The sequence below is a fragment of the Hibiscus syriacus genome, unplaced genomic scaffold (genome assembly GCF_006381635.1).
Source record: "Hibiscus syriacus cultivar Baekdansim isolate YM2019G1 unplaced genomic scaffold, ASM638163v2 tig00111671_pilon, whole genome shotgun sequence".
Taxonomy (NCBI): Eukaryota; Viridiplantae; Streptophyta; class Magnoliopsida; order Malvales; family Malvaceae; genus Hibiscus; species Hibiscus syriacus.
Window position 1 is genome coordinate 1,400,965 of NW_024063152.1, and position 72,089 is coordinate 1,473,053.

The 72,089-nt window shown below is 35.3% G+C and overlaps 2 long non-coding RNA genes and 2 pseudogenes across 2 annotated transcripts; 3 read left to right on the forward strand and 1 right to left on the reverse strand.

Moving 5' to 3' along the window:
- The first annotated feature begins 642 nt into the window (after positions 1 to 642).
- LOC120167237 lies at positions 643 to 18,954 on the forward strand. The gene is made up of 3 exons (XR_005520026.1): positions 643 to 653; positions 14,430 to 14,432; positions 18,796 to 18,954. It is a non-coding gene; the product is annotated as an uncharacterized LOC120167237 (long non-coding RNA).
- A 90-nt stretch (positions 18,955 to 19,044) lies between these two features.
- Positions 19,045 to 19,416, forward strand: LOC120167236. The gene is made up of 2 exons (XR_005520025.1): positions 19,045 to 19,206; positions 19,329 to 19,416. It is a non-coding gene; the product is annotated as an uncharacterized LOC120167236 (long non-coding RNA).
- A 177-nt stretch (positions 19,417 to 19,593) lies between these two features.
- On the forward strand, positions 19,594 to 20,552 carry LOC120167196 (annotated as a pseudogene).
- A 967-nt stretch (positions 20,553 to 21,519) lies between these two features.
- Positions 21,520 to 24,688, reverse strand: LOC120167335 (annotated as a pseudogene).
- Between the last annotated feature and the right edge of the window lie 47,401 nt (positions 24,689 to 72,089).

The following is a 72,089-nucleotide window of genomic DNA, read 5'->3' on the forward strand; positions in this document are numbered from 1 at the left end:
GAAGAAATGTTTAATCTGGGGTTTATTGTTGGAGGAAGATTATTTGCAGACTCCTCGGCTTTGTGCTCATGGTCTAAATGGCATGTGTGGTTGGGTGTATGATTCTGAGGAACCTGCACATTTATGATGTGAACGGATAGGGGTATATATATATATATGTTTTAAAAGATCTGTATCTTTTTACTAGTTTTACGGGAACACATTAGAAAACCTATTCTGATCTCTTGAACCTAAACATCTGAAATATTACCATCTGAAATGATTATTATCTGTTACTACCTGCGATATCAATGGACCTCAACTTAGCCTAAAAATCTGTAGATATCTGAACCAATAAGGAAATGTATGTTTATCTGTATCTGTAAGTTCTTCAGCATCATCTGATAGTTCTGTATTACTGAGCTTTCCGAAGCTCACTCTATTACTCAGCATTGCAGGTTAAAAGAATTGTACCAGTGCAGCTATCGACATCAGTAAGGGAGTTTTTTCGGCGTTGTTGTAGAGTATGGTACATGTGATTAGGGGGCATGTAATTGTATTTTGTTTTATATACGAGTCTTAAAATCTGTTTAATTTTTAAATAGTGACAAATGATTTTATAAGTTTACATGTTCTGAAAAAAAGTTTTAAATTTTCTGTTATTTTTACAGTGGGTCACTCCGGTGACCCTAATGTGACAACCCAGACCGAATCGGGTTACCCGCATCGGTTTGAGGGGGTTACACTTAGACCTTCAAAGGAACCAAAGCCCGCGCCTAACCACCATATATTGGAGGCCACTCTCCCTCGGTTATCGTACGTAGAGATGCTGAAAACTCCAACCAGCAGAACCCCTCGGTATACCAATCCCTCCCTTTCCTCTTCTAGGCCGATAATGCCATATCTCTATCCTCACGCCGCCGTGACCGACCCCTAGAGCCGACCAACATCTACGATGGCCAAAAACCCAAACTCCAGCCAAAAGAATCTCTCCGAGAGCCCCTCTATCTCCGACGAAACACAACAGTCAAGATAAGTTCTTCCTCCATCTTTCCTTTTTATTAGCATTACATTCGAATGACAAAACACATCATGCACATCCAGAATGAAAAATAGAATGGCGATGGCTAAATACCTTTGAGTTTGGAATTGTTTGGTTCCTTTTTTATTCCAGAAGATTTGTCATTTTACATTGATTTTTGTTTGGGTTTTATACCCGTTTTACTATAGATATTAGAATGCAAGGAAAGAACTAGGTTAAGATAAATTAAAAATTTAGCAGTAAAATCAAAACAAAATAATACACTAGTGACCAAAATTTAAAACACGTTGAAACTATAGGGATTAAATAACATACATCCATTTTCAAGTCTAAATTAAATAAAAATGCAAAAAATATCAACCCAATAAAATTAAAATAAAACAAAATAACCAATGCAGGTGACCATAATGCAAAAAATATTAAACTTAGGGGAACCTATATGTGATCTTTCCTTAAAAAGATGGATTAAACGAATAACAAGCTCAAAAGGAGGACTAAAAACCTAATTAGACCCTACTTTAGTGACCAGACATAAAAAGCCTAAAATACAGGGACTTGTGATTGATTAACCGATGACCTAATGACCAAAATGTAAAATCACTCTAAAGGTATAGGGACCTTATCATGATTAGCCCAAAAATTCACAAAAGCTTAATATCCCCCTCCCAGGTTCGTTTCTGCCCGAGAAAACCAAAACCAAACCTAAATTCTTTCAACTCCTTCCCTCCCTCAAAGCTCACAAAGGCTGACACCTTCAAAGGAGCCAAATCCCGTGCCCAGCCACACTACATTGGAGGCCACTATCCCTCGGTTATCGCATGTTGAGGCGCTGAAAACCCCAACCAGTACAACCCCTCGGTATACCAAGTCCCCCTTTCCTCTTCTAGGCCGAGAGGGTCATATCTCTATCCTCACGCCTCTGTGACCGACCCTAGAGCCGACTAACATCCACGATGGCCAAAAATCCTAAACTGAACCCAAAACCAGCCAAAAGAATCTCCCTGACAACCCCTCTACCTCCGACGAAACACGACAGTCAAGATAAGTTCTTCCTCCATCTTTCATTTTTATTAGCATTACATTCGAATGACAAAACACAACATGTACACCCAGAATGAAAAATAGAATGGCGATGGCTAAACACCTTTGAGTTTGGAATTTTTTGGTTCCTATTTTTTATTCGAGAAGAATTGTCGTTTTACATTGTTTTTTGTTTGGGTTTTATACCCATTTTAATGTAGAAATTTTAGCATGCAAGGAAGTGACTAGGTTAAGATAAATTAAAAATTAAGCAGTAAAATCAAAACAAAATAAATACACTAGTGACCAAAATTTAAAACACATTGAAACTACAGGGATTAAATAACAATCATCCATTTTCAAGTCTAAATTAAATAAAAATGCAAAAAAATATCAACCCAATAAAAGTAAAATAAAACAACATAACCACTACAGGTGACCATAATGCAAAAAATATTAAACTTAGGGGAACCTATATGTGATTTTTCCTTAAACAGATGGCTTAAATGAATAACATGCTAAAAAGGATGTCTAAAAACCTAATTAGACCCTAGTTTAGTAACCAGATATAAAAAGACTAAAATAAAGGGACCTATGGGTGATTAACCTACGACTTAATGACCAAAATGTAAAATCACTCTAAAGGTATAGGGACCTTATCGTGATTAGCCAAAAAAATCACAAAAGCTTAATATCCCCTTCCCAGCTTTTTTTCTGCCCCAGAAAACCAAAACCAAACCTAAAACTTTTTCAGCTCCTCCCCTCCCTCAAAGCTCACGGCGGCCGACACCTTCAAAGGAGCCAAAGCCCGCGCCTAACCACCCTAGATAGAAGTCACTCTCCCTCGGTTATCACACGTCGAGCTGCTGAAAACCCCAACCAGGGTAACACCTCGCTATACCAAGACCTCCCTTTCCTCTCCTAGGCCGAGAAAGGCATATCTCTATCCTTGCGCCACCGTGACCGACCCCTAGAGCCGAACAACATCCATGATGGCCAAACACCCTAAACCGGACCCAAAACCAGCCAAAAGAATCTCCCCGACAGCCCCTCTACCTCTGACAAAACACAACAGTCAAGATAAGTTCTTCCTCCATCTTTCCTTTTTATTAGCATTACATTAGAATGAAAAAACACAGCATACACACCCAGAATGAAAAATAGAATGACGATGGCTAAATACCTTTAAGTTTGGAATTTTTTGGTTACTATTTTTTTTATTCTAGAAGAATTGTCGTTTTACATTGATTTTGTTTGGGTTTTATACCCATTTTAATGTAGAAATTTTGGCATGCAAGGAAATGACTAGGTTAAGACAAATTAAAAATTAAGCAGTAAAATCAAAACAAAATAAATACATTACTGACATAAATTTAAAACACATTGCACTAAAGGGATTAAATAATAGTCATCCATTTTCAAGTCTAAATTAAATAAAAATGCAAAAAATATCAACCCAATAAAATTAAAATAAAACAAAATAACCACTGCAGGTGACCATAATGCAAAAAATATTAAACTTAGGGGAACCTATATGTGATTTTGCCTTAAACAGATGGCTTAAATGAATAACATATTAAAAAAGAGGACTAAAACCTAATTAGACCCTACTTTAGTGACCAAACATAAAAAGCCTAAAATACAGGGACCTTTGATTGATTAACCTACGACCTAATGACCAAAATGTAAAATCACTCTAAAGGTATAAGGAGCTTATTGTGATTAGCGCAAAAAATCACAAAAGCTTAATATCCCCCATCCCAGCTTCATTTCTGCCCGAGGAAACCAAAACCAAACCTAAATTTTTTTCAGCTCCTCCCATCTCTCAAAGCTCACGGCGCGGACACCTTCAAAGGAGCCAAAGCTCGCACCCAGCCACCCTATATGGGAGGCCACTCTTCCTCGATTATCAGACGTCGAGGTGCTAGAAACCCCAACCAGCGTAACACATCACTATACCAAGACCTCCCTTTCCTCTCCTAGGCCGAGAAAGATATATCTCTCTCCTCTCGTCGCCGTGACCGACCCCTAGAGCCGATCAACATCCACGATGGCCAAACACCCCAAACCAGACCCAAAACCAGCCAAAAGAATCTCCCCGACCCCTCTACCTCTGACGAAACACAACAGTCAAAATAAGTTCTTCCTCCATCTTTCCTTTTTATTAGCATTACTTTCGAATGATAAAACACAGTATGCACACCCAGAATAAAAAATTGAACGGTAGTGGATAAATACCTTTGAGTTTGGAATTTTTCAGTTCCTTTTTTTATTCCAGAAGAATTGTCGTTTTACATTATTTTTTGTTTGGGTTTTATATCCGTTTTATAGTATATATTAGCATGCAAGGAAAGGAATAGGTTAAGATAAATTAAAAAATTAAGCAGTAAAATCAAAACAAAATAAATACACTAGTGACCAAAATTTAAAACACATTGAAACTACAGGGATTAAATAACAGTAATCCATTTTCAAGTCTAAATTAAATAAAAATGCAAAACAAATACCAGCCCAATAAAATTAGAATAAAACAAAATAACCACTACAGGTGACCATAATGCAAAAAATATTAAACTTAGGGGAACCTATATATGATTTTTCCTTAAACATATGGCTTAAATGAGTAACAGGCTAAAAAGGAGGACTAAAAACCTCATTAGACCCTACTTTAGTGACCAGACATAAAAAGCCTAAAATAAAGGGACCTGTGGGTGATTAACCTCCAACCTAATGACCAAAATGTAAAATCACTCTAAAGATATAGGGTCCTTATTGTAATTAGCCCAAAAAATTAAAAAAGCTTAATATCCCCCTCCCATCTTTGTTTCTGTCCGAGAAAACCAAAACCAAACCTAAAACTTTTTCAGCTCCTCCCCTCCTTCAAAGCTCATGGCAGCCGGCACCTTAAAATCCAACAAAGCCCGCACCCAGTCACCCTATATAGAGGCCACTCAACCTCGGTTATCACACATCGAGGTGCTGGAAACCCCAACCAGTGTAACACCTCGCTATACCAAGACCTCCCTTTCCTCTCCAAGGCCAAGAAGGCCATATCTTTATCCTCGCGCCGCTGTGACCGACCCCTAGAGCCGACCAACATCCACGATGGCCAAACACCCCAAACCTAACCCAAGACCATCCAAAAGAATCTCCCCGACAACCCCTCTACCTCTGACGAAACACGACAGTCAAGATAAGTTTTTCCTCCATCTTTCCTTTTTATTAGCATTACATTCGAATAACAAAACACAACATGCACACCCAGAATGAAAAATAGAACGGCGGTGGCTAAATACCTTTGAGTTTGGAATTTTTCGGTTCCTTTTTTATTCCAGAAGAATTGTCGTTTTACTTTGTTTTTTGTTTGGGTTTTTTACCCATTTTATAGTAGATATTAGCATGCAATGAAAGGACTAGGTTAAGATAAATTAAAAATTAAGCAGTAAAATCAAAACAAAATAAATACACTAGTGACCAAAATTTTAAAAACATTGAAACTACTGGGATTAAATAACAGTCATCCATTTTCAAGTCTAAATTAAATAAAAATGCAAAAAAATATCAGCCGAATAAAATTAAAATAAAACAAAATAACCACTACAGGTGACCATAATGCAAAAAATATCAAACTTAGGGGAACCTATATGTGATTTTTCCTTAAACAAATGGGTTAAACGAATAACAGGCTAAAAAGGACTAAAAACCTAATTAGACCCTACTTTAGTGACCAGACATAAAAAGCCTAAAATAAAGGGACATGTGGGTGATTAACCTACGACCTAATAACCAAAATGTAAAATCACTCTAAAGATATAGGGACCTTATTGTAATTAGCCCAAAAAATCACAAAAGCTTAATATCCCCCTCCCAGCTTTGTTTCTGCCCGAGAAAACCGAAACCAAACCTAAATGTTTTCAGCTCCTCCCCTCCCTCAAAACTCACAGCGGCTGACACCTTTAAATGAGCCAAAGCCTGCGCCCAACCACCCTATATGGAAGCCACTCTCCCTCGGTTATCACACGTCGAGGTGATGGAAACCCCAACCAGTGCAACCCCTTGCTATACCAAGAATTGCCTTTCCTCTCCTAGGCTGAGAACGCCATATCTCTCTCCTCACGTCGTCGTGACCAACCCCTAGAGCCGACCAACATCCACGATGGTCAAACACCCCAAAGCGGACCCAAAACCAGCCAAAATATTATCCCCGGCAGCCACTCTACCTTTGACGAAACACAGCAGTCAAGATAAGTTCTTCGTCCATCTTTCCTTTTTATTAGCATTGCATTTGAATATCAAAACACAGAATGCACACCCAAAATGAAAAATAGAACGGCGGTGGCTAAATACCTTTGAGTTTGGAATTTTTCGGTTCTTTTTTTGATTCCAGAAGAATTGTCGTTTTACATTATTTTTTTTGGTTTTATACCCATTTTAATGTAGAAATTTTGGCATGCAAGGAAATGACTAGGATAAGATAAATTAAAAATTAAGCAGTAAAATCAAAACAAAATAAATACACTAGTGACCAAAATTTAAAACACATTGAAACTACAGGGATTAAATAACAGTCATCCATTTTCAAGTCTAAATTAAATAAAAATGCAAAAAATAACAACCCAGTAAAATTAAAATAAAACAAAATAACCACTGCAGATGACCATAATGCAAAAAATATTAAACTTAGGGGAACCTATATGTGATTTTTCCTTAAACAGATGGCTTAAACGAATAACACGCTAAAAAAGAGGACTAAAAACCTAATTAGACCCTACTTTAGTGACCAGACATAAAAAGCCTAAAATAAAGGGACATGTGGGTGATTAACCTACGACCTAATGACCAAAATGTAAAATCACTCTAAAGGTATAAGGACCTTATTGTGATTAGCCAAAAAATACAAAAGCTTAATATCCCCGTCTCAGCTTTGTTTCTGCCCGAGAAAACCAAAACCAAACCTAAATTTTTTTTAACTCCTCCTGTCCCTCAAAGCTCACGGCGGCCGACACCTTCAAAAGAGCCAAAGCCCGCGCCTAACCACCCTATATGGAGGCCACTCTCCCTCGGTTATCACACGTCGAGCTACTGGAAACCCCAACCAGTGCAACCCCTTAATATACCAAGACCTCCCTTTCCTCTCCTAGGCCGAGAAGGCCATATCTCTCTCCTCACACCGTCGTGACCGACCCCTAGAGCCGAACAACATCCATGATGGCCAAACACCCCAAAGCGGACCCAAAACCAGCCAAAAGAATCTCCCCGACAGCCCCTCTACCTCTGACAAAACACAGCAGTCAATATAAGTTCTTCCTTCATATTTCCTTTTTATTAGCATTACATTCGAATGACAAAACACATAATGCACACCCAAAATGAAAAATAGAACGGCGGTGGCTAAATACCTTTGAGTTTGGAATTTTTCGGTTCCTTTTTTGATTCCAGAAGAAATGTCGTTTTACATTGTTTTTTGTTTGGGTTTTATACCCGTTTTACAGTAGATATTAGCATGCAAGGAAATGACTAGGTTAAGATAAATTAAAAATTAAGCAGTAAAATCAAATCAATATAAATACACTAGTGACCAAAATTTAAGACACGTTGAAACTACAGGGATTAAATAACAGTCATCCATTTTCAAGTCTAAATTAAATAAAAATGCAAAAAAATATCAGCCCAATAAAATTAAAATAAAACAAAATAACCACTGCAGGTGACCATAATGCAAAAAATATTAAACTTAGGGGAACCTATATGTGATTTTTCCTTAAACAGATGGCTTAAACGAATAACAGGCTAAAAGGAGGACTAAAAACCTAATTAGATACTACTTTAGTGATCAGACATAAATAGCCTAAAATACAGGGGCCTGTGGGTGATTAACCTACGACCTAATGACCAAAATGTAAAATCACTCTAAAGGTATAGGGACCTTATCGAGATTAGCCCAAAAAATCACAAAAGCTTAACATCCCCTTCCCAGCTTCGTTTCTGAGAAAACCAAAACCAAACCTAAAAGTTTTTCAGCTCCTCCCCTCCCTCAAAGCTCACGACGGCCGACACCTTCAAAGGAGCCACCCTATATGGGAGGCCACTCTCCCTCGGTAATCGCACGTCGAGGCGCTAGAAACCCCAACCAGCGCAACCCCTCGCTATATCAAGCCCTCCCTTTCCTCTCCTAGGCCGAGAAGGCCATATCTCTCTCCTCACGCCGCCGTGATCGACCCCTAGAGCCGACCAACATCCACAATGGCCAAACACCCCAAACCGGACCCAAAACCAGCCAAAGGAATCTCCCCGACAGCAATACAACCAGCACTCGGGTCAAGGAGCCGTCCAGATTGATCTTCACCACACCGAGAACCGGAGGACACCAATGGAAAGAGTAAGCAGCAAACACCAATTCATCTAAACTAGCAACAATACCAGCACCATAACCATGACGATGCGCGCAAGGAGCCTCCAGAAAATCTCAATGGATAACCTGAGAATTAACAAGAAGATTCCAAGCAGATTGTAACCTGTTATCATGAACAAACGAATTACGCCCATTCTACAAGTTCCAAAGAAGTGTAATCAAACTAGCAAATTGTTCAGTTCCCAACACAAGAAAACATTGCTCAAACCACATCAATGGATCATCAATAGTACAAAGAAAGACCCGAACTGGAAAATCAGCAAAACGGATAGCCTCCTGTGAGCTCGGACACAATCATAAGGCATACACCACCATCTCATCAGTCGTGCCACACAAAGGACAGATTCCATCCGACAAATATAGGGGCGTGTTTGAAAAATTACCATATAATTATATTTATATATAATTAAATTGTTGTAACGTGTTTTGGACATTTATTATAATTTTTTAGTCTCGTTAAATTGAATGTAATTAGAACTCCTTAATTACAATCTTCAATTCTTAAGGAAGAGGTGAAAATTAATATAATTATGTGCAACACTTTAATTTTATAACTTATATTATTTAAAATTTAAATTTATACAATTATAATATATAGTATCAAACATGATATAAGTATAAGATGGTAACAAGTCATATCAGGTCGAGTTTTCGATTAACCTGACTTGAGAAGCATACCCCTTTATCTAAACTGAACTTGATATGATCCTAGTTTAGGGATGTCTCATCGGACCCAAAACTCGACTCGAATTTTGAGATATAAATCTACACAAGACATGACCAAACCCGATACAAATATATGTAAAAGAATTTTATTTTTATTGGGTAAAATAGGGGTCTAATTAAAAAAATATAGAGAAATGAGCATTATAGAAAATATACATAAAAATTATATTATTATCCTTGGTCAGGTCAGATCGAAGATTTTTTACCTTAAGCCCAATCTCGACATTATCCGACCTCACTCTTTACTAAATTTAACCCGACTTTAACTCGATATTTTTAAAATGATCATATAAATTCGAATCGAAATTAATAAAATTTAGATCAAATTAATAAGCTTACATAAATTAAGATAGTAATTACATTTTTATACAATTATACATTTAAATTCAAATATACCCTAAAGATATATTATGAATTAAACAAAATAATATAATATAAAAAACACAAACCAAATGACCTCAGTAGTTTGTTGTTATCTTTTGAGGTCTCGAGTTCGAACATAACATCTGCAAGTTATATGAGCGTTCATTATCAGATAGATGAGTGTCTTTCTATCAAATAGATGAGTGTCTTTCGAACAAATATTATCTTATATTCACCTCAAACTAATAAAAGATAATATATTTAATTTTGAATGATAATAATTTCTTTAATATGACGTGAATTGTTATTTTTATAACGTTATAAAAATAATTAATTTAATTAATTAATTCAAATTTAAATACATATTTTAAGGTTAACTATCCAAATAAAACAATTACATTTTTATTATTTTAATATATAAAATAAATTTCGAGGGCATGATGAATTTAATAAAATATAAATTTTTATTAAAACTTGTCATAATGACATGACACGTTCTAATAATTTTTTTTTATAAAATTCATTTATAAAACTCGTTATGCTAATATATTTTATAAAACTCACCAATTCTAAATCACTATAACAAATACCATAAATTTTCTATTAGCCACGTTTCTCTAATTTTTTTGTCTACATAGTTTTTTTTAATTTCCCCCCACTTTTTGTCTTCTAATGCTTTTATCTCAGGCTTAGAATAAATACGTCATATCTGAACTCGAGATAACAGGGTTAAGATGGCCGAGTTGGTCTAAGGCGCCAGTTTTAGGTAATGGTCCGAAAGGGCATGGATTCGAATCCAATTCTTGACAAGTTATTTTAGCTCGACTATTGCCCTATAGGCCCTATAGACACCCGTTTTTGTCCGGGTCAAAAAATATTATTAATTATTATTATTATTATTACTATTATTAACTAATTTACATGTTTTACAGGTCCAAACCCAAAACTTAACAAGCCCCAGAAGCCCAATCACAACAGCTGCCCGATTGAAGCCTAATACCATACTCGGGATTCGAACCGACCCGAACCAGGCCTGGATCCGACCCGACCCAGTCCTGGATCCGACCCAACCCAGTGTAATTAGGGATTTGAAACCCTAAAATAGTCAACCACCACTGCCAACATTTCTTCATCCAGCTGCCACGCGTGTGAGTCACGCTGAACACTGTCGAATCACCACCGAGAAAGTTGAACCGTCGTCGTCATCAAGAGTGGTCAAACAATGCAAAAGAGAAGCAAAATTAAAAAAAAAACCAGCCAAAGTCAAAAGATAAATTAATATACCTAACCCCCGAAAAAATACCAAATGATTTCACCTAAACATGTTATTATCTTACCAAACACAAAGAAATTAATATGCAAGAGGATAAGGGGATTTGGAGGAGAAAAAAAGAAATAAATTGGGGGGTATTCGAACCAAATAAGGGGGAAGAAAAAATCGAGAGGAAAATTATAGGGGTGATCCGGGGGTTTTCTAGAAAAAAGATGATTCGGGGGTTTTCCAGAAAAAAGATATCAGAGAGGAACCGATTCGAAAAGGAAAAATAGAGAACTAAGAGAGAAATGGGGGAAAAGAGAAACTCACCGTGTAGATCATGTCCCTAACAACCTCGCCGGAGTGCAAACAACCCCACCGAAGGTAAAACCTTCACCTTTTTTAGATCTAGGGTTCGAATAGAGGGTTATAGTTTATATTTAGGGTATTAGGAGGTTTGTTTTCGAAAAAATGGGAAGGTTTTCAAGTCGAGGTTGGAGAGAGGAAGCTTTTGGGTTGCTTTATCTTCGGCCACCGTGCTCCGTCATGAGTGCCGCAGCGGGCGTCACCGCCGATGGCAGATTCTCTCCTTTCAGAGGAGAGAGTTGAGAGGATTTTCCTCTTTCTCTCTCTCTACTTTGGATGAAAAAAAAAGGAAATGGGAGATTATCGGTTTGAGGCCTTAATTTTGGCCTTATATTCTAGCATCAAAACGTTGTCATTTCGAAAGGGGAGGGTTCAACGCGTTTTGGGAAAAAGGGCTAATATTAGTTCTAGTCCTTTACCTTTTGCAATCTCAACCTTGTCTTTTGTATTGTTATGGGTTAATTACTATTGAGGTCCCTCATCATTGATAAAAGTTTATTTTAACCATTAATGTAAATTTGTATTATTTTGTTTCGAACCTTTACTTTTCTATCGTTTACATTTAAGTCACTAGTATATTTATATTGCAATGTTTGTTAATTTTTGAATTTGGCCATCATATTAAATGCTTTATTTTAGTCACTGTTTGATATTTTGGTTTAATTATTGTTTAGCCCTTTATCTTTTTGTTTATTTCATTTTAGTCCTTTAAATTATCTATGGGTTATTTTCATTTTTAGTACCCGTTTTATTTAATATTTTCAATCTAGGTTCTGTTTTATTTATAATTACTTAACCATTCAGTTTCTATATTTGCTATTTAGTCCCTTAAATTCCTGTATTTGCTATTTTAGTACATCAATTTTATGTTTTTCTCTATTTTGATCCTTGTAATTTCAAATACTTACTTTTTGCTCATTTTATTTCGGTTTGTAATATTTATTTGTTTTTATTTTAGTCCCTTATGTATGAGTATACATGTATGTGTATTATGTTAATTTTACTTTACATATTTATATATGTATATGTTGTTTATTACGATATGTTGATATATTAATTAAATTTCACTCGATATGCCCTTCGATTATTTTCAAGAACATTTGTCGTAGAATGGGTGTGAAAAGTACCACCTTACAGAGGATGTGTGATTTAATACAACATTCGAACGAAAGGAAAATTTGAAATAAATCAATTTCTATTTTACTAATTAATTTTTTTCTATTATAATTCAAATGATGCAAAGAGTATTGTTGTAAATAGTAATTTATTTTATACAAATTGTCTATATTTAATTTATATTCGATTTGTACTTTTTATTTGAAGAGGGAAGATTCTTTACGGACAATAAATAGTTGAGATAACTTTCTCAACGGAGGATTGCAAATCTCGGAATCTCTTTTCAGGCTAATGAATTTTCTTTAATTTGTAACACCCCAATTTAGGGGCTAAATTTTAGGAATTTTAAAGTGGTGAATTTAATTGGTATTTTTAAAGAAACGGTGGATTAAATTATAAAATTTCAAAGTTGACAGACCATTTTAAGAAGTACATGAAATTCAGTGGCTAAACCCATGATTTAACCATTTTATATGTTGAATTATAAACTCCCCCGTGCGTAGGTTCAGCAGGAAAAAAATTACAGTTTTCCCTCTCAAACAACCCTCCTTTCAACTCGGATCTACTCGTCGTCCGACCTCTGATTGACGAACTGAAACCACCATTGTGTTCATTGTCGAACGAGGAACAAAACCCCTCAAACCTTTCGTCTTGAATCGTCGTCGTTTGTCGTTAATTTCAGTCGAAAGTATCATAGGTAATAACTTGATTTCAGTTGGTTTTTCGTCGATTCACGACGATCCGACGATCTGTTTTCGACACCTCCTGCACCATCGAGTTCCTTGCATCGTTCCGAGTCCACTGGTGTTCTCCGTTTCTCCGTCATCGCCGGCGCGTGCAGGGGTGAGACCGTCAAAGTTTCCGATGTTTCAGAATCGATCTTTCCGCCGTTCAAAATTGTGAACCGAGCTTTGTAAGTGCCTCAAAATCGCTTAAAATAATTTTTAGAATTTTTTTCGGGAATTTTTCGATACTGGGTTACTGTTCACGCATTGCACGCACCACCTCCCTAGAGTGGGCATCGTCTGGGTGTTAATTTTGTAATTAATTTCTGTTTGGTTGCTATTTATGTAAAATTCGGGTGTTAGTTTCGTAAATATTTGCAGAAGGAGACTAATTTTGTAATTAATTTATGTTAGGTGATATTTGTGTAAAATGGTCGACTGTTGACCATTGACTGTTGACCGGCGTTGACCACAGTTGACCAGAACTTTGACCGGCGTTGACCGGGCATTAAACGACCTTTGACTTTGACCGAGTATACCTATCCTGATGTTTTTTGACGTTTCGAATCCGATTCCGTAGTCCGTTTTTCGAAATTCAGACCCGAAGGCCTCCAAATTTCCAGTCAAACACGTTAACTTTGATTTTGACCAAAAATTCAAAATTTTTGAAAAGTCATATTTTATGTTTTCGACGTCCTGAATCCGAAGTCCGTTTTGCCAAAATTGAACCCGATAAGCTGTTTTTCACTGATTTATCATCCGATTCGATCCGTTTTTCAGAATTAAGCTCCGTTTTTTATGTAATTTATGTTGATATGGATCCGAGGAAATATTGTAAGATTTTAAGATCGAGGGCGTTCGAATGGAATTTAATGGTCGATCAGTATTACACGGAAATCGAGGTAATACTTTACTACCTCTTTATACTTTATGGAACATGTGAATATTGGTAAATGAATGAATAAGATAATGTTTGTCTCATTTGTGTAGTTAATGAATTACTACACTCGATCCGAATACATTAGAAATTTGGCAACTAATTATGGTTCAGTTGATTAATATAAGAAATTGATGGATTGTTAGAATTATATTATGAGTTCTGTGATTAGTGATAAAGGAATTATCATGGATTTGTAGCTTATAATATATGTCATTAAAGGTTAAATGTTAAAGGTACTTGGATGAGAAATTATGAGAATACTTCGGTAGGGTAAAATTACGAAAATACCCCTATGTTATAAAAAGAAAAGATTTGAATATGGAAGTTGGATAAGAGGTTTTACAGATATATTGATCTGATAAAAATATTGATGTGCATAAGAAATGTTAGTTTTACTTGGAAATTATGGATAATCGGTTTTTAATCCTATGAGGGTTTGTGAAGGATACTAGAAGTCTGTTAAGGGAATCATTTCAAGATTAGAGAGTGTTCAAGAAAGAAATTAATCATAGGATCTCTAAATTATATTATTTTCGTTAAGAGCTAATAATGAAATTATCTGGTTAAGAAATTACGAAAATGCCCTTGAGAGGTAAAATAGTCCGAGTAGACCCTGAATGAGAAAGTACTTCGAGGATTTGTACTTAACTTGATTAAGTACGAATTTGATTATTAAGATCCTGACTTAGTGCAGAAAAATTCTTGATATTCCGTTGGTAAAAATATGAGAAGGCATTTGACTCAAAAATATCCGAGTTACGAGTAAATACCTGAAGAACAATTTATTGGGTGCTCTTTTATCAGAATTGTTCGAAGGGACTGAAATAGATGATAAATTGGAATTAAATAATAAGACATGATGGAAGGAAGTGATTGAAATACATCGGATATGTAGAATGACCAAAATACCCCTGTAATGGAAATGACCCAAGAATATCACCAAGCTCAGGAATGATTGGATATCCTCGAGCTCTGAAATGAATGGAATGAAACTGAACACCAAAATTACCAAAATAATCTTATGGCCTAAACTAAGTAAATGTCTTGGATTAATTAAGGAATCCAAATAAGCATAGGTATTGTACTACCTTTAAAAGTAATGGAACACAATTTAAGTGAGTAGATCAACCCTAAAGCTATGTCAATACCTGAATGACATAGATATTACTGGAATACATGTTCGTATTCTCAAGTTTGGCTCGATGATAAATTTTGGAAGTATTCAGCTCAGCTCAACTCTAGCTCGCATTCAGTACTAAGAATTGGACGTTTGTTCGACAAATCAACCACAAAGACCAAATTGAATGGAACGGAAGTACAACATGTATCTGAAATTCAGTAACGTTTGAATTACTCTGGAAAATCCCAAAGTAATTGGAATGGACTTGAATATTAAATGAACTAAGTAACCTCAAGTACTGAGGATTAAGTAAGAGATTGGAATAAGCCTGAAAACTCGGATGAACTTACGTGATGTATCATCCCTATGGATTATGAACCATAAATCAAGTACGTCGACATTTCCTGATATAGTTGAAACATGGAAATAAAATAAAGACCATTAGAATATCTGTTAGTCTCCTTAAGATCTGTTGAGTGATGACTTAGAAGGTGATCTATAGATAAGAATATTTGGTATTAAAGAGTAAATACCCTGGAAGGTTAATGAATTTGACAAGTTGACAAGTATTAGTTCTGGGAGCTAGTCATCTGGAGTTGTTCGATAATTTGATCAATCGACATAGATTGTAAAGTTCCTGAATCTTCGTTATTCCTTATCAGCTCAAATCACTCTGGTCATGTATGAAAACATAAGCAACTCATATGTAAAGGATTTTGAATACCCTTCTGATTACGTAGAGCTTCCGATAAATGTCCGAATAAGATGATCATGATAAGCATATTATGAATAACTGATGATTTTGTCAGTTAACAAACTCTTCTAATAGTGATTCTAATTTCCGGCATTCTATTGGTAAACTGAAGATTTGTGTTTCTCTGCCCGAGAAGATTATCTTGTATCTCTAAATAATATCTGGAAACTCTAGTGTGTTCCCTACTTATATGAATATTTTATCTGATTTTTGATTTGAATTCTGTTTTGACATCTGATCTGAAATCTGTTCTGATTCCTAACCTGGATTCTGTTATGATATCTGATCTGAATTATGTTTTGATTTTTGATATCTCTGTTTATCGACGGAGAAATGTTTTATCCGAGGGTTTATTGTTGGATGAAGATTATTTGTAGACTCCTCGGCTTTGTGCTCAGGGTCTAAATGGCATGTGTGGTTGGGTGTATGGTTCTGGGAAACCTACATATTTATGATGTGAACGGATGGGGGTATATATATATATATATATTTTAAAAGATCTGTATCTTTTTTTCTGGTTTTACGGGAACACACTAGCAAACCTATTCTGATCTCCTGAACCTAGACATCCGAAATATTTCCATCTGAAATGAGTACTATCTGTTACTACTTGCGATATCAATGGACCTCAACTCAGCCTAAAATTCTGTAGATATCTGAACCAATAAGGAAATGTATGTTTGTCTGTATCTGCAAGTTCTTCACCATCATCTGGTAGTTCTGTATTACTGAGCTTTTCGAAGCTCACTCTATTACTCAACATTGAAGGTTAAAAGAATTGTACCAGTGCAACTATCAACATCAGTAAGGGAGTTCTTCCGGCGTTGTTGCAGAGTATGGTGCATGTGATTAGGGGGCATGTAATTGTATTTTGTTTTATATACAAGTCTGAAAATCTGTTTTATCTCTGCATACTGATAAATCATTTATAAGTTACATGTTTTAATAAAATTTTTAAATTGTCCGCTATTTTTATAATGGGTCACTCCGGTGGCCCTGATGTGACACTCCAGATCGGATCGGGTTACCCGCATCGGTCTGAGGGTGTTACATAATTAATTCAAGGCAATTTAATTAAATCTCAATAAATGGATCATCATTCAATTTTATATTCGATTTATCATTTCTACCATTTACGACAACGTGTAAGCGACACAGTACCGATTTTGAGCGTTGTGGGGGTGCTTATCCTTCTCCACGCGTAACCGACTCCCGAACCCGTTTTAATATGATTTTTGGTAAACACATACTATTTTTGTCTTAAAAATTATTTTTCTTAAAATTCTTTTTTAAAAGACGTTTTTAGGTATTCGACCTACCTAACCCAAAGGTCGATGGCGACTCTTTTCAATTTAATTCAAATTAATCCAAAATCACTCAATTTTCCAAAATTAAAGTCGTAACTGTTTTTTAAAACAATAAATAATTGTTCCACCTACAAAAATGGTTATGACAGGCCCAAACATCATTGTTTGTTTTCTATATGTTGAAAAATAATAACTAGGTTTGGTGTTTAATTTATTATTATTGATGTTGTTTTAATAATTATAAATAAATTCCTAATTGGGTCAACTTAGGAAATTAGGTCACCTATCATTGCTTGGAATAAGTAGGTAACGATTGGAACTTAAGCCTAAAAACCCCTTATTCTTCAAGTTTGATTTTATATTAATGAAAGATACATGAAAATGTTTGAAGTATGTTTAAACGATTATCATAATTCATAGATTTTATTAAACTAGATGCAACTAAAGACCTCTAATTACAATATTGTAATTATCAAAGAAAAGGTGATAAAAATATTATTACGTATAATACTTTAATTTTATGCTTAATATTATTTAAAATTTAAAATTATATAACCGTGTAAGTATAATATATACTATCAAATATGACATAAGTACATAGATGACAATGAGTTGATTTAGGTTTTTGGTTAATCTAACCAGGTTCGAGAAGCATACTCTCTTCGCCTGACTTGATCATGTTTAGGGAGGTCTCACTCGATCTGAAACTCGGCCTAAATTTTAGAATAGAAAATATATCTGGCCTGACTCAATTCAACACAAATATATATAAATAATCTTATTTTTTATTCGACAAAATAGAAACTTAATTGGAAAAAAATATAGAGACAATGACATTATAGCAATTATCCCTATATATACATATGAAAATTATAATATTGTCTTGAGTAAGTTCAAATCGAAGATTTTTTCACCCTAAATTCAATCTCGACCCGATTCGATCTTTCCCTTTACTAAACTCGACCCAACACAAACCCTTTTTTTAATAACCCTATAACATTAGATTAGAACATGTAAGACTTGGGTCAATTTTTCAATCATACATAAATAATTACAACATAATCATTAAGGTAGTACTTACACTTTCATACAATTGTACATTAGAATTCAAATATGCCCTAAAAATTTATAATGAATTAAACAAAACAAAACAATATAAAATACTCAGCATATTACATATTATATATTAAAGTAATTCAAATTAATATATTAAATTGACCAAGTTAATTATGAATTTTAATAATCGATAATTAATTTAATCACAAAAAAATAAATTACTCAAAATTGAATTTACCAAATCAGTTTATTTAGATTTGAATAAAGAGAGCTACAAAACTTAGAAATGCTAGGCCGCCCAATTCCTTTAGCCATTTCTTTCCGACTTGAAAAGTTGTCAAAGGCAGTCAAACAAAACCATGTCAATTGACCAAAAATAATCAACATAAGGGTAAATTACCTTCTGGTCATCCAACCATTAGGGTGCTTCTATTTTGTCACCAAACTAATTTTTTTCAATTGAGGCATAAAGTTAAGAAAATTGATCAATCAATTCACCAGTCCTAATTCGACATAATTCAATTAATTTAACAATCTATATTTAAGATTTCTATCAATCTAGTCCACAATACACCATCATCAACACTAATCATCTGTCAACATCATTCTGTTAGTTGAGAATGTGACTTGCCGTTCGTTGTTCTTTTGTTTTTGTTTCGATTTCGTTCCTATTAGCACGTTTTCGGTATGAATTTTGAGGTTTGATTTGATTTGCAATGTTGTATTTTGTTAGATCTGATTGTTTACACGGTTAAATTTAAGAAGAACAGCAGGGAATTTAAGTTAGTTTACTTAATCTCATTCTAGTCTTAATTAATGCTTACTCACCATTTTAGCTTTGGTTACGGTTTTGACTGAAGTTTTTCATTTCTTTTTGTTGTGTTTGTTGTCAAATACTTTGTAAATGTCAAGAATTTCCATGTCGCCAGATCAAGACTGACTTGGCTGATTCTTTTCGGCCAAGTTTTGATTTCGTACTTTGAATTGTCAAATTCAAATGCTTCTAGTTGAAAATTTGTATTCTGGTGTGGGTTTTGTAGCGATTTTCTGTTTTCTATGGCTCCATTTAAATAAGTGTTTTTTAATAAAGAAATCCATTTCTTTTCCCTTGGAAAGGATTAAAAAGAAAGATAAAGAAAATATAAAGTAGCTTAAACCACTTGTCATTGCTTGAAGCAGGGGTTACTCAATGGCTGGATTTCGTTCTAGATTCATGCCCATCAATGTGTTTAGTAAGAAGGAAAGAAAGAAAGTATTTGCTTCCTTTTTCTTCTGTTTCCTTCATAAGAAACAACAGAGTGTCAGAGAATTGCTTTTAGCTTTGAAAATTATATTTTGGCTTATAGCGTGTGTTTTAGTGTTTGGTTCTTTCCCCTTTCTTGTCATGTATAAGCAGAAGAGTTTTTGGTATTAAGCATTTCTCAAGTTGCTTTGCTAATTGGATCTGAACTGGACTGCTGCTTAAGATACTGACATGTATTATCAACAGGTAAAAACTGAAGGTATATCACAATGAAGGTACTTATTCTTGTTGGAGGGTTCGGAACACGGTTGAGGCCCTTGACTCTTAGTGTTCCTAAGCCGCTTGTTGAATTCTCTAATAAACCCATGATCCTGCATCAGGTATACTTCTGAACTATGATTGTTGTTTTCTCAAGGCAAGTTTGTTCATTTTGTGGAATAATGTTTCGTCTGATGTTTTGCAGATCGAGGCTCTCAAGGCTGTTGGTGTAACTGAAATTGTGTTGGCAATTAACTACCAACCTGAGGTACATTGGGTTTTCATGTGTAAAATTTAATGCAACGGTCTGAAAGTTTAATGGCTTAAGTGTTCATAGGCTGACGAGTGCCACTTTGATTTTGTAGGTTATGTTGAACTTCTTGAAGGAATTTGAAGCTAAACTAGGGATCACTATCACATGCTCTCAAGAGACAGAGCCGCTCGGCACTGCTGGTCCCCTTGCTTTGGCTAGGGACAAGCTCGTTGACGAGTCTGGTGAACTGTTTTTTGTCCTTAACATTGTGGGAAATGTTTTGGTTCACGAGACCGCAAAAATCGGAGAAGGATGTTTGATCGGACCCGATGTGGCGATTGGCCCAGGCTGCGTTTGTTGAGTCCGGAGTCAGACTCTCTCGCTGCACCGTGATGCGTGGAGTCCGCATCAAGAAACACGCTTGCATATCCAGCAGCATAATCGGATGGCACTCCACCGTCGGCCAATGGGCTAGAGTAGAAAACATGACTATTCTCGGGGAAGATGTTCACGTATGTGACGAAATTTACGGCAACAGCGGCGTGGTTTTGCCTCGCAAAGAGATCAAATCCAGCATTCTGAAGCCGGAGATCGTCATGTGATCTTCCAGGTAAAATTAAGTAGTAAAGCATGTTTAATCACATTGCATTTGTTCTTTTTTTATATTATTAAAGTCCTTTTTTTTTTCACTCCAACACAAGTGTGGAATCTCAGTTTTCTGCGAACCTGAGGGTCGTTTTCTGTTTTTCAACCACGTATGATAATCATTGGTGTGAAATGTGTAATATTTTTGTAACTTATCTGCAGTAATTTTTTTATTTGTAATATGATGAATTATCAACTATCTTGTATTTAACAGTTCGATCATTTTCGTGTTTGATCGTTTTTGTTTTTGTTTTCGTGTTTAAAGGAAAATTTGTTTTCCTTCAATAATATGGGTTCGAGTAGTGTAGTCTGCGTGTGTGAGTTTAGATTAAAGTATTTTATAAAAAATGATAAATTATACAATCTTTCATTATCGGACACATATTTGAATCTTTTAAATTCACCATTGATATTCATTCTAAATTGGTCCCTAATTTTTTTGAACATTCTAATTTCATCCTAAACTATACATACATACTAATCATATCCCTTGTTAATAAAATCGTTAAACCAAGTTATATTATTTTATGTTAGAATAAATCAAAATTTAGGTTAAAATATGATTGAAACTAATTACATATTTGTATGAATTTGGGGATGAAATTAGAATAGTCAAGAGTTTAGGGATCAATTTAGAAAGAGGATCATAGTTTAGGTATGAAATTAGAATAGTCAAAAGTTTAGGGATCAATTTAGAAAGAGGAACATAGTTTAGGTATGAAATTAGAATAATCAAAAGTTTAAGAACTAATTTAGAACGAGTCATAGTTTGGGGATGAAATTGAAATATTCAAAAGTTTAAGGACCAATTTAAAATGAAAGTTGTAGTTTGGAGAAATTAACTCTATATATAATTTACTAAAAAAATAAATTATTTTTTAGATTTTCCTTTAACAGTTTTAAGTCGTGGTAAGACAACCCTATTAAAAACTTCATTACTATACATGATTCGGAATAATAAAAATCTCAGCTCCACATCCGTTACCAGTTTTAATCTAACACGAGACAAGCTTCCTCATGAAACAGAAGAGGTATTCACTAACCTGACATGGTAATGCTGTTTAACCAGGCACTTAAAGCAATTGACGCAGCTGCTGATTTTCTTTCCGGAGAGACTTGACCTCTTCCATCAGTTCCGCCTGGTTCTGTCTTATGGAGCTCATCACACGGGACATCTCCGTCTATAGAACGATTTCCACAAAAAATTAGAGCTGAGGAACATAACATGTAAGTGAAAGCAATATCAAAAACAAAAATAGAGGATGATAGGCAAATACCTCCTGCATGTGAAATTGTCGTAATATTTCGATATGTAGGTTCCTCATGTCCCCATGAATGGATTTCTGGAATGAATCGAGGGTTTCTTCGAGAGTACGTTGAAATAGCTGAAGAGTAAAGTTACTTCCTTGTTGGGGGTCTTGTTGAGGAGCTTTGTGGGTTTGTAATGTTCCTCCCTATTATATATATAGTCAGAACCAATGACCGTCATGACAGAAGAAAACTATGAAATCATAGAGATTCTTAAAATTCCTTCATCATGGATGACTTCAGCAATCCAATGCATAAATGAAAGCATAATATTGCAAACGGATATAGAGAAATTAAATGTAGAAAGGAGCAATTATTTAACCAAACCAGGTTGCATACATTCATTGTTGGAAGAACTCCCGAATTCCGCTGCAGTCAACGAATCAGACCTCGATAACAGGCTGATTTACTACTTGTAAATCAAAGCATAAACTGCTGTAGACAATGTAAGGCTTGATGATGTCACAGATGGAAGCGGGTCGGGCATAAGAACTGAATCCTCCATTGCACCTCCCAAAAGAGCAGTCTCAGCAGTGCAAGTACTCTCATTAACAATGGCTGGTTTTGATCTTTGTCAGCATAAACTTGAAAGTTGAAACATCCTGATAGATGCTATAAACAATTAGGATGATTAAAGGACTAAAGCTTACTACATTTCATTTACACAAAACACTTTGAGGTTAGACCACAAACAAGCTAGCAGAGACAGCCCATTATGTCATTAGTTTCATTACAGAACATCATCTTTATACACATACCCTTCAAAATTATATATCAAGTTTAGATTCTTATGGGAAAATTGAAAGCAAGTGCAAACTACAAGAACTTATCATGGCCTGGGTCTCTTTTTAAATTAAAAAGAGATGCATAGAGCAAAAGATAACCAACCTCTGAACTATACTATAAGCACGAAGAACAGTGAAAGGCTGTAGTTTTCCCCGGATATCATAGAATACCACTCTACCATTACCGGTGCCAGCTGCCAGTGTCCAACCATCATCTCTAAATGCCAATGAAGAAAAAGGTGCCTCATATGAAATGAAAGCTGACGGTCTTCTAGACCCTGAATCGTAAGTGTGTAGCTTCTTATCCAACCCAACACTAGCAATTATCTGTCAAAAAGGAAAAAGGGACTTGACATGTGAAAATATTTAACTATTTTTTTTAAAGATGTCTTAACCATAGAAAAGTTCCTTCATCTCAACCTTCTAGAAAAGGTCAGTCTATTCCTTTAACTAATCCAGAAAGAATGAAAAGAAGAAATAAAAAGGAAATAATGAGACCTTATCATTGGAGGGTGAGAAACTAATGCCAGCTGTGGGAGCAGAATGCTGATTCAACCAAGAAACCTGTAACAGCCAGTGGATTACATATATGTTTTAAACATCAAGAATATTAAGGCAGACAGAGAGAAGAGAACCTTAGGGCTGCGACCAGTGGTATCCCATAAATGAACAGATCCATCATCACCTGCAGTCACTAAAATGTGTCGACTAATCCGCGAATAATCAAGCACCTTTAGTTCCTGGTCTTAAAATCCACCAAAGGAAAATTAGCTAGCAAACAAGAATAAGAACTTAACATAAGCACCCAAATGCAACAAACTAAACAACCTGTGCATCAGGATCTTTTAATTCAGCAGCCTTTGCTCCAGAAACAAGGTTGTGAAGTATTAGATCCCCACTAAGGCTGATGGAGGCTAAATGTTCGTCTTTGCAGTTGTACATAACACCAGCTATTGAGCTGGTATGACCCCTTAACCACTTGATACAACTCTTCCGCTGCAAATCCCATATTCTTACAACTTGACCACTTCCCCCTGAACATATGTATCTGGATCCCTTGTTGCTAAAGCTAATAGCTAAAATAGACTCCTGCAAATATAAGGGAAATTATGATTTATAAATTTGACTAGGAAGGCAATGCCTACTATCTTACCTCCCCCTTACCCCATTACATATGGGAACAAGGGACAGCCATTTCAAGTGTCATCAACAAATAATAAATTCCAGGTGTCGAGTCATAAAACCTTGAGGGTTCTAGTTTCACAATTGAGAGCTCATACTTTTTTCTTCTTTTGGCATAAAACATTATAGCAACTAACTTGATGAAATGGACACATTATAGACTATAGAGGAATGCAAAGCACAAAATGTTTGAAACAAGCTTTCCCATCCATGCTACTTAAGCGCATCCTCCTCTCTTGCTACATACAAGCATTGATGCTAGAAACATGTGATTATAGACAGAAAGCACAATTATATTTTGTTCATTATACTCCTAGACTACAAACAACAATACACTGCACGACACGCCCACAATGATAAAGAAGAAACTTCAGAAAGCAAATGAATTTGAAACTACTCTCTTTTGTTCATAAGTAACTCGATGTAAAACATGATTTAATAATCTACAACTAGAGTCATCCAAAGTCAGCTGCCAATCAACATAGCACATCCTATAATTAACTTGTATATCGTCATGTGTGTATATGAAGCTAAAGACCCTACAGCATCGACAACACAGCTAGGGACATAGCACATAACTATTTTGGAATTAGCATGCATGATCTATCTACCTGGAAATGAACAATATATCCCACTCCAAAAAAATTATGTTTCAAACAATCAAACTATAAGTATTTCAACAATATTCAACAGTTTAAATCGTAGAGAAGGATTACCTCAATGATATCTCCACTATCACTCCCATCAACCGGAATTGTCCCAATCCTCTGCCCATTTTTCCGCCACAAGGATATCTTCTTATCCTCTCCAGCACTCGCCACCACTAAATCTGCAATAACATTTGCTCAGCTGGAATCAGTGCAAATAGCTATACACAAGTAAAACCAAAACAGAACAAAACTGAATTTCTCATCATAATTGCTAAATTCAAACGAAAATAGGAAATGGAAATTAATTGGAACCTGGTGGTTAGATAAAAAGGAGTGTAAGTAAACCCTTCGTCAAAGCAAAAGAAAGCGAAAATAGGAAATAGATGATAAGTTTGAATTAAATAATAAGATGGACGGAAGGATAACTACATTTGATTGCACCTAATTATATCCATACAAACAACTCAATCAGTGAATAATCTGAGAGATACGAAAAATCATTTTGAGGACAAAGCGAACACTTTTTTTTAGAGTTCCAACAACTCCGACCACACCTATGTGCTGCCAGACTAGATATATCTATACGTGCACCGCAGATTAACTGCTATAAAGAAAAAGACAAAACATGGAGGTGGAAAATAGCAGCTTATGCTACACGAAAGCAGACTAGTAAACTTTTTTACCCTACAAAATGGTTTCCACAAAGGTGTCACTTACGTCACCTCCAGCAAAAGTTTGGATCCTGCAATCTTCAGTTTCAACCATTTTTGGAGACTGATAAGGATAACTACATTAGAGAAAAAGAGATACGGTAAATAATATAAAGTAGCACTGAAAGTTGTTTTGGCGTTTAACTAGATGAATAACAAAGACTGATATAAAAAAATGAGAAACATAATTAACAATTATAATAAGCATCATATGAATTTAAAGTGAAAAAGATTCAATTTTTCGTGTGCTACATTCTGACAATAACAAAACTACAAAACACATTACCAATCATCAATATTCTCACAACGGACAGAAGAGGAGGATATTGAAGGAGAAGAAAGAAAATCACTTCCGTTCTTCTCCATTAGAAGCCCTTTTTGTCTTTTTCCTACTTTGATGTGATCCAAGGAGAATCATATGGCCTGAATCTTAAGAGAGAGAAAGAGATAGATCAAAGAAGGTATTTTCTTTAGTTTCTAAACTTGGACCATCAAAAAATATTATTAATTATATTATTATTATTATTATATTATTATTATTATTATCTAATTACATATTGTTGCAGGCCCGAAGTTCAAGCCCAATTACAGTCAGTCCAGCAGCTCAATTACAAGCAGACCCGACCCAGACCATGGGACCCAAACCGACCCAGAAACAACTGCAATAACCCACGTGAAGCCAACTACTCCTGTCAGCCCCATGCTTTCACGTGATTATCGGTGCCAAATCTGCTCTCCAGCAGCAAATGAAGAACAACAAAAATGAGAAATGAAAAAGTCATAGAGTGGGATCCTTTTTCATATGTTGTAAAATTAAATATAAACAAGGGGCTATCATTTTCTCGGGGGGAAAAAACAATGTAAGTTGGGGGCTACCATTTTCTCTATGAAAAAAATCAATCATCCACCAAGCTAAAGTAAAAAAAAAATTATACCTAACCCCGAAAATCCAGGATTTTCCTATCAAATCAGATCTACTCAAAGAAGATTCATTCGAGAAAAAAAAGATAAAAAGGGGGAGCTATTTTGTGAAAAAAAGAGAAATAAAAGGGGAAATTCGAATAAAAAAATGTAAAGGGGAGTCTGAGTAAAAAAATGAGACTATCGGTTTTGAGGTTCATTCGAACCAAGCAATGTAAAAAGGGATTTTTCTCCCGAAAATTCTTCCAATGAAAATTGATACATCAACAGATTGTTTTTTTATTTCATTCGTTCCAGCAGTATATTATTATTATTATTTTTCCTTCTTTTATATCCTATATGTTCGAAATAGAAAAAAATACAAGAGAAAAAGGGTTCTTACATTCTTTCGGATTTTCACCGGCGATAGGGCTATCCGATCGACAATCCGAACATTGAAAAATTGAGTAAGGCCAACACGAACAACATACTAAAATATTAGGACGATCGGACGACGGACGACGGTAGATCGAAGAAAAGAAGGCCGAACAGTTTTTGGTCTTTTTAGGACGAACGAAGTCGATTCATGCAAAACCCCTAGATCCATGATGGGGAGGTCAAGACGGACCTCCTGGTGAAATATGATGACCATCAGCCACTGGCAGCATTGGTGGCGCGGCGGTCAGCGATGACGGAGCCGGCGGCCGGCAGAGGTAATCCACCGGAGATTGACCGGTTTTCTAGAGAGAAGGAAGACCCTCTCTCTCTAAAAATAATTTAAAAATAAATGAAATGAAAATTAAAAAAAGATTTTTTATTTATAGAAAACTTTATGGGGAAATTACACTTTAAATCCCCTAAGTTTGGCGTGTTTTAAAATAATTACATGTAGGGACCATTTTTGTAGTTTACCCATTTCTGATGCATATTATATATTTTTGGATTTTTTTCTGTTTAGTCCCTATATTTTTAGGCATGTTTTTCATTCCAGTACCTGAATCTCTGCATTTTTATTTATTTCATTTTTAGCACTTAAGATTAATTATTTTTAATTTAATCACTGATGTCATATCTCTTGTTTTATTTATTTCTGATTTTGACATTTAAGTTTTTGTTATTTTATTTTAGTCACTTAAGTTTCTATTTTTTCTATTTTAATCCTTTAAGTTAATGTTTTCAAGATCTCTTATCGAGTAAAAGGATTTTTTAAATGAGTCATTCGAATCAATTCTTTAAATTTAAATTTAAATTTTCGCAATTAAGACAATCGATAAATTAAAATGGTACCGAAAGGGTAGTTCAAGTGTGTTAATCCTTCATTGACTGTAATCGACTCCCGAATCCGACATATTTTTGGTAAAACGTAGATCAGATAAGATGGTGTCCGATCAACCAAAATATTTTCTTTTAAAATGATCGGTGACGACTCTAACCCATTTATTCAAGTCGAAGCCCAATTCGGGCCCCAATCGAAAAACGGTCTCGGCAGCTTGGCGACTCCACTGGGGACCTCAGGTAAGTGAGTCAGGCCAGAATTAATTTTTGGTTATCTTTTTTTAAGCAAAAATAATAAATTTTAATTTTAATTTATTCATTCGATTCTAATTATTTATCTTTGATTATTTTTTAAATAAATAGTTGTACTTCGTTTTTTCAATGATTTTATATTTTCAAAATTTTCATCTCAGGTTCTATACCCGAGCTCCAAACCCTTTTAAGTGGGGGTGAAAGCGACGCTTTCGTGGGAATTTATTCTCCATATGATCCTAGCAAGTAACCTTTGGGATTCATATACCTTATGTCTTCGTGTGAATTTATTCTTCGTATGAGCATAAGGGAATGTATCATCTCGAGTTTAACTTAGTCCACATAAGCTTGTAATGGGCTTAGGACTAAGGGTCTGGTAAGCCCAAGGGGGCACCGGCAAGGAGAACTAGGGTACCTTTTTTAGAACCTAAACCGGGAGACTACAGGGAATTAGAGCTCACCCTAAAACCTCATTTGAAACCCTAGGCTTCTTTGAGATTATTTCCTGCTTTATTTTTTTGTTCAAAACATGTGAACTAGAAATTCATGCGGTTAGGACTGGTTAAAAATTAACATGTGGGATAGAGATCATGTCCGGGTAGGAATAATAAGCATGTGGGGTAGATATCATGTGAGGTAGGACTTTTTGTTTTCATTATTGTTTTGGTTCTTATTCTTACCTCACTAACTCTTTTCATTTTTATTCTCTTTCATTTTATTTTCATCATTTGCATCATTCAAAAGAGGTGTTGATCCACTAAAACGTGTTCGTTAAACCTAAATAATTTGCATTAATGGAAAAGGGGTTGTAATAAAAGAGGTGAAAACGCAGAGGTCCGTCTATGGTCAGGGAAACAATCTACAAGACAATTCAACCAAGAAGACATGGTACCTGCAATCAAAGAATATGCCACTCTATTGTATTGTGAATAGCTCAGAATGGACCAAGATTTACACCAAGCACATACAAAGTCCACTTTTCGAAAATGGTTTGGCAAAGGTTGCAGGGGCAAGGCGAGAAAAAGGTTGCTGACCTGGAGAGTCCCTTTAAAGACAACAAGAACAAGATGATAAAACGATAGCTGAAATTGTAGGCCATTATTGACGAATTCAAGAAACAAGCGAATGAACTTTAGATAGTCCCTTTGATGGAGGATTCCAATGGTATTCTCGTTGGGAAAACATGCTCAACAAAGGATGAAGGCTAAAGATGCAGTCATTCGAGACTTCGTGAAGCAAGTACAAAAACTAGCTCGTCACTTGCACAGTTTAGCCAGAGAAGCCAAAGTGGTTCGACAGGGTATTCAACCGGTGACAGACGTAGGTAGAAGACTATTCAATCTGTTTCGGGTCTAGAAGACTTAGTCAGAACGTACCTTTAGAATGTTTTTGTCTCTTAAGAAATAACACTTTTGTCCCTATAAAGATTATTTATAATAGCAGACATGTTTTCGGATCAATGCCTTGAACATTTCATCCATTTTTGCATTTTGCATATACATTTCATTTCTAAGCATTTTCATAAACGTGAAATTTCTTCATGGAGGATTCGATGAAGTGGTTTTAACCACATGACACCACATGGAAGCAAGATTTTAACAATTAAAGAAAAAACTGAAATCAGTATAGCGGGAGCCTGATTAGCTGATTGTAGGACTAAGCCTGCCATGATGATCTGAGAAAAGAGTCTCCATATCCTAAGGGCTACGATGTTAAAGCTATGTGCATTTACTACATATGAAGCTCAAAACATTCCTTTGAGAACTGTAAGGAACTAAAGCACAAGATCCAAAACTTGATGGATTCAGGGAAATGGAAAATCGGAGAAGTGGGCATTGCATCTACCATTTGCACTAAGAGCATTGTTTTGTTTGAACACATTTTTTATCTTTCATGTTTGCTTAATCTTTTAAACGACTGAATTTATGCTACCTTCTAAGGTGGAATAATTGAACGAGTTTTAATATTTAGTTCTTCGAATTTTAAATGAATTAAATATTCTTTTAATTTTTAAAGAATTATAGATTTTTGGAATATGACAAGATTAGACCTATCTTATCATGTCTAAAACCCCAAAATAAAGTACCTTGACTCTTTACCCAAAATAACTCATGGTCATTACCAAAAGACCAGATTTTGACATTACAACCCTTTAAAACTTTTGAACATTGTCTTTATCTTTTAGATGCACAAAGAGTCATACCCATACCTTTTTTGAGTCAATAAAGTCACACCATTTTCTTTTTAGACTCAAAATTGACATTTTTATACTATTAAAACCTAAGGCATTGAGTTGTTCATGATCATTCTTCTAAGACACAACTTGGGGCATCTCGCAGGGAGCCTTAACATTGAGACATGTTGGGAGCAAGAAGCAGAAAGAAGAATCCATTCGAAATAATTCTATGATGCATTAATTACACTGTTTTCATGTGAATAAAATTAATCCTGAAAATCTACCCCGTGGGGATACCTCTTCTGCGAGAACTTTTTTGTATGATATGATGAACGACTTTGTTTCATTTATCCATATATATATATATATATATATCCCTTGTTGTCCCCTTTTGAGCCTATAATATTTTTCTTCTGATTCAACCCTAAGCAAGGATCACCCTCCACATTGGGGGCAAGGTGGAAGAAATCTGCTCACATGAGTGAAGACTTCAATCCAAATGAGATACCAAAAGGTGAACCAAATTCCAAGTGCGAAGATCCAATCAGAACAAAAAGAGAAAAGAAGTAAAAAAACAAAGAAAAAAAGCAAAAAGAAAATAAAAAAGAGAAACAAAAACAACGGAAAAAGTGAAGAAAAAAGAATACAAGATGCATATGCAAAGATTCTCTCGATTCAAATGATGCACCGAGATTCAAATTATGGGGTTGATCAAGCACAATTATTCCAGAATCACTTCACTCGAAGATCATGGAGCATCCAGAGAAAATCAAGAGAAACACATACGAGAAGATTCAAATTGAGCAAGAACGGTGGTGGCTAAATACCTTTGAGTTTGGAATTTTTCGGTTCCTTTTTTTATTCCAGAAGTATTGTCGTTTTACATTATTTTTTGTTTGGGTATATATACCCGTTTTACAGTAGATATTAGCATGCAAGGAAAGGACTAGGTTAAGATAAATTAAAAGTTATGTAGTAAAATCAAATCAAAATAAATACACTAGTGATCAAAATTTAAAACACATTAAAACTACTGGATTAAATAACAGTCATCCATTTTCAAGTCTAAATTAAATAAAAATGCAAAAAAAAATATCAGCCCAATAAAATTAAAATAAAACAAAATAACCACTGTAGGTGATCATAATGTAAAACATATTAAACTTAGGGGATCCTATATGTGATTTTTCCTTAAATATATGGCTTAAAATAATAACAGGCTAAAAAAGAGGACTAAAAACATAATTAGACCCTACTTTAGTGACCAGACATAAAAAGCCTAAAAAAAGGGACCTGTGGGTGATTAACCTAGGACCTAATGACCAAAATGTAAAATCACTCTAAAGGTGTAGGGACCTTATTGTGATTAGCCCAAAAAATCACAAATGCTTAATATCCCCTCCCAGCTTTGTTTCTGCCCGAGAAAACCAAAACCAAACCTAAAATTTTTTCAATTCCTCTCCTCCCTCAAACCTCACGGCGGCCGACACCTTCAAAGGAGCCAAAGCCCGCGCCTAACCACCCTATATGGAGGCCACTCTCCCTCGGTTATCACACGTCGAGCTGCTGGAAACCTCAACCAACACAACCCCTTGCTATACCAAGACCTCCCTTTCCTCTCCTAGGCCGAGAAGGCCATATCTCTCTCCTCACGCCGTCGTGACCGACCCCTAGAGCCGACCAACATCCACGATGGCCAAACACCCCAAAACAGACCCAAAACCAGCCAAAAGAATCTCCCCAACAACCCCTTTACCTCTGACGAAACACAACAGTCAAGATAAGTTCTTCCTCAATCTTTCCTTTTTATTAGCATTACATTCGAATGACAAAACACAATATGCACACCCAAAATGAAAAATAGAACGGCGGTGGCTAAATACCTTTGAGTTTGGAATTTTTCGGTTCCTTTTTTTATTCTAGAAGAATTTTCGTTTTACATTGTTTTTGGTTTGGGTTTTTTACCCGTTTTACAGTAGATATTAGCATGCAATGAAAGGACTAGGTTAAGATAAATTAAAATTTAAGCAGTAAAATCAAAACAAAATAAATACACTAGTGACCAAAATTTTAAACACATTAAAACTACTGGGATTAAATAACAGTCATCCATTTTCAAGTCTAAATTAAATAAAAATGCAAAAAAATATCAGCCAAATAAAATTAAAATAAAACAAAATAACCGCTGCAGGTGACAATAATGCAAAAAATATTAAACTTAGGGGAACCTATATGTGATTTTTCCTTAAATAGGTGACTTAAACGAATAATAGGCTAAAAAGGAGGACTAAAAACCTAATTAGACCATACTTTAGTGACCATACATAAAAAACCTAAAATAAAGGGACCTGTGGGTAGAGGTGGGTATATGGGCTAAGGCCCGCGGGCTACCCGTTTAGCCCGCGGCCCGTACGGGTTTTGGGCATCAAAAACTAAAGCTCGTTTAAATTGCGGGCTTTTTAGCCCGGACCTTAAACCCGTGGGTTTAATGGGTATAACTGCGGGTAGCCCGCGAAGCCCGCAATAGCCCGCTTAATTTAAAATTTATAAAATTTTAGAGAAAATAAACTTAAAGAATTTTATAGAAAAAATTTACCTATAAATATGATGTTACTTATATCCATTGTAGTTCTTAAATTTATTAGGGCATTTATCATAATTCTACCGTTGCTTGATATTTTTTTTTCATTTACAATGTATCAAATTATTCTTCATTTTAAAAAATAAAAGTTAAAAGATTTATATAGTATTTTAGTCTTATAAAATTTACATCATTATCACTTTGGTATTTAAAGATTTTTTATTTAATTTTGACCTTTATTTTTTTCGTGAAGTATGTTATCCATTTCGTTCTTTAATTATAAAAAGTCATGTGGTATTTTAATAAAATATCACATGACACGTAATATTTGAATTAAAAATAAGAAAGAAAAGTAAAAGAAAAAATTGATTTTTTTTTCAACTTTTAAAGGCTTTTACAAAAGAAAAATTGTTAGATTTGTATAATGTTTGACTTTGTTGAATTTTTCTGTTTGAATATCTGCTTGTAGACCCTTCTGTGTCTTCATATTATAACCTTGAATAATTGTGTTTTATAAAAGTATAATGTGGTTATTGTTTTATTTGTTTTTCAATTTGGTGATATAAGTGAATATTATTTTTTTAATTTGAGTTTAAGTAATTATATTGTTATATATATATATATATATTAATGATTAAAAAATTAAAAAAATATTATTTTATAATCATTTTTGGCTATTTAAAATAAAATTTAAATATTATTTATTATTTTGATGGTGCTACCTTCCTTTTCAAGTTACTGGATCATTTTTAAAGGTGTAGCAAGTTAGAACATTATTTTTTATAGCATTTAAAGCATTTAAAATTATTTTTAATTAACGGGCCGCGGGTAAGCCCGTTTAACCCGTGGGTTAAACGGACGGGCCGCGGGCCTTAAAATTCAAAACCGTTTATGATTGCGAACTTTTTAAACCGCTCCGTTTAAACCCGCACCGTCAAAACCCGCGAACTAAATGGACGGTAACCCATATACCCACCTCTACATGTGGGCGATTAACCTACGACCTAATAAAGTGACATGTAGTATACTTTATCCCAAAAAGAAACTTCACGTTACTCATCTTCAGCTCATTCTTGCCTTCGTAGATAAATACGTTATAGATACGCTCAAGAAGTTTGGACTGGAAAATGGCAAACCTCATGACACTCCAATGAGCTCTTCAACAAATCTTGACATAGATAAATGAGGTAAATGTGTGGATGTTAAATTATATAGGTCAATGATTGGATCTTTGCTTTATTTAACCACAAGTAGACCTGACATTATGTTTAGTGTTTGCTTATGTGCTAGATTTCAATCATGCCCTAAGGAATCACATTTACTAACTATTAAGAGAATCTTTAGATACCTTAAGGACACTCCTAGTTTAGGACTTTGGTATACTAGAGACTCTAGCTTTAGCTTGCATGCTTTTTATGATGTGGATTATAGAGGATGCAAATTAGATAGAAAAAGCACCTCCGGTACTTGCCAATTCCTTGGAAATATGTTGATTTCTTGGTTTTCAAAGAAACAAAATTGTGTTGCATTATCTACCACTGAAGCGGAATACATTTCAGACGATAGTTGTTGTGCACAAGTTTTATGGATGAAACAACAACTTTTTGATTATGGAATTGAAGTAGGTATTATTCCTATCAAGTGTGAAAATACTAGTGCTATTTGTCTCACTAAAAATCCCATCCAACACTCTAGAACTAAGCATATTGAAATTAGACATCACTTCATTAGAGACCATGTCACTAAGGAATATGTAGTTCTAGAATTTGTTGATACTTTGCATCAATTAGCGGATATCTTTATAAAGCCTTTAGACAAGGAAATATTTTGGACACTTAGGAGAGAATTAGGTTTGACCAACCTATCTTCACTTAGTATTTAAAATAATTTTAGCACTTTTAAGAATAAATGAAAAATGCTTATAATAGTAATTTTTATTGCATTCATTGCTATTAGTTAGGGGGAGTTTATGTTCTTTGGTGAAAAATTAATTTTATGTTCAAATGTAGTTTAAGGATTAATTTGATTGATTGAACATGATTAATTTTCAATATATGAGTTGCCAATACCACTAGAGAAAATGAATTTAGCATTTTGTGTGTTTAAAATAAGATTTTAGCATTTTTGGTGCAGAGGGAATCGATACCCCTTGAAGGGGAACTGAGTCCCCCCTTTAAAGGGGAACCGATTCCCCCTGTAGGGGAATCGATACCCCCTGGAGGTTCTGTTTTTAACACGGACAGAACCCCTATTTTTGCTCAAACCCTCTTTTCTTCTCTCTTAGCCATTTTCCTCTCTACTCTCACCCTATCTCCATACTTCATCAAAACAACGTTTTTAATCAGAATTCTCTTCAAATATCATCTCCTAAACCTGTTGGAATCATCAAAATCGTGCAAACTTCATCTAATCTCACTCAAATCCAAAATTCTTCAAGGTATTTTTCTAAAACTTCTATTTTATCAATTTTTGAACATATAAATAGTTTTAATTAGTTTTAGGTTAAACTTTAGATCGGACATTGATTGTTTAGTGATTAGAAACTAGATTCTACAACTACTTTAATCAAAAACACAAGAATTTTCAAAAATTTTGAAATTTTTCGAAATTAAAAAAATTCAAATTGTTGTGTTTTGATTTAATTAAGTTGTTATTATAAAAACTATATGTATATTGATTCTAAAAACCTTATTTTTCAATAGTTTGTTTTAAACTTTGCCCATTAGGATTGGTATAGAGAACCTTGAAATATTGAGGACTCAATTGAATTTTGGGATTGATTATTTTGCATACATGTGTTTTAAAAAATTGAAGGTTATTCTTTCCATTCCGATTACCTTAAAATCATGTCTCACAAACATTCTAGACCTTCATCTAGTCGTTATATCCAACCTCCAAACTCTCCTCCAAATCCTCCACCTATCCAACAAAATCCTATTCCTAATCCTGATGATCCAAACATGACCATTCGCAATTCTTGCTTTAATGAACCCGATCGTAGACAAAATCTCTACTTTAGGTTTTGTTAATACTTTGAGTCCTACAAAATCAGGGAAGAACGTATCCCATCTCTTCAAGCCATGCTAGACATCAATTTTCGTCATCTTCCTACTCTTCAAGAGTGGAAATTTTGACAAACTCATTGAGCTTGAACCAATTGTCTACCATCAACTTTTTCGTATCTACTACTCTAATGCCGTTTGTATTAAAAACCGAGAGAAAACCTTAACCATAGGGATCCAATCTTATCTTCTAGGACGATTCTTTCATCTTGACTCGGAATACATTGCCAAAGCATTAGGATTAGATAATGAAGGGTTAGATAATGAAAAACTAATAGTAGGATCTCAGTATAAGCGAAGGGATAGTGCGAGCGTTCTAGATCTTCATGACCGTTTTCTTCATCTCATGATCTCTTGGTGATTTCGACCATCCGGAGGTCGTTACTCTACTCTTCGAGCATTAGATCTATTTTGGCTACATTGTGTCCAAAATAATCTTAAAATCAACCTTCCACAGATTATCTTTGTTGAACTTGTCGAAACCGTAAATCTTGTTCCAAATAAGAAACATTTGTTCATCTTTAGTTTACGGTTGTATTCTTAGTAATTTGTTGAAGAAAGCTGGGCTTAGAGTTGGTCTTGATGCTTCTTTTCCCCTTAAAAACCAAATCAACCTATTTTCTTTAACTAAATCGGGATGAAAGATCAATGAAGAAACTGGTCTTTGGGTTCGTACCGGTGAGCAACCGCCTGAAGTTGAAGACTCCGACGATAAACCAGAACAGCATGAGGAACAAGCACGAACAGAGGAACAAGCACAACTAGAGGATCAAATGCCTTCATACTTTCAATCCTTTATGGAGACATTCGATTTCCGATATGCTTCCATGGATTCTCACTTCACTTCCATATAGTCTCATTTATCCACAATGGGAGCTCAACAATTGGAAATTCTCTGGGAGATGCGCACGAACAACGCTTCTATGAATGAATGCATTAATGCACTCTCACATGAGATGGCCACTATGCGAGCTCATTTTCCTCCTTCCGATCCTCCTACGGATGCTTGATTCTGTGTCATGCTTTAGTACTTTGAACTTAAAACTTATTGTTTCAACATTTTGAATGTTTTTTGGATTGTTTTTACTTTGGTTGTTGGATATTTGAACTTATTTGATGGATTATGGATGTTTGAACTTATATTACTATTTATTTGGTTTGGTTAAATTTATTATTGCATCATTTACATCATGTTAGATATATGAACAATTTTGCCATGTCACATTGTTTATGAATATTGATTATGAAGCTAATGGTTAACGTTTCTCTTTTATTTTATAATCAATTGGCTAAATGTTTTTCAAGAACTTGTTTAAAATCTTTTAAAAGTCTTTTTGATTTAACAAAAAGGGGGAGAAGGGTTAAGTGTTTTAAAGGGGATAAGTGTTATAGTAAGGGGGAGTAATTTTTCAAAACGTGTTTTTAATTTCAAAATCTTAAAATTACTAAAATATTTTGTTATATCAAAAAAAGGGAGATTGTTGAAAACATTTTGATATTTCTATATAGCAAATTATGTTAAATGAATTTTAAGATTTTCCAAAATATTTTCTAAGTATATTCGATATAATTTTTCGAATATCAAAATATTACTCCAAATCTTTCAAATGTCATTTTTAATCCTTACTCAAGTGTAAAATTAAGTTTTAATCTTAAAATAATTTCAAAACAATTTTACAAAGTATTTCGAACCATTTCAAAGCCAAAAATTTCAGATTGCTCAGAGGGAACTGATTCCCCCCCAAGGGGGTACCGATTCCCCCTGAATGGTTTGGCTCCGAGAAAAACAGAATGCTCGGAGGGAACCGATTCCCCCCAAGGGGGTACCGATTACCCCCTGTTTAACGATCGAAATATTTGAATTTTACACTTAGGGAACCGATTTCCTATGAGGGGGAACCGATTCCCCCACGCTCCAAGCTATTTTATTAATTGATTTTACACTAAAACGACTACATTGACTCCACTAATCATCCCCAACGTTCAGAATCAATTGAAGGTGTATCTAAACAAGCTTAGAAGCCATTGATCAACAACAAGAAACAACAATCAACAAGAATCAAGAGAGAATCAAAGAGAAAGCATCAAACCTCAAGTTTGAGCATTTTCAAGCCTATTTCATTCACTATTCATTTTTACTTTCAAGAACACTTATTGTGCTCAATTGTATTATTCTTGAGTGTTCTTTCTTTGTTCTAGAATTGTGTAAACATCTTGCCTTGTGAGGATTTTCTTGTAAGTTTGCAAAATTTGTATTGTTCTCTTTGGGAGAGAGTGTTCTCAAGAATTTGGGGTATAATTCTTGAGGGTGTGTAAGGTTACTCTTTGTCCTCAAAAGAAAGAAAAATTAGTGAATTTGTGGAAAATCCTTAGTGTGGATAGCTAAGGTAGTGGACGTAGACTTTGGTTGAGAAAGTCGAACCACTCTAAATCGTTGTGCAATTACTTTCAATTTTCTGCAAAAGCATCCACCAAAATTTTAATTGCCAATTCACCCCCTCTTGGCCGATTCCATTGATCGATTAACTCAATACTCTCTATTTCAACGACTCAATTGACGAATGCTTGGATTCTTGATTCTGGATGTTCTTATCACATCACGCCAAATAGGGAATGGTGTTCGACATACATGTCGATTAATTCTGGTTATGTTTATTTGGGTGATGATCGATGTTGCAATATTGTTGGTATTGGTGATGTTAAAATTAAGATGTATGATGGTTCTGTTCGGACGTTGTGTGGTTTTCGACATATCTCATATTTGAAGAAGAATTTGATTTCTTTGGGCACTTTATACAAGAATGATTTTATCCCTGAGACTGATGAGGATAGGGAAACCATTCGGATTGTTAAAGGAGCTTTGACTGTGATGAAAGGAAAGATGACTGCAGGGAATATTTACAGATTGTTAGGGAGTACCGTTGTAGGTGGAGTTTATTCTGTTGAATCCTGTGATGATACTACCAAACTGTGGCATATGCGTCTTGCTCATCTTATTGAATGTGGTATGGTTGAATTACATAAAAGAAATCTGTTGCATGGTGTTAAAAGTTGTAAGCTCGATTTTTGCAAGTATTGTGTTATTGGTAAACAGACTAAAGTTCGTTTCAAGACTGAGAAGCATACAACTGAAGGGATTCTTGATTATGTGCATTCTGATGTTTGGGGGCCTACCACGACATCGTCTTTGGGTGGATCTAGATATTATGTTACTTTTATTGACAATTTTTCACAGAAAGTTTGGGTGTATTTTTTGAAACAGAAGTATGACGTTTTTGAGAAGTTCAAGCTGTGGAAAGTTGAGGTAGAAAACCAAACAGGACGAAAAATCAAGTGTGTTGAAACATTTTGATATTTCGATATAAAAAATTAAGTTAAATGAATTTTAAGATTTTCCAAATGATTTTCTAAAGTATATTCGATATAACTATTCGAATATCAAAACATTACTCCAAATATTTCAAAAATTAGTTTTAATCCTTACTTAAGTGTAAAATTAAGTTTTAATCATAAAACAATTTCAAAATAATTTTACAAAGTATTTCGAACCATTTCAAAGCCAAAAATTCCAGATTGCTCAGAGGGAACCGATTCCTCCCCCAAGGGGGTACCGATTCCCCCTGAATGGTTTGGCTTCGAGATTTCCAGAATGCTCGGAGGGAACCGATTCCCCCATAGGGGCTACCGATTCCCCCCTGTTCAACGGTCGAAATATTTGAATTTTACACTTAGGAACCGATTCCCTTCAAGGGGGAACCGATTCCCCTCACGCTCCAAGCTGTTTTATTAAATGTTTTCACACTAAAACGGCTATAATATCTTCTCTAATCATCCCCAACGTTCAGAAGTGATTCAAGGTGTATTTAAGCAAGCTTAGAAGCCATTGATCAACAACAAGAAACATCAAGCAACTAGAATCAAGAGAGAATCAAAGAGAAAGCATCAAACCTCAAGTTTGAGCATTTCAAGCCTATTTTCATTCAATATTCATTTTGCTTTCAAGAACACTTATTGTGCTCAATTGTATTTATCTTTGAGTGTTCTTTTCTTTGTTCTAGAATTGTGCAAACATCTTACCTTGTGAGGTTTTCTTGTAAGTTTGCAAATTTGTAATCTTCTCTTTGAGAAAAGAGTGTTCTCAAGAATTGGGGTATATTTTTGTGGGAGTTGTAAGGTTATCTCTTTGGCCTCAAAAGAAAGAACAAATTAGTGAATTTGTTGGAAAATCCTTAGTGTGGATAGCTAAGGTAGTGGACGTAGACTTTTGTTGATAAAGTCGAACCACTCTAAATCGCTGTGTAATTTCTTTCAATTTTCTGCAAAAGCTTCCACCAAATTTTAATTGCCAATTCACCCCCTTTTGGCCGATTCCGTCAATCGATTAACTCAACAATTGGCATCAGAGCTTGACTCATTTGAAGGTTTAACCGCCTCTTGAGTAGATCCGGGAAGAGTTATATCGATAATCAAAGTCATCAATGGCCTCCGCTTCAAACTTCGAATCCGGTCTCGATTCGATGCCCGTCAACAAGCCCCCTTTCTTCAATGGGGCTAATTATGCCTATTGGAAGAATAGAATGATGTACTTCATTCAAGCAAGTGACATGGGAGCATGGAATGTCGTAGTAGAAGGATTCATCAAGCCTCTCACTCATCCAAGATTGTGGAGTGAATGAGAGACAAAAATGTTCCAGCTCAACTCCAAAGTCATCCATATCAATTTTTGTGCTCTTGGACCAGAAGAATATGGAAGAGTTTCTTCTTGTACAACCGCCAAAGAAATATGGGACAAACTTCAAGTCACTCATGAAGGTACCGATGAGGTAAAGAAATCTAAAATTAGTATTCTAACGCATAGCTATGAAAATTTCAGGATGAAACCAAATGAAGATATCAAAGCTATAATGGATAGATTTTCAACGATTGTCAATGGTCTCAAATCATATGGAGAGATCATTTCAAATGAAAAGCTTGTGAGGAAGTTAGTCTACTCCCTCCCAAAATCATGGCAATCAAAGAAGACGGCAATCATCGAGTCTAAGGACCTAACATCCTTAACTCTTGAAGAGCTAATTGGTTCACTCCTCACCCATGAAATGATGCTTAAAGATGAGGTGAACCTTGATAAGATTGAAAAAACACCAAAGGAGAAGGAAAAGGAGAAGAAGAAAAACATTGGAGTTGCTCTCAAATCCATAAAAGATGAGAGTGATTCGGATGAAGATGACGATGACGATGACGAGGAAATGGCATTGTTTGCCAAACGGTTCAGAAAAATGATGAGACCTTATCGAGGAAGAAAATTCAAACGAAATGAAGGCCTCAAAAATGAACCAAAAGAGAAGGACCCAATCATTTGCTATGAATGCAAAAAGCCAGGGCATGTCAAATATGAATGCCCACAATTGAAGAGGAAGGGTCAATCGAAGAATAAGCACAAGGCTCATGTGGCTACATGGAGCGATGAAGAAGGTTCTGATGAAGAGGAACAAGAAGTAGCAAACTTGTGCTTGATGGCATTCGGGGAAGATTCTAAGGTAACTTCTAACTCATCTGATTTTGATGATTTATCTTATGATGAGTTATTAGAGGAATATAATGGGTTGGCTTCGGATTATGAGAAATTATTTTTAAAATATAAAAATGATGTTTCAAAATTGAAAAATGAAAATAAACTCATATCCAAAACCAACAACGATCTTGAAAGTAAAATCAAAGATTTGCAAATCAAACTAGAAGAGTTTGAAAAGAAAATTTTAGATTTGTAAAATTTACTTTCAAAGGTCAATGATGATCATCAAAAGAAAATTGATGATCTTAAAATCTCTTTTGATAAAGTTGGAACAAAACATTTTGAAAAAGGAGAAAATTCAAAATCCAACTTTGTTAGAAAATATTTTAGAAACTACAATCATAGAAATCCTCAACGAACCTTAAATGGTAAAATCTTTAAGAGTATATGGGTTCCTAAAGGACTCATTACTACTAAGGATAAAGATATCCTACACAAATGGATACCTAAGGGGACTAGGATTTTGGAAACTAATGAATATGGACCCAAAAGAATTTGGGTACCAAAAATTAGAAATTAATCTATGTTTGTAGGAAAAGGAGCATTGCTACAAGGCTCGAGAAACAAATTCAAACTCATGGTACCTTGATAGTGGATGCTTAAGACACATGACCGGAGACAAAAGCCGGTTCATTAAGCTTAACGCCAAAAATGGAGGAGAAGTGACTTTTGGTGATGATTCAAAAGGTCACATTGAAGGTATTGGTACTATTGGTAATACCTCTTCCATACAAATTAAAAATGTTTTATATGTGAATGGATTAAAGCATAATCTATTAAGTATTAGTCAATTTTGTGATAAGGGATCCAATGTCATGTTTGATATTAATGGTTGTAAAGTCATTGACATTGCATCTAATCAGATTATGCTTGTTGGTCATAGAATAGGAAACATATACATGGTGCATTTAGATTCTATTGATATGACTAATTTGTGCCTAGTTGCTAAGGATGAACATGATAGTTGGTTATGGCATAGGAGACTAGGACATGCTAGTATGAGTGTTTTGCAAAGGCTAATTCAAGGTGATTTAGTTCGAGGGTTGCCTAAGCTTAAATTTGATAATGATAAAATCTGTGATGCTTGTGCTAAAGGAAAACAAAAGCGCGTTTCTTTTAAATCCATTAATGACGTATCAACTAGTAGAGTATTACAATTGATCCATGTAGATCTTTTTGGGCCAACTAGGACTACTAGCTTGGGTGGAAAACAATATGCATTTGTCTTGGTAGATGACTATTCTAGATATACTTGGGTTCTATTTTTAAGTACTAAAGATGAAGCATTAGAACAGTTCATCACATTTTCAAAAATAATCCAAAATGAAAAAGGTTACTCTATAACTAGTGTTAGGAGTGACCATGGCACTGAATTTGAAAATCTTGGATTTATTGATTTTTGTAATTCTAATGGTATTAGCCACAATTTTTCAGCACCTAGAACCCCTCAACAAAATGGAGTTGTTGAGAGGAAAAATCGAACTTTAGAAGAGATGGCTAGAACCATGCTTTGTGAAAATAATTTACCAAAATATTTTTGGGCGGAAGCCACAAATACCGCTTGTTATGTTATAAATTGAGTAATGATTAGGCCAATTTTAAAGAAAACTCCATATGAAATTCTCAAAAATAAAAAGCCTAACATTAGCTATTTTCATCCTTTTGGATGTAAATGTTTTGTTTTAAACAACGGTAAAGAAAACCTTGGCAAATTTGATGCTAAAAGTGATGAAGGAATTTTTCTGGGTTATTCCTTAAATTCTAAAGCTTATCGAGTATTTAATAAAAGAACTTTAGTTGTAGAAGAGTCTATACATGTTGTTTTCGATGATAATCCCCTTCCGAGGAAGGATTCTTGTGTGAATGATGATGTAGGAGTTATAAATACAAATGGCGTTAGTTATGAAGTTGGGGAACCATCATCAAAGGAAGAAACGAAAAATGAGGAAACTCATGATCCTCTTGAGAATCCAACCATTGAAGAAAGTGAAGTATCTTATCCAAGAGAGTACAACTATGTCAAGGGTGGTGAGATTATAGGTGATCCATCCAAAGGGGTAACAACTCGATCTTCTCTTAGAAATATTTGTAATTATGTTGCATTTATTTCATGCATAGAGCCTAAGAATATTAAAGAAGCATTAAATGATGAACATTGGATTATGGCTATGCAAGAAGAATTAAATCAATTTGAGAGAAGTAAAGTATGGACATTAGTTGAAAGGCCTAGTAATAAATCTACTGTAGGTACTAGATGGGTATTTAGGAATAAGCTTGATGAAAGTGGTAATATAGTGAGAAACAAGGCTAGACTTGTTGCTCAAGGGTATACTCAAGAAGAGGGCATAGACTATGATGAAACATACGCTCCCGTAGCTAGGATGGAAGCAATTAGAATGTTATTAGCATTTGCATGTTTTCATGAATTTAAATTATATCAAATGGATGTTAAAAGTACATTTTTAAATGGTTTTATAAAGGAAGAAGTGTATGTGGAACAACCTCAGGTTTTGAAGATTCAAAATTTCCGGATCATGTTCTTAAATTGACAAAAGCTCTTTATGGTTTAAAACAAGCTCCTAGAGCTTGGTATGAAAGATTGTCAAATTTTTTAATTGAAAAAGGTTTTTCAAAAGGGAAGGTTGACACTACATTGTTTTTAAAGCATAAAGGTAAAGATTTATTAGTAGTTCAAATTTATGTTGATGATATAATATTTGGTTCTACTAATGATATTCTTTGCCAAGAATTTTCTAAGCTAATGCAAAGTGAGTTTGAGATGAGCATGATGGGGGAGCTCTCATTTTTCTTGGGACTCCAAATCAAGCAAAGAAAAGATGGCATCTTCATTAATCAAGCTAAGTACGTCAAAGATATGCTCAAGAAGTTTGGACTGGAAAATGGGAAACCTCATGACACTCCAATGAGCTCTTCAACAAAGCTTGACTTAGATGAAGGAGGTAAATGTGTAGATGTTAAATTATATAGATCAATGATTGGCTCTTTACTTTATCTAACTGCAAGTAGACCGGACATTATGTTTAGTGTTTGCTTATGTGCTAGATTTCAATCATGTCCTAAGGAATCACATTTACTAGCTGTTAAGAGAATCTTTAGATACCTTAAGGACACTCCTAGTTTAGGACTTTGGTATCCTAGAGACTCTAGCTTTAGCTTGCATGCTTTTTCTGATGCTGATTATGGAGGATGCAAATTAGATAGGAAAAGCACCTCCGGTACTTGCCAATTCCTTGGAAATATGCTGATTTCTTGGTTTCCAAAGAAACAAAATTGTGTTGCATTATCTACCACTGAAGCCGAATACATTTCAGCTGGTAGTTGCTGTGCACAAGTTTTATGGATGAAACAACAACTTTTTGATTATGGAATTGAAGTAGGTACCATTTCTATCAAGTGTGACAATACTAGTGCTATTTGTCTCACTAAAATCCCATCCAACACTCTAGAACTAAGCACATTGAAATAAGACATCACTTCATTAGAGACCATGTCACTAAGGAAGATGTAGTTCTAGAATCTGTTGATACTTTGCACCAATTAGCGGATATCTTTACAAAACCCTTAGACAAGGAAAGATTTTGGACACTTAGGAGAGAATTAGGTTTGACCAACCTATCTTCACTTAGTGTTTAAAATTATTTAGCACTTTTAATAAATACTAAAAAATGCTTATTATAATAATTTTTGATTGCATTCTTGCTATTAGTTAGGGGGAGTTTATGATTCTTGATGAAAAATTAATTTTATGTTCAAATATCGATTAAAGACAAATTTAATTGTTTGAACATAATTATTTTTCAATATATGAGTTGCCAATACCACTAGAAAAGATTAATTTAGCATTTTGTGTGCTTAAAAATCGGATTTTAGCATTTTGGTGCAGAGGGAATTGATCCCCCCCCTGAGGGAACTGATTCCCCCTTTGAAGGGGAACCGATTCCCCCCACAGGGGAATCGATACCCCCCACAGGGGAATCGATACCCCCCTGGGGTTCTGTTAAAATCGGACAGAACACCCCAAAACCCCAAAACCCTCCTTTTCTTTTCTCTTCCACCGTTTCCTCTCAACTCTTCTCAAATCTCCATTTTTGCCTCAAATCAACGATATCAATCGAAATTTGCTTCAAATATCATTTTCTAAACCTGTTGAAGTCATAACAATTGTGCAAACCTCAAAGCAACCAACGCTCGTATTAATGAACTCACCCACGAAATGTCTGCTATGCGAGCCCGTTTTCCTCCTACCGATCCGGATGCTTGATTATGTGTTTAGCTTAAAAACTTTGAACAAAATGAATTTTGTTTCAACATTTTGAATTGTTTGATTCTGTGGATTGTTGGATTTTGGATTTATGAATGTTGTGAACTTATATGTTTGGTGTGTTTTATTCGTTATTGCATCATTTACATCATTATTAGCAATATGACCAATTTTGCCATATCACATTGTTTATGAATATTGATTTTGAAACTAATGGCTAACGTTTCTCTTGATTATGATCTTAGCAGCTTATGCATACATATATCTAATCAATTGGCTAAATGTTTTTTCACGTTTATTTGAATCTTTTTGATTTAACAAAAAGGGGGGAGAAAGTGTGTTTTAAGTTTTAAGTGTGTTTTAAAATGGGAGAAGTGTTAAAGTAAGGGGGAGTAATTTCAAAACTTGATTTCAAAAGTCTTAAAATTACTAAAATGTTTTGTTATATCAAAAACGGGGAGATTGTTGAAACATTTTGATATTTCGATATAAAAAATTAAGTTAAACGAATTTTAAGATTTTCCAAATGATTTTCTAAAGTATATTCGATATAACTATTCGAATATCAAAACATTACTCCAAATATTTCAAAAATTAGTTTTAATCCTTACTTAAGTGTAAAATTAAGTTTTAATCATAAAACAATTTCAAAATAATTTTACAAAGTATTTCGAACCATTTCAAAGCCAAAAATTCCAGATTGCTCAGAGGGAACTGATTCCTCCCCCAAGGGGGTACCGATTCCCCCCCTGAATGGTTTGGCTCCAAGATTTCCAGAATGCTCGGAGGGAACCGATTCCCCCATAGGGGGTACCGATTCCCCCCTGTTCAACGGTCGAAATATTTGAATTTTACACTTAGGAACCGATTCCCTTCAAGGGGGAACCGATTCCCCTCACGCTCCAAGCTGTTTTATTAAATGTTTTCACACTAAAATGACTATAATATCTTCTCTAATCATCCCCAACGTTCAGAAGTGATTCAAGGTGTATTTAAGCAAGCTTAGAAGCCATTGATCAACAACAAGAAACATCAAGCAACTAGAATCAAGAGAGAATCAAAGAGAAAGCATCAAACCTCAAGTTTGAGCATTTCAAGCCTATTTTCATTCAATATTCATTTTGCTTTCAAGAACACTTATTGTGCTCAATTGTATTTATCTTTGAGTGTTCTTTTCTTTGTTCTAGAATTGTGCAAACATCTTACCTTGTGAGGTTTTCTTGTAAGTTTGCAAATTTGTAATCTTCTCTTTGAGAAAAGAGTGTTCTCAAGAATTGGGGTATATTCTTGAGGGAGTTGTAAGGTTATCTCTTTAGCCTCAAAAGAAAGAACAAATTAGTGAATTTGTTGGAAAATCCTTAGTGTGGATAGCTAAGGTAGTGGACGTAGACTTTTGTTGATAAAGTCGAACCACTCTAAATCGCTGTGCAATTTCTTTCAATTTTCTGCAAAAGCTTCCACCAAAATTTTAATTGCCAATTCACCCCCCTCTTGGTCGATTCCGTCAATCGATTAACTCAACAAAGTGTTTACGGTCTGACAATGGTATAGAGTACACAGATTCACAGTTTCTAAACTTCTGTAACGAGCATGGGATTAAGAGGCATTTTATAGTGCGCAAGACACCACAACTGAATAGTGTTGCAGAACGGATGAACAAGTTGTTAAATGAAAGAGCCCGATGTTTTCAGATGAATGCGGGGCTTCCCAAACACTTTTGGGCTGAGGCTATTAACATGGCGTGTTATCTTATCAATAGATCACCAAGAGCGTCATTGGCTGGGAAAGCTGCAGAAGAGGTATGGACTTGTCATGATGTTACTTTTGATCACTAACAGATTTATGGTTGTCCTGCTTATGTGCATGTACCTGCTGATGAGAGATCCAAACTTGATGCAAAATTGAATGAGTGCATTTTTCTGGGTTACAAGAAAGGTGTCAAAGGATTCAAGTTCTAGGATCCAGTTACGAAGAAAATTGTGATCAGTAGAGATGTTGTTTTTTATGAACATCCCATGTTGCAGCAGAAGAAAGACACGACAGTGGTGGATTTCGAGCAGTTTCCAGTTGAGAAAACAAAAACTTCTCAATCGACTTCTGGTGGTTCCGCTACGGTTGATTTGCAGGATTATAGTCTCACCAGAGATAGGGTAAGACAGACAAATATAAAGCCTCTGAACAGATGGGGTTTTGAATACTTGGTCTCTTTTGCACTTACCCGTTAGTAGTGATGATCCGGTTACTTTTCATGATGATGTTACTAGTCAGGAAAACGACAAGTGGATGGATACCATGGTTGAGAAGATGGAGTCTTTGAATCACAATCGCACATGGGAGTTAGTTCGTCTTCCTGAGGGTAAGAAGCCTATTAGTTGCAAATGAGTGTATAAGAAGAAACCAGTAGTAATAGAAAAAAGGGGGAGAAGTTTAAGGCTCGTTTGGTAGCAAAGGGTTTTTCACAGCATAAAGGAGTTGATTATGATGAATTTTTTTTCTCCTTTGGTCATGCAACTTCAATCCGAGCAGTACTTGCATTGGTGGCTAGTTGGGATTTACATTTAGAGCAGATGGATGTTAAAATTGCTTTTTTGCATGGTGATTTAGAGGAGAATATCTACATGCAGCAGCCTGAAGGTTTCACTCAACCTGGAAATGAGCATTTAGTTTACAGATTGAAAAAATATTTGTACGGGTTGAAACAGTCTCTGAGACAATGGTACAAACGGTTTGACTCATATACGATCAAGATTGTCTACAAGCGATGTGAGTATGATTGTTGTGTCTATGTTAAGTGCCTTGATGATGGTTCTTTAATTTTTGTTATTGTATGTTGATGATATGTTAATTGCTGTGAAGAACATGGATGATGTTATCGATTTGAAAACTTTATTGAATCAGGAATTTGGTATGAAAGATTTAGGTGATGCAAAGAAAATTCTTGGAATGAAAATTTGCAGGGACAGAGACTCAAGGAAACTGTGGCTATCTCAACGGGGTTATGTTGAGAAAATGCTAGAAATGTTTGCGATGAGCAGCGTAAAACCAGTGAGCACTCTATTGGCGAATCACTTTAAGCTCTCATCAGAGTAGTGCCCTAAGACTGATAATGAAGCTGAATATATGGTAAAGGTTATGTATTCTAATGTTGTTGGCTACTTGATATATGCAATGGTATGTACTCGTCTTGATTTAGCTCATGCTGTTAGTCAAGTTTGTAAGTACATGTCTAAACCTGGTAAGCGACATTGGGAAGTAGTCAAGTGGATCTTTAGGTAATTAAAGGGTATTATGGGACATAGAATTGTTTTTGGTAGTCAGCGGGATAATCCTTTGGTTGTAGGATATGTGGATTCAGACTATCCGGGTGATTTGGATAATAGAAGATCTACGACAGGGTATGTCTTTACTCTTGGTGGAGGGCCTACTTGTTGGAAGTCTAATGTTCAATCTGTTGTGGCATTATCTACAACTGAAGTTGAATACATGGCAACGGCTGAAGCAGTAAAAAAAGCTTTATGGCTTACTGGTTTAGTGAAGGAGTTGGGTGTTCAGCAAGGTGGAGTTCAGTTACTTTGTGACAATCAAAGTACTATTCACTTGGCTAAGAATCGTGTATATCGTGCTAGAACTAAGCATATTGATGTAAGGTTTAACAAGATCAGAGAGTTGGTTGTATCTGGAGAGATTTTGTTTCAGAAGGTACATACTGATGAGAACGTCGTTGATATGTTCACCAAGCCAGTTACGACAGACAAGTTCATGCATTGCTTGGATTTGTTGAATGTATTGGGATTTTCTGAAGCTCGAATCGATAACTGGAACGGTTTGTAAAGAGGGGTCAGAACAGTTTTGTGTTTAGGGAGTCAGGAGATAGAAAGATAGAGATTTGCACGGCGATTTAGAGTGGTTCGACTTTCTCAACCAAAGTCTACATCCACTACCTTAGCTCCTCACCAAGGATTTGCAACAAGTTCACTAATTTGTTCTTTCTTTTGAGGAAAAAGAGATAACCTTACAACTCCCTAGTTTTTCCGGGCTAAACTAAAACCTTTCTCTAGATTTTACACGGGATAAGCTAGAATATTTCCCCTTTACAAAAGGATAAAATAAGTAAACAAGAAAACCTCTCTAAGGTAGGTGTTTACAAGATTGAGCTCACAAGAACAAAATATTTACAAGAGAAAGATGAAATAAGAATGAAAAACTCTTCTCTTGTGTTTGATTGATTGGATAGTTGTTCTCTTACTTCTTCAAGTGTCCTTAGCTTGTATTTATAGCTTGGAATGTGTTTGAAGTCGTATATAGCCATTGGGGATGTTTTGGAGCCGTTTGGGGATGAGAATCAATTAATAAAACAGCTTGGAGTGTGGGGGGAATTGGTACCCCCTCATAGGGAATCGGTACCCCCTCATAGGGAATCGGTTCTTGCAGTATAAAATTCAAATATTTCGACCGTATCAGTACCCTCTAGACATTATGTTTTCTCTCGGAGCCAAAAACCTGGGCGAATCGGTACCCCCTGGGGGGAATCTATTCCCGGGGAATCGGTACCCCCTGGGGGGATATGTTCCCTCTGGCAATCTGGTTTTTCTTGAAGCCCTTTAAAAAGAAAATATTTTTGGCTCGATTAAGGATCGAAATACTTTGTAAAATTTGTTTAAAAAGATATTTTAAGAATAAAACATAATCTTACACTTGAGTAAGGATTGAAGTTGACATTTGAAAAACTTGGAGTAATATTTTGATATTCGAATAATTTAATCGAATATATAATTTAAAATTCAATATAAAATCTTAAAATTCATTAACACTTAATTTGTTATATCGAAACATCAAAATGTTTTCAACAATCTCCCCCTTTTGATATAACAAAACATTTTAGTAATTTTAAAATTTTCTAATTGAAAATCATTTTTGAAATCAAGAGTGAAAAATTACTCCCCTTACTCTAACACTTCTCCCCCTTTTTGTTAAATAAAAAAAATCAATTTTTGAAGTTCAAAATAGCTTTGGAGAGTAAGTAGTAAATTTGACATTTTAAAAATCATTTGAAAAATCAAAGCTCCCCCTCAATAAATGCATTCCAAATAAAATTATGCTTTTAGGATATTGACACTTAAACAAAATTGAATTTTAACAAAGAATAACAAACATATTAGTAGCACATGAAATTCAATGTATCCAAGTCTAAAATACTTTATGCAATACCAATTATTGAATTTAAGATCATATGCATAAAGTTTTCCAAATATATATATATATATATATTATGCATTTGAAAATTTTTGATATCAATTGTTAGAGAAATATCATTTTCATTTAAACCACATGCATAAACATTCAAATTTAGGTCAAAAATTTAAAATTTGTAAAATCAAAGTATTTGAAAAGTTGATATCAAGTGTTAGAGAGATATTATTTGTATTTAAAACCAATTTGACCCAAATTTTATTATGATGAACTAAAAATTCTTAAAAATTAATATATCTTTAAAATGTTCATCATAATCATCATTTCAATATACATGAGATTAAAACAATGATGCATAATCATTTAAAACCAAAACTCATGCATGCTTAAAATCAAATGAGCAACCAAATAACCAAAATTAAAAGTATTAAGCTTAGAGGTTACCCATTCTTTTTTCATGTGTGGCTAGAGCATCTTGAATATCATTATTTTCATCAACATTTCTCCCACACACCTACAAGAGACATTTAAGTAGATTTTGGTATCCAAATTATTTTGGATCCTTGGACGTTAGTTTCAATGCCCCTTGCTCCTTTCGGAACCCATACTTGCCTAATTTTAAAACATTTTCCTTTCTTCAAAGGACAAGTATGTTCCATATGACCATGATAATGGAAATGTGAGCATTTTGCCATATTTAAACATAATAGGTTGTTTTTAGAAATTAATTCTTTTTCTTTTATTAAGCTTTCAAAATTACCTCCTAACTCAAAATTTTCTTTTTCTAAATAATTTATTTTGATTTTTGAAAGCTCTAAATTATCTTTCAAAATTTTATTTTGATTTTCAAAATCAACTTTTGCTTTCAAAATCAAATTATCCTTAATTTTGAGTTTTGAAATTAATTTCGTATATTTGGAATTCATGGTCTTAAATCCCAAATACAGCATATTATAAGCATCTTGTAACTCATCAAAAGTAACAGAATTAAATTCATTTGAGTTAGAAGATACCTTGATTCTTCTTGAGCAGTCATGAGGCATAGGTTGACTACTTCATCTTCATCATTGGAATCATCTTCATCACTCCAAGATGCAACAAATGACTTCTTCCCCTTTTTCTTTAGAAGAGGACATTCATACTTGACATGCCCCTTTCATTGACAATTGAAATATACCGGGGGACTCTTCTTCTTGGTTGATTCATGTTTCACTTCCTTGGAAATCATGAATCTCTTGAGTTCCTTCAAGATCTTGACCATCTCTTCTTCTTGTTCATCATCGTCTTCATCCACCTCATCACTTGAATCTTGATAGCTTTTATTGGTGGATTTGAAGGCAATGCCTACCTCCTCCTCCTCCTTCTTCTTGTTGTTTTTCTTCTCTTCCCTTTCTTCATCTTCTTTCATCATCATCTCATGAGTGAGAAGGGAACCAATTAGCTCATCGAGAGTGAGAGACTTTAGGTTTCTTGCTTTGATAATGGTCGTCTTCTTTGATTGCCACTCCTTTGGAAGAGAGTAGATCATCTTCCTCACAAGCTTCTCATTTGGGATTACTTCTCCATATCCCTTGAGACCGTTGACAATCACGAAAAATATATTCGTCATAGCTTTGATGTCTTCATCGGGTTTCATCTTGAAGTTCTCATAGCTATGGTTGAGAAGACTTTTCTTTGATTCCCTCTCTTCGTCGGTTCCTTCATGAGTGACTTGGATCTTATCCCAAATCTCTTTGACATTGGAACAAGATGAGATTCTTCCATATTCATTTGGGCCTAAAGCACATAGTAGAATATGTATAGCTTTAGAATTAAGCTGAAAATTTTTCTGCTCTTCTCTACTCCAATCGTTGTACTTGCCGGGTGGAGAGGAGTAACCGTCCATGATTGAGTTTCAAGCTCTAGATTGTAGGATTGAATAAAGTACATCATCTTATTATTCCAATGTGCATAATTTGCTCCATTGAAGAAGGGTGGCTTGTTGACCGATTGTGAATCCATAATAGGATTTTCTTCAAGATAATAAGTACCGGAAAAGTCATTTCTTTGTCAGTTACGTCGAGAATTGGTAGAGCTTATTCGAGGATCGTCTCAAGGTAGTTAAACCTTCTTAACAAGTTAGGCTCTGATGCCAATTGTTGCAATTTTTGGAAGCTCGAATCGACAACCAGAACGGTTTGTAAAGAGGGGTCGAAACGGTTTTGTGTTTAGGGAGTAAGGAGATTGAAAGATAGAGATTTGCACAGCGATTTAGAGTGGTTTGACTTTCTTAACCAAAGTCTACATCCATTACCTTAGCTCTTCACCAAGGATTTGCAATAAATTCACTAATTTGTTCTTTCTTTTGAGGAAAAATAGATAACCTTACAACTCCCTAGTTTTTTCGGGCTAAACTAGAACCTTTCTCTAGCTTTTACACGGGATAAGCTAGAACCTTTCCCCTTTACAAAAGGATAATATAAGTAAACAAGAAAACCTCTCTAAGGTAGGTGTTTACAATATTGAGCTCACAAGAACAAAATATTTACAAGAGAAAGATGAAATAAGAATGAAAAACTCTTCTTTTGTGTTTGATTGTTTGGATAGTTGTTCTCTTACTTCTTCAAGTGTCCTTAGCTTGTATTTATAGCTTGGAATGTGTTTGAAGTTGTATATAGCCGTTGGGGATGTTTTGGAGTCGTTTGGGGATGAGAATCAATTAATAAAACAGCTTGGAGGGTGGGGGGAATCGGTACCCCCCATAGGGAATCGGTTCCTGTAGTGTAAAATTCAAATATTTTGACCGTTACAGAGGGAGAATCGGTACCCCTAGGGGGAATCGGTACCCTCTGGACATTCTGTTTTCTCTCGGAGCCAAAAACCTGGGGGGAATCGGTACCCCCTGGGGGGAATCTGTTCCCTCTGGGCAATCTGGTTTTTCTTGAAGCCCTTTAAAAAGAAAATATTTTTGGCTCGATTAAGGCTCGAAATACTTTGTAAAATTTGTTTCAAAAGATATTTTAAGAATAAAACATAAGCTTACACTTGAGTAAGGATTGAAGTTGACATTTGAAAAACTTGGAGTAATATTTTGATATTCGAATAATTTAATCGAATATATAATTTAAAATTCAATATAAAATCTTAAAATTCATTAACACTTAATTTGTTATATCGAAACATCAAAATGTTTTCAACAGAATATTTCGAGTTGCTAAAGAAGTAAGGTAACCCAACCCACATTGAATGTTTTCTAAAGGGCAGGATATTCGCCAAGGTGAAGAGTTGTTAGATATGACTCATAAATATACCGAGAAAGTCTCCTAGTGGGGGTTACGATTATGTGGGTTGGGGGTGTGGGGGGTTGCGGCCCCGCGGTATGGTACAGGGTTATTTTTTGTAAATATGTACCAGGGTTTATTTATTATAAAAGAAGATGTAACCTAAACCTATGAGACATTGAATTGAATAAAAATTCTAGCGTCGCCTAAGGCACCGAGGACGTAAGCACATTACTGAACCTCGTTAAAATTCTTGTGTTCTTTCTGTTTTCTTTACCCGATTATTCAACAAGGTGTTTATTCAATAATATGAACGGTGAGAAGTATTATTTCGAGAATACAAATAACATACCTAGAAACTAGTCTTATTGGACTATTATATTGTCAGAGAAGATTGGAGCATTAGAATGTTAAATATTTGGATGCATTTTCATCGATTTTAAGTGAGTTTTTATAGAAAATCAATAAAATGAGAAAAAAAGATAAGTGAAATACAAACGTTTTGGTATGATCTTACTGTGAATGGCGACTTGTGACAGATACCAATTGATCGTTAATGATAATCGAATGAGTCAACAATTTTGTACATAAAACAAGAAAAAAAACTTCCATATCATTATGTTATTAACGATTTAACGGTCTAATGCACTAATTGAAACATAAACTAAAACGCAATGTCAAATTTTAAAGATTTTACACAACCTAAAGTTTAGTTAGTTTACCCTTTATTTTGTTCCCATAAGAATATTATAAAAAAACGTTTGATCATGCAAATAAATCTTTCTTTTTCCTAAAAGCAATGGCTAATTAATAAAGTTGAGGAACAAGATAAAGAACATATTCAGTTTCATGTCTCAATCATATGCAAGCCACCATTAATCTTAAATCAATGTTTAACATCTCTGGGTTTTAAAACGATTGCCAACCCATGTCATCACTCTTAGGTGTCAAAGAAAAACCCTAATATATTATATATCGATACTCGAGATTTAAACTCGATATTAGATAAGTATTGGTTTAGAGTTTTCAAAATGAAAAACCAAAATCAATCGTAACATCCTATTTATCCAATTTCGAGTTTTTTTAAAAAAAAGTTCAAATTTGAGAGTTTTAAACGTTTACACTGATCGGAACCGAAATGAAAGAAAAGAAAAAAAGGGTAACTTTGATCATGAGATTCTCAAATCCTATATTGTTTAGATATTATTTTTATTTTAAGTGTTTAAATATAGCCTTTCAAACATGCTTCTATTGAGTGATTGAAAACAATGTGTATACATGTGTGTTGCATTGTCGTCGTCTGACCCAACTCATGCTCGTGTAAACAAGTGTTGTAACAACCATAAAAAAAATTATATTTAAGCAATTTGGTGAAATTTGGGAATTAAATTAAAAGTTTCCAAAACTTGTAGGCTGTTTTAGAAGTTGAAGGAAATTCAGGGACCAAGCCCTGAATATCCCAATAGAGTGTCGGCAGAAATGTTGTTAAATATGTGTAATTAGTTTTCTGTTTTCAAAAACAAAAAACAATTGCTTAAACTTTTCCTTCCCCACCCTTACTTTCAAACTCGATCTCGACGCAGTCCGGCCACCGATCGTCGATCCGAAACCACCATCGTGTTCGCCATCGACCGGTGAACAAAACCCCATAAACCGATCGTACCGAAACACTGTCAAACGCTGTGAATTTTGATTCAAAGATTCAATATTTTTAACACCATCTCCGTCAAAATCGTCAATTCATCGCCGATCGTTATTCCATTTTTGACACATCCCGCACCATCGTGTTCCTTGTGTCGTTCTAAGTCCACCGGTGTCCTCCTTGTCTCCGTCGTCACCGACCACCGGTGTCCTCCTTGTCTCCGTCGTCACCGACGCGTGAGGGAGGTAAAGCAGTTAAACTTTCCGACGTGTTGAAATCGAGCTCTCTACCATTCAAAATTTTGAACCGCGCTTGGTAAGTGTCTCAAAATTTTAGAAAATTTTAGAAAATCCCATTAATCTATTGACCCGACCCATTAACTATTGACTTTGACCAAAAAGTCAAAATTTTTGAAAAGTTATATTTTATGTTTTCAACGTCCTGAGTCCGAATCTGAAGTCAGTTTTGCCAAATTCGAACCTGAAAGCCTCGAAATTGTCAGTCAAACCCGTTGACTTTAACTTTGACCAAAAAGTTAAATTTTTCGAAAAAGTTATATTTTTATGTATTTCGACTTGAGTTCGATTTCGAAGTCCGTTTTTCCAATTTCGTACTCAAAAGCCTCGAAATTATCAGTCAAACCCGAACATGTATATGTACTTAAGAGTTTTAGCTTTGAACAACTAAATTAAGACTTGAGGTTGCTTAGTTATTGTTATTTAAAGGTACAAGAGACTCTCCTGATCGCTCGACAGCTCGACCCAGCTCCTCTATATCCGTTAGACCGCGTGTGCCAGTATTCACTCGTATGACCCGTAAATCTTACTATTTCATAAATTAATTATGTTACCACTAGTAATGTAGTGTTGTTATGAATTAGGTTCAAAAACTGTAGCAGAGCGTGGCGAGGCTAGTACTCAATAGATCTACAGTTTGACCCTATTATCGATGTGTGTTCCCTATCTATTACTTAACTGTTTTATTTGTTTTAACATGTGGTACACTGAAATCTATGGTTATTGTTTTATTGATGCACTGATTTAATGGTGATGGCTTATGAATTATGACTGCTAGCTGATTATTGGTTTTTACTGGTATATGATTACCATGATTAAGGATTTATAGAAATTATGTCACTGTATAAATTGTGTTTTTGAGATATTGATTTATAAAGTATATCTCTGATCAAGCTGGAAAACTCTTATAGACCTAATGTGACTCTTAGGTAGGCTCTACGGCCCTGAGATCATTCTCAGGTAGGCTATGCGGCCCTGAGATGTGTTCTTAGATTGGCCCCGTGGCCCCGAAAACTTTCTTGGGTAGGCTCTCATGCCCTAAGATGTTCCCTTAGGTTGGCTCTCTATACAATTAGTTTTTAAACTACGAGTTTAAAAAACTAAACTACATTATGATTTATGAGATGTACTGAACTATGACTTGTTTTAGTGTACCTATCATGATTTTATCATAATGTTGGGACACTCTGAGTCTAGCTCACTTTTAAAATGTTTCCCCTCTTTCAGATATTGTTGGTTAGATACCCATGATCAAGCACTTGGAGGATCGGCACATTTCGTATTGTAACATGATTTTAATTATCGAATAACGTTTTTAGAAAAATGTCTTTAAGAATCATTAATCTAATATGCTAGACTTAGTCGAAATACATAGGTTGGGTCTAAGGGTTACATTTAATTCGTATCATAGTTTTTGATTTTAAACCTTGGACTGTGTATTAGTCCAAATTAAAAATAAGGTTTTAAAATGTTTTACAAAACAAGTCACTAAGGTCATGTCACAAAGTTTTTACGATTTTAATTATGTTCGAGACCCCAAGTGTCAGTCTAACCCTAGGTTTTATCTTATGTAGTAAACTTGAGATTCACCAAAATGAGTGCTAGACGTGATCGTCAAACTAGCTGTGGGCGAGGTCGAGTGGCTAGATTTACAGATCCGATCGATGAGATACGTGTAGATCCCCCACCTCCGATAAATTATCTTACTCCTATGACCCTGATGAATATACCTCCTGCCGCTGGTATTGGCATGACTACTCTGATTAAAGGAGCGACCGATATTGAGCCCGAGTCTACTAGAGTTACATTAGATGAGAATTTTGGTAGACAGCTTCTGTATTTGATTCAGGGAGCGGTCAGAGCTGCTGGTGTTGTATCCGATGTGCATATTTCTCAGATTCTGATTGCCAATGGAGTCAGAATATTTTGAGGACAGATAGGTGGAGCTCCTACTGAAGCGGAATATTGGCTCCAGGATATGGAAAGACGTATGTATCAGTTAGGTTTGGACCTAACTAAGAGATATCTGGGTGCAGTAGCGATGTTAGATGCCAATGCCCACACCTGGTGGGAGTTTGTTGTCAGTGGTGTCCCAACTGATCGTTTGACTTGGGAAATCTTCAAAGAGCGCTTCAGGAATCATTTTATTGGAGAACATTATCTGGCTGAGAGACTACAGCAGTTTTAAGACTTAGTAAAGGGTGATATGTCAGTCTCAGAGTACAAGATGGACTTTTTAAAACTGTTAAAATATGGCATTAGTCTGGTTCCCACTGAGAGAGATCGATGCCGTAAATTTTCCCTCGGACTGAGATATGAGTTATGTAGGCAAGTTGTGACCCACCAAGATGAGATTTTTGATGTGCTAGTGGACAGAGTGAAAGATGCTGAGGAGGTGGAGGTTTTAGCCCCTGGTAAAGAGCGTGTCGATCAGGAGCGATCTAATAAATCTTTTGGCCCTACTTACTCATCTGCACAATCCGGGAAGAGGACTCGTATTTTGGCTCCTTAGAGGAGAAATACACGTTTTAGGCCTGCAGCATCTTCACCTTCAGCTTTTAGTAGAGGTGGTTCTTCGGGTCCGCTTCAAGTGCCTCCTTGTGACTTTTATGGTAAACGACATGTAGGAGAGTGTTATAAGAAGATCGGTGCATGTTTTCATTATGGATCTAGTGGTCATTTTTGGAGGGATTATCCACAGCTAGCTTCGTCTAAACGGATAACTACCCAGACTCATGTGCGTTCTCAGGCTTCAGCACAGACCCCAATTAGAGATCATAGTCAAGAAAATACTCGAAGATCAGCATCTAGGGTAGACAGTAGAGCCCAACCCCAGTATAACAGAGGGTCAACAGTTTCTGAGGCTAGACAACCAACTTTGATTTACGCCACCAGACGTTGGGATAACAGAGATAAGTCGGAGGTTATTGTAGGCACATTTACCATATATTTTGTTTCATACTTTGTATTACTAGATAATTGCTCCACTCATTCCTACGTATCAAGTTCAGTATCCCGAAACCTTCAGATTCCGGTTGAGGACACTGATAATACTATTACGGTTACGAGTCCATTAAAACAGTCACTGTTAGTGCATAAGGTTTTTCGGCGTTGTTCTCTGGAGGTTCAGGGAGAAATTTTTCTCGCTGATCTTATGGAGCTTCCTTTAGAGGTGTTCGATCTAGTTCTTATGATGGATTGGTTAAATAAACACAAACTAAATCTGGATTGCAAGTACAAGAGAGCTACTCTGAAGACTTCTGATGGTCGGATTGTTGTGTTAATTGGTGAACGTCGCGACTATCTCTCCAATATAGTTTCAGCTATGGAAATTTATCGTATGGTCGGAAGGGATATGAGACTTTCATTGCCTATATTTTGAACACTGAAGGTTCCTTGTCCACGGTTGAGGAGATTCGTACAGTTAGCGAGTTTCATGATGTCTTTTTGGAGGAGTTTCCAAGTTTACCTCATGATAGAGAGGTAGAGTTCAAGATTGAGACTTATCCATGATCTGCACCTATTTCCATGGAACCCTATTGCATGGCTCCAAAGGAACATAAAGAGTTGAAAGTCTAGTTACAAGAATTATTCGATCGGAGATTTATCAGACATAGTACCTCACCCTGGGGAGCTCCAATACTGTTTGTGAAAAAGAAGGATGGGTCGCTAAGGCTATGTATTGACTATCAAAAGTTGAACAAGATGACGGTCAAGAATAAGTACCCACTAACCAGGATTGGCGACTTATTTGATCAATTGCGAGGAGCTATTATATTCTCTGAGATTGACCTTTGTTTGGGGTATTATTAATTAAAAGTTAAAGGGTCCGATGTTACGAAAATGGCCATTCGCACTAGATATGGTCATTATGAGTTCCTAGTGATGCCTTTTGGTCTGGCGAATGCTCCTGCAGCTTTTATGGATTTGATGAATCATGTGTTCCGGCTATATTTGGACCATTTTCTAGTTGTCTTCATTGATGATATTCTGGTCTATTCTCAGACTGAGGCAGAGCATGACGAGCATTTGAAGATCGTTCTGCGGACCTTGAGAGAGCATCGCCTGTATGCCAAGTTGAGCAAGTGTGAGTTTTGGCTTCAAGAAGTGTCATTTCTGGGGCATATTATTTCTGCGCGTGATATTCAGGTCGATCCAAGCAAGATCGAGGCTATTGTAAGTTAGAAATGGCCCAAGAATGTCTCTGAGATTCATAATTTCTTAGGCTTAGCTAGTTATTATCGATGTTTCATCGAAGGTTTCTCCATTATCGATGTTCCATTGACGACGCTGTTAAGGAAGAACGTACCGTTTGACTGGGGCGAGGCACAACAGGGGAGCTTTGAGAAATTAAAAGCGATGTTGACTTAAGCACCAGTGTTAACTCAACCTGAGTCTAGGAAAGATTTTACAGTGTATAGTGATTCTTCACACTCATGACTTGGTTATGTTCTAATCTTAAGGGTAAGGTAGTGGCTTATGCGTCCCATCAGCTGCGACCGCATGAGTGTAATTATTCGACCCATGATTTGGAGCTAGCAGCAGTAATATTTTCCCTAAAGATCTGGAGACATTATCTTTATGGAGAGAAGTGTTATATTTTTACGGATCATAAGAGCTTAAAGTATCTTCTGACCCAGAAGGAGCTTAATCTGAGACAACGTCGTTTTCCTAGAGCTTCTAAAGGATTATGATTGCTTATCACCCTGGTAAAGCTAACATTGTATCGGATGTTTTGAGTCGAAAGGTGATATTGGAGTTGAGGTCCTTAATGGCCATGATGAATTTATATGATGATGGCACTCTATTAGCGAAATTGCAAGTTAAGTCGAACTTGGTGGATTAAATCAAGGCTAAACAATCTCTTGATAGTACATTGCTTTCCATTTTTGAGTAAGTGGAGCATGGGACAATCTTATATTACAATGTTGACCAGGATGGAGTATTATGCTTCAAAGGTTGATATTGTGTACCTGATGATGTTGAGTTGAAGCAGACTATCCTTAATGAGGCTCACAGTAGTCCATATGCTATGCACCCTGGTGGAGATAAGATGTACCAGAATTTGAGAGAGAGGTATCATTGGATCGGAATGAAGAAGGACATCTCAAATTTTGTGGCTAGGTGTTTGACTTGTCAACAAGTTAAGATAGAACATCAACATTCATTATGTTTGTTATAGCCTATCAAGATTCCCGAATGGAAATGAGAGCGTATTACTATGGATTTTGTTACTGGCCTACCTATGGCTCCTTCAAAGAAGGATTTAGTCTGGGTGATTGTTGACAGACTTATAAAGTCAGCTCACTTTTATTCTTGTGCGGATAAATTATACGTTAGACAAGCTAGAGAGGTTGTATATTTCGAAGATTGTCAGATTGCATGGTGTTCCATTATCTATCATTTTTGATCGAGATCCGAGATTTGCTTCGAGATTTTGGAAGGTGTTGCATATGACTTTGGGTACGAGATTGGATTTTAGTACAACATTCAACCCACAAACTGATGGTCAATCAGAGAGAGTGATTCAGGTTCTGAAGGATATGTTGTGAGGCTGTGTGATTGATTTTTGGGGTAGTTGGGAGAACTTTTTGCCTTTGGTTGAATTTGCTTACAATAACAGTTACCAGGCCAACATTCGTATGGCACCCTATGAAGCACTCTATGGGAGTAGATATTGCACCTCGATATGTTGGACTGATTTGCGTGATAAGGAGACTTTGGGACCTGAGTTAATGTACGAGACGGAAGACACAGTCAGATTGATCCGTGACCGTATGAAAGAGGCATTTGATAGAAATAAGTCTTATGTTGGTCAAAGGAGTAAATATATTCAGTTTAAGGTTGGAGATCAGGTGACAACTCCGTAAAAAGACTATATTTTAGGTCTTTTTACTTAAGTTATTGATTGTCTAAAAGTCATTGACATAGCATTTTAGTCGAATATAGTTGCATTTAGTACATATTTTCATGTGGTGGATAAGTTTTGCCAAGGAAACGTTTATTTGATTAAACTGATGCTGGTGATGAGAAAGGTTGTTTGTTGATTGTGATGATGCAGGAAATAACTGAGGAAAAATTTATTTTCCATGACAAATTAATTTGATAGGGCCAATGGAACATAGAAGACGAAGATGGTGAGGAACAGATTTTCCTTGCCGAGGAAACGAAAATCTTGCAAGTCTGACGCGAATCTAACGAACTACTGACGTCACCTGCCAGCTGCCTGATTGATCTCACATGCAAGAAATCCCCCAAAAGTCTGACAACAGCCAGCCACCTTTCCATTTATAGCTGGACAAGAAAAAATGGTTATTTAATGAGCATTTAATGATGTAAAACCCTAGGAAAATTCCCTTTATAAATACCCAGTCACAGCCGCCAAAAAGGAGGGAGAGAGGGGAGAATCATACAGAGAAAATTCCCCAGGTTTGGGAAAAGGCGGTCACGGCGTCCTTTTTCACCGCCAGCACTCATCCGTCCTTGGTGCCGTCCATAGCCAGGCTTTGCCGGGGCGACGGCCAGACCCTCGAGAGAGGCTGGTGCGCTGGAGCAGTCATGGTGGTGGTCTGATGTCACGACAAAGCTCTGTTCTGGGAATTTTTCTTCCTCTTGTTCTTCATGTTTTATTTTTCTAAGGGCTTGTACTTAATGAATATTTTTGGTATGATGTTAACCACACCATAAACTGTTTTATTTCGTGTTGGGATTGCTTGGATGATATTTTATTTTACCGTTAATGAATGATTAAGTATATTTTGTTAAGTGTTATTTTATTCACTGTGTTAACCTTTTGCCTTGACACTGTAAGAGCTTCGAGAGATTGTCTGGTGCCTGGGCAGAATATTTATAGACCTTGTAAGAGCTTCGAGAGATTCCCGTTTGTCTAGATATTGATTCTTAGATTCGAGAGAATTAAGATAGATCTACGTGAACAATGGAATGGATCTGGGATGCTGATGTTCTAACTTGTCTACCTTAGAGATAAGGAGAGGGTTTCAATCGACTAAAAAGGATAGATGCTATAGTAGGATAGATAACGTCTATAGTTAACGCTGAGAGGTATTGCCATAGCGACCGTCTAAGAATACTCAGTAATCCTGTCGGGCAACCTAAACATAGCATACCAAATCATTCTTAGCATAAAATAACTTCTCGCCATAGCAAAACTAACCTAAGTGCCCCGTTAGAAGTCTGATTGTGTGAGGTTTCCAGTTCATTTATAAAGTTTTGATAACTTTAACCTTGACAACTTTTATTTATTTATCTTTGCATATTTTTCTTGCCTCGACAACACTTTTTTGTTCACTTCACTTTACAAATTTTCTGCATATTTTCCTTATTTATATAATTTAACTTTGATACTTAGGATTAATTAGTGACCTATTCCTAACTGTGGAAATCTTTTAAAAGCCTTCTAATCCCTGTGGAGACGATACTCACTCACTACTATATTACTTGCATCGATTGTGTACACTTGTACAGATTTGCTTGCCTTAGCATATGCATTTACAAGCGATCATCAGGTCTTTTTAAAATTATCCCCGTGGAAGAAAGTATTGAGATTCGGGCGTAAGGGTAAATTGAGTCCAAGATTTATTAGACCATTTCGTATCTTGAAGAGAGTAAGACCTATTTCAGGATACTGTCCAGATGCAGGTCACATCATTCAGGTTGATGAGGTAGTGCTGAGACCTGATTTGTCATATGAGGAGCCCAATCAGATCTTAGAAAGGGATGAGCGAGTTCTTCTGAATAGGCGTATCCCAATGGTCAAAGTTCAATGGAGTAACCGTGGCCACTTAGAAGCTACTTGAGAGACATTGGAGTCAATTGAGGCTCAATTTCCTCATCTATTTTTTATAAGGTAAATTTCGAGGACGAAATTTCTTGTAGAGGGGGAGAATTGTAACAACCCGGAAAAAAAATTATATTTAAGCAATTTGGTGAAATTTGGGGATTAAATTAAAAGTTTCCAAAACTTGTAGGTTGTTTTAGAAGTTGAAGGAAATTCAGGGACCAAGCCCTGAATATCCCCAGAGAGTGTTGGTAGAAATGTTGTTAAATATGTGGAATTGGTTTTCTGTTTTTAAAAGAGAAAACAATTGTTTATATTTTTCTTCCCCCACCCATACTTTCAAACCCGATCCCGACGCAGTCCGGCCACCGATCGTCGATCCAAAACCACCATTGTGTTCGTTAGTGACCGGTGAACAAAACTCTGTAAATTGATCATAGCGAAACGCTGTCATACGCTGTGAATTTCGATTCAAAGTTTCGACTTTTTTTAACACCACCACCGTGAAAATTGTTAATTCATCGTCGATCGCTGCTCCGTTTTCGACACCTCTCGCACCATCATGTTCCTTGTGTCATTTCGAGTCCACCAGTGTCCTCCTTGTCTCCGTGGCCACCGCCGCTTGAGGAAGGTGAAGCTGTTAAACTTTCCAATGTGTTCAAATCGAGCTCTCTGCCGTTCAAAATTTTGAACCGAGCTTGGTAAGTGTCTCAAAATCTCATTAAATAATTTTAGAAATTTTTGGGAATTTTTCGGGGCTTCCAGGACGTGGCACGTGCCCCCACGTACCGCCCCTACACGTGGGGAAAGTTCGAAAAGGGGGGAACAATTTGACCCGGTTTGACCGACCCAGTTTGAGTCGACCCGACCCGGTGACCGTTGACTTTAACCGAAAATGTCAAAATTTTCGAAAAATCATATTTAATGTTTTCGACGCCCTGAGTTCAAATCTGAAGTTCGTTTTGCCAAATTTGAACCCGAAAGCCTCAAAATTGTCAGTTAAACCCGTTGACTTTGACTTTGACAAAAAAGTCAATTTTTTCAAAAAAAAAAGTCATATTTTATGTTTTTCGACGTCCTGAGTTCGATTCTGAAGTTCGTTTTTCCAAATTCAAACTCGAAATCCTTCAAATTATCAGTCAAACCCGAACATGCATATGTACTTAAGAGTTTTAGCTTTGAATAATTAAATTAAGACTTGAGGCTGATTAGTTATTGTTATTTGAAAGTACAAGAGACTCTCATGATCGCTCAACAACTCGACCCAACTCCTCTAAATTCGTTAGACCGCGTGTTCCAGTATTCACTCGTATGACCCGTAAATCTTATGATTTTATAAATTAATTATGTTACCACTAGTAATGTAGTGTTGTTATGAATTAGGTTCGAAAACTGTAACAGAGCGTGGCGAGGCCAGTACTCAATAGATCTACAGTTTGACCCTATTATCGAGGTGTATTCCCTATATATTACTTAACTGTTTTATATGTTTTAACATGTGGTACACTGAAATCTATGGTTACTATTTTATTGATACACTGATTTAATGGTGATGGCTTATGAATTAGGACTGCTAGCTGATTATTGGTTTTCACTAGTATATGATTACCATAATTAAGCATTTATGAAAATTATGTCATTGTATAAATTGTGTTTTTGAGATAATGATTTATAAAGTACAGCTCTAATTAAGCTGGAAAATTCTTATGGACATAATGTGACTCTTAGGTAGGCCCTGCGGCCCTTAGATCATTCTCGGTTAGGCCCTACGGCCCTGAGATGTGTTCTTAGGTAGGCCCCGTGGCCCTGAAAACTTTCTTGGGTAGGCTCTCAAGCCCTAAGATGTTCCCTTAGGTTGGCTCTTTATACAATTGGTTTTTAAAATATGAGTTTAAAAAGCTAAACTACATTATGATTTATGAGATTTACTGAACTATGACTTGTTTACTGTACCTATCATGATTTTATCGTAATGTTGGGACACACTGAGCCTAGCTCACTTTTAAAAATTTGTTCGCCCTTTCAGATATTGTTGGTTAGATACCCAAGATCAAGCACTTGGAGGATCAACACATTTCGTATAGTCCCTCTGAATGTAATGTTTTATCTTGCAAGTTGACTTTACTATTGAAACATGGGCCTTTATTTCGATGTATTTGATTTTATAACTACTATTACTTTTGCTATTGATATTTGGTTTACCGTGATCTAGATTTTACGAAATGTTTTAAATTAATTTGTTACTTTTTAGTTTTATATTCATGAGTTGGTTTTTTATTGTTAAATTATTATATTTTTTTTATAAATGTCAATTGTAACAAGATTTTAATTATCGAATAACGTTTTGTTGAGTTAATCGATCGTCGGAATCGGCCAAGAGGGGTGAATTGGCAATTAAAATTTCGGTGGAAGCTTTTGTAGAAAATTGAAAAGATTTGCACAACGATTTAGAGTGGTTCGACTTTCTCAAAAAAAGTCTACGTCCACTACCTTAGCTATCCACACTAAGGATTTTCCAATAAATTCACTAATTTGTTCTTTCTTTTGAGGCCAAAGAGATAACCTTACAATTACCTCAAGAGTATACCCCAACTCTTGAGAACACTCTTTTTCCCAATGAGAAGACTACAAATTTGCAAACTTACAAGAAAACCTCACAAGGTAAGATGTTTGCACAATTCTAGAACAAGAAAAGAACACTCAAAGAAAATTACAAATGAGCACAATAAGTGTTCTTTGAAAGAAAAATTAAAATTGAATGAAAATTGGCTTGATTTGCACAAACTTTGTGTTTGATGCTTTCTCTCTCGTTTCTCTATGATTTTCTTGTTGATCAATGGCTCCAGAACTTGTTTAAATACTCCTTGAATCAATTCTGAACGTTGGTGATAGATAGTGGAGATAATAGAGCCGTTTAAGTGTGAAAACAATTAATTTTTCTGGGTGGAGCATCTCATGCATCGATGCATGATGAAGGATGCATCGGTGCATCAATGTAAAATTCAAATATTTTGACCGTTGGGACACTTAGTGTATCATCGGTGCACTAAGTATGCATCGATGCATAAAATGCATTCGATGTTTGAAAAATAGCCTGGTGCATCGATGCATGGCTTGTGCATCGTTGCATCAAATGCATTCGATGTTTGAAAATATTCAGAGTGCATTGATGCATGGAGAGTGAATCGGTGCATGAAATGCATTCGATGTTCAATTAAATCATAGGTGCATCGATGCATGGACTGATGCATCGGTGCATGCCTTTGAAAAATTGATTTAAGGCTTGATTTTGGTTCAAAATACTTTGTGAAAATTGTTTCAAAAATAGTTTAAGTACAAATCACAATTTTACACATTTAGTAAGGATTAAAATTGATCTTGAAAAACTTGGAGTAATAATTTGATATTCGGTTAATTGAATCGAATATAAATTGTAGAATCATTTGTAAAATCTTAAAATTCATTTAACTTAATTTGTTATATCGAAATATCAAAAATGTTTTCAACAATCTCCCCCTTTTTGATATAACAAAACATTTGAGTAATTTTAAGATTTGTTTAAGAAAATATTTTTGAAATTGATTTTGAAAAGACTACTCCCCCTTACTATAACACATCTTAAATCTTCTCCCCCTTTTTGTTAAATCAAAAAGACTCTATAAAACGTTTTAAACAAGAATTCTGAAAAACATTAGCCAATTGATTTAATAATTAGAAGCTGCTAAGATCACAATCAAAAGAGAGATTAGCCATTAGTTCCATAAATCAATATTCATAATAAAATGCGAAATGGCATAATTGGTCATATATCTAATGATGCAAAAATAAATAAAGTTCAAACCAAATATATTAAAATAAGTTTAAACATCCAAGCATCCAAAACAAAAATATCCAAACAAACATAAACATCCAAATCAAAATGTTTAACAATCCATGTATTTAAAGTTCAAAACCAAACATAAGTAAATAGAGTTCAATCCTCCATAGCGGGATCGAGAGGAGGAGGAGGATATCGAGCTCGCATCTCGAGAGAAAGACCATCCAAATGCTCGTTCATCTCTCGTTGTTGAGTTCCCAAGGACGTAAGGTGGGACTCAATGAAAGAAAATCGAGACTCCATGGATGTTGTATGCAAGGAAAAAGACTCCATAAAAGATAGAAAATATGATGGCACAGGGTCTTCTTGCCGAGCGGGTTCCAGAGCCGGAGGAGCATCGTTGGGACCTTTCTCATCAATGTCTCGCATGAGCTGTTGAAGTTTCGGATCGTCGTCCGTATCTTGTGCCAGAGGAGGAACGCGAGAAGAGCTAGGAGCAGCTCGTGAAGAACTAGCTCCCGGGGTTTGTTTACCGGGTCGAAAAGACCATAATCTGGTGTCCTCATCCAATTTCCAATCCGATTTCTTTAAGGATGTGATATTGATTGGGTTGATAAACAAATTGCTTAGAAGACAACCATAAGGTAGGGTTTCTACATGCTTTGAATGAATGATGTTTATGATATCGACAAGCGCACTAAAGATAATATGTGGAAATTTATTTTCTTTTTGTTCTTTATACAGTGCATCCACCATAAGTCCCTAGTACGTAGTGTGGAGTACCGACCTACGGATGGTCTAAACCACCAAGAGATCATTAAGTGAAGAAATCGATCGTGGTGAGACCTAAAGGTACTGACACTAGCATTAGGGAGATATGGATATTCCACATCTTTCTTCTCATTAAATAAACCCTCGTCATTTAAACCAAAATGAGATGCGATAGATTCAGAAGTAATAGTGATATATTTTCCTAAAAGATAGGATCTAATCGCTATAGTACTGCACTGAGTTGTGTTCTGAATACAAACCGCATTAGAATAAAAAATGCGGACAAGTTGGTGAAAGACGATGGGTTGGAGAGAAAAAAGTTTATCAAACTTCCATCTTCTAAGAAAAGGGAGGTATTCAAAGTCAAGTTTTATCATAGCTTGTAGAGAAGGAATACGCTCTTTCCTAATTCGATAGGATTGAAAGGAGTTCATGTACCTAGAGTACAATTCATCCCTACGGTTTTCAGGCATGTTAAAACAAGTACTAATGAGGGATGAAGGAATATTGGATGGATTTTGGGGTCTAGGAGCGGGAGGACGGTTTTGGTGAGACTGACTCGAGGATGACCTAGGGCGTTTGGGATTAGACATGGTTAGGGAAATCAGAAAAGGAATATCACCTGCGAAAAACACATGTATGCACAAAAAATCAATCCCAAAACTCAAATGAGTCCTCAATAATTCAAGGTTCTCTAACATAATCCTAATGGGCAAAGTTTTTAAAACTATTTGAAATTAATATCATAATGTATAGTTTTCATTAAAACAACACAATTAAATCAAAACTATCACTTAATTTTCGAAAATCAATTTTTTTTAAATTCGAAATTTAAAAAAAATTATGTGTTTTTGATGAAATACATTGTAGAAACTAGTTTAGAATCATCATATAACCAATTCCCGATAATTATTTCAAACTATAACTAATCTAAACTAGTCCTAAGTTCAAAAATTAATAAAATAGAGTTTTTGTAAAAATACCTTGAAAAATTCTGATTGAGGGGAATGAGGAGTTGTTTTGCGTGATTTAATGATTGTAACAGATTTGTAGGATGAAAAGCTTGAAGAATCCGATGATTTCCCGAAGATTTTGAGCAAAAATAGAGATTTGAGGGTGAGAGGGTTCGAACGGCCGGTTTTAGTGTTTTAGGTTTTGAGAAAAAAAATGAAGAAGATGAAGTATTTTAACCTAAAACCCGACGAATGCATCGGTGCATGGTCTTATGCATCGATGCATATTCAAGGCATGCATTGGTGCATCATGCGGATGCATCGATGCACATTCAAAGGGATGCATCGATGCATTGTTAAGTGCATCGGTGCATTAAGCACAAAAATGTCAAAAATCCGTTTTAAACACTTAAAATTGCTAAATTAATAGGCTCTAGTGGTATTGACAACTCATATATCAAAAATTAATTATGTTCAATCAATTAGATTAATCTTTAAACATTATTTGAACATAAAATTAATTTTCACTAAGAATCATAAACTCCCCCTAACTAATAGCAAGAATTCAATCAAAAATTATTATAAGCATTTTTCATTTATTCTAAAAAGTGCTAAAATTATTTTAAACACTAAGTGAAGATAGGTCAGTTAAACCTAATTCTCTCCTAAGTGTCCAAAATCTTTCCTTATCTAAGGGTTTTGTAAAAATATCCGCTAATTGGTGCAAAGTATCAACAAATTCTAGAACTACATCTTCCTTAGCAACATGGTCTCTAATGAAGTGATGTCTAATTTCAATGTGCTTAGTTCTAGAGTGTTGGATGGGATTTTTAGTGAGACAAATAGCACTAGTATTGTCACACTTGATATGAATAGTACTTACTTCAATTCCATAATCAAAAAAGTTGTTGTTTCATCCATAAAACTTGTGCACAACAACAACCGGCTGAAATGTATTCCGCTTCAGTGGTAGATAATGCAACACAATTTTGTTTCTTTGAAAACCAAGAAATCAGCATATTTCCAAGGAATTGACAAGTACCGGAGGTACTTTTCCTATCTAATTTACATCCTCCATAATCCGCATCGGAGAAGGCATACAAGCTAAAGCTAGAGTCTCTAGGATACCAAAGTCCTATACTAGGAGTGTCCTTAAGGTATCTAAAGATCCTCTTAACGGCTAGTAAATGTGATTCTTTAGGACATGATTGAAACCTAGCACACAAGCAAACACTAAACATAATATCCAGTCTACTTGCGGTTAGATAAAGCAATGAGCCAATCATGGATCTATATAATTTAACATCAACACATTTACCTCCTTCATCTAAGTCAAGCTTTGTAGAAGAACTCATTGGAGTGGCATAAGGCTTCCCATTTTCCAATCCAAATTTCTTGAGCATATCCTTGACATACTTAGCTTGATTGATGAAGATGCCATCTTTTCTTTGGTTGATTTAGAGTCCCAAGAAATATGAGAGCTCCCCCATCATGCTCATCTCGAACTCACTATGCATTAGCTTTGAAAATTCTTGGCAAAGAACATCATTAGTAGAACCAAATATTATATCATCAACATAAATATGAACTACTAATAAATCTTTACCTTTTCTCTTTAAAAACAATGTAGTGTCAACCTTTCCTTTTGAAAAACCTTTTTCAATTAAAAAATTTGACAATCTTTCATACCAAGCTCTAGGAGCTTGTTTTAAACCATAAAGAGCTTTTGTCAATTTTAAAACATGATCCGGAAAATTTGAATCTTCAAAAACCTGGAGGTTGTTCCACATACACTTCTTCTTTTTTTTAAAACCATTTAAAATGCACTTTTAACATCCATTTGATATAATTTAAATTCATTGAAACATGCAAATGCCAATAACATTCTAATTGCTTCCATCCTAGCTACGGGAGCGTATGTTTCATCATAGTCTATGCCTTCTTCTTGAGTATATAGCCTTGAGCAACAAGTCTAGCCTTGTTCCTCACTATATTACCACTTTCATCAAGTTTATTTCTAAAAACCCATCTAGTACCTACAGTAGATTTATCATTAGGCCTTTCAACTAATGTCCATACTTTACTTCTCTCAAATTGATTTAATTCTTCTTGCATAGCCATAATCCAATGTTCATCTTTTAATGCTTCTTTGATGTTCTTAGGCTCTATGCATGAAATGAATGCAACATAATTACAAATATTTCTAAGAGAAGATCGAGTAGTTACCCCTTTGGATGGATCACCTATAATCTCACCATCCTTGACATAGTTGTACTCTCTTGGAAAAGATACTTCCCTTTCTTCAATGGTAGGATTCTCGAGGGGATCATGAGTTTCCTCATCCTTTGTTTCTTCCTTTGATGATGATTCTCCAACGTCATGTCTAACGTCATTTGCTTGTACAATGCCTACATCATCATTAACACAAGAATCCTTCCTTGGAAGGGGATTATCATCGAAAACAACATGTATTGACTCTTCTACAACTAAAGTTATTTTATTAAATGCATGATAAGCTTTAGAATTTAAGGAATAACCCAGAAAAATTCCTTCATCACTTTTAACATCAAATTTTCCAAGGTTTTCTTTACCGTTGTTTAAGACAAAACATTTACATCCAAAAGGATGAAAATAGCTAATGTTAGGCTTTTTATTTTTGAGAATTTCATATGGAGTTTTCTTTAAAATTGGCCTAATCATTACTCAATTTACAACATAACAAGCGGTATTTGTGGCTTCCACCCAAAAATATTTTGGCAAATTATTTTCACAAAGCATGGTTCTAGCCATTTCTTCTAAAGTTCGATTTTTCCTCTCAACAACTCCATTTTGTTGAGGGGTTCTAGGTGCTGAAAAATTATGGCTAATACCATTAGAATTACAAAACTCAATAAATCCAAGATTTTCAAATTCAGTTCCATTATCACTTCTAACACTAGTGATAGAGTAACCTTTTTCATTTTGGATTATTTTTGAAAATGTGATGAAATTTTCTAATGCTTCATCTTTTGTACTTAAGAATAGAACCCAAGTATATCTAGAATAGT